Here is a 60,948-nt window from a genome sequence, read left to right as displayed (position 1 = left end):
GGGTAACTGAATTTGGAGGGTTTGCATATACTTTCTTATAGCAGACCAAGATACTCTTTCACACTAATATACAGGGTAGGATTTTCATATTTGTATATGGGCAGATACTCGTACTTCATTGGTATCTTTTTTTCCAGATAGTTTAATTAGCCAAAATAGTTGTTTACTGTCAAGATTATCATGATGCAGTAAACATGCTTACGAAGTAAAAGTGAGTAACATCTAAAGCCAGGAGTCCTTAAATTTTAAAACATAAGAGGTCATATCTTTGACTATTTTGATTCATGTGTTTTTAGTGTACGGTAAGCTGAAAAAAATTAACATTTCTTAACCAGATTTGTAATTTCTATAGGTAATATTCAAGAATCCAGAGGTGTATCTGTGTTGCATGAGAGTATTGATGTGACTAAAATTGTAGATAATGCAAAAACTAGATTTGTGATGACAGTTACACCTTACCATTAGTTAAACAGTAGTTTTCAGGTAATGTTTGGTAAAACTAATTTGCCTGTCACATTCCTTAGTTCTGCTTCCACATCTGCCCTGCAGTGCAGTGGGTACTGTTTATCTCAGTCTTTGTTCCCAAACTGATTTTAGTCACTCCTGTGGGTCTCTCAGACATTGCGGAACACTTTCTTTGGTTGGTGGCTTCACAGGTCAGTTCATCTTCTGGGACCCGTCCCTGCCTTCTGGTTAAGGAATCCAGGCACACATACAGGATGACTCAACAGTGGGATGGATGTTCAGATACCAGAAGGGTGCTGGTAACTTGACAGGAACTTCCACATTCTTTGGAGGTATATGTGAAGTAAACCTCTCATTGAATACTACCTGGATTATATCACGTGGAACTATAATTTATTTAACTTCAGTTGTGTTTTAAAATAGATACTGATCATAGTTTAACCATTCAGAATGAAATAAGCATTCACATTTTCACAGTAAATATTAGGGATTCGTGTTTGGTAAAAATTTTATGCTCTGTAACCAATGGAACCTTTTTCTGGCTTTGCATCCCATAGTGAGTAATGTAACGTAATTTTGCTAGACTTGAAGTACTTCAATATAGAATACTAAAAATAGAAATTCTAGAGCTACCAGTTTTAAGGGGATGTAACAACAAGAACAAGTTATGGCCATGTTCCATCAGCAAGAGTGTAGATACTATGTACGCCATGCATACCTTGTCATGTCTCTTCATATGTCTGGTAGTTTTCAGATGCCAAATCTTTGTGGGAGTGAAAATAGCACCCATAAAGCTCAAGTAAGTTTCAAATAAAGTGAAATTTCCATTTTATCAGAAACTTACGTAAATTTTACTGAGACATTGGAGATTTGTGTGAGAATAGCAAGAGTGTAGAGAAGCTTCTCTGACAACAATGTTTTTTTAATTTTTGTTCTGGACTTCTAATTTTAGGAAGCAGCTAAATTTGTAATTCCTCCCAAGGAAGGAGGAGAGAAAAACCACAACAGGTATTTGACTTAAAAGGTATTTAGCATTTGCTAAATATAGCAAGGCTATGAGCAACTGGAAGAGAGAGTTATGTAATAGTTAATTTATACATCCACACCTAATGCTTTGCAATGCCCATTCATTGTGTCAGTTAAAGCACTCAAAAGTCATAAACCATGACTGCGTGGATGATAATTTGATAATGTGGTCTAGTAGCAAAATGTTTATTCATGCTGAACTTGCATCTTTGTTATGTTAGTAACACTAATGTATTGTTTAGAAATACTGCTTGGTTTTGGAGCATATTCTTCATTCTCTGACTTGCTGCCTTTGCTTTGCTGCCTTTGCTTGTTCATGTAAGGCACGTGTGTCTATTCAGGGAAGAAAAACATCTGTTATTAAACATAATTTAAAGAGCGTTACTAGTAGCTTCTATACTACTAGCTTCTGCATATATTACCTATCACTGTCATGAGTGGAACTTGAAAGAGACTGAGTGAGGATTTCTAAGAGCTGCTAGAATAAATTCCTTGATGGCTGAGATGATTTGTCAGGAGGACAACCAGTAGTGAAGCTGGTCATACAAACAGCTCTTGATTAATTGTCTAGGCTGTTCTTTCACACTTCTCAAAGAATGCACATGTGTTTGTGGGTTTTTTTCTCCATAAAAATGGAGTTACACTTGTGTGTAAGTCACACAAGTGAGTCAGACACCTCATCAGCCATACAAGTCTGCTGGGGAGATAAGTTTTTGATAGGAAAGTCTGTGTTTTGGCAGCTGTTTCTGGATTTTGTTTTGGGTTGTCCCCCCCCTCCCGTAATGAAGATACTATGGAAAACTTTTGATCTAGAGAACACATGCTGTGAGGGTTGCTGTGGAAGATTGTTCAGTAAAGACAGATAACATGTTGTGTTTGTTCTTGAAGAATGCATGGTTGCTTTGAGAATTTTAGCTTCACACTGTTTGGGAAGAGATAAAGTCTGGCTGAACATGTAATTAGTGGGACATTTGAGAAGGGGCTTCATCCCACTGTGAAATCAAGTGGAATTTGAAGCAGTTAAGGCAGTTGTTGAGAACTGACTGAATAGTAGAATTCGGTCTAGAATGAACTTGAGTAGATTGCACTGCTTCAGCATGTGAAAACAAAGCTTTTCCTTGTGCTGCTCTTTTCTGAACTCTGGCTCATGTGGCAAATGTTCCTTCATGTAGTTTGCTGTATTCCAGGGTCACTGCTTTCTTCTCCTGCTGAAAACCAGCATGCTAATGTTACTTACTTTGCCCTGTTTTGATATGTGGCCTCTGAAGATTTTTGTTAGTTGTACAAATATTTTTCCTCTGCCTGGCATGATTTAAAAAAAAAAAAAAAAAGGCAAAACCAAAATAAAACAATGCAAAAACCCAAAAAAGCAAAGCAGTGGGGGAAGCAGACAAAAATTCTTAAACTGTTCTGCACACATGTATTCCAAGTTCATCAGTGTCTAAAAAGGGAGTTTATGAATTGGGTTCTTTGTTGATAAAATTCTTTTAGAAACTGTGAGTAGCTTTCATAGTTTGCCTGCTGAATTTAAACTTAAACATACACAATTTGCTACTGCTACACTAAATTGCTGTGAAATACTTTTCTTTTTCCCTACAAAGTGCTTTATATACTATGAAGCACTGACACATGAAACTACGCTTGGTAAATTAACAAACCCAAGTTCTCAACATTCAGATCAAGTTGTGGAAAATGAAAGGTGTTGAGAAAGAAGGTTCTTGCTAACGTCTGTGCATTGGATATTGACCTATGGGCATACCTTTTTTTCATAGTAATGAACTGTATTTAAATGTTATTGAGTTGTTATCTCTTACTGTGTTTCCAATGCCTCGTTTCCATTCCTCTCCTATTCCTCTGTATTTTTCTAGAGACCTGCTGTATGCGAGACCTTTCAGGAAACTGCATCAAATACACTGAATACATCGTATTGTTCCAGTGCCTGAAACAGTCACGATGAAGAGAGCTAGGCAGAAAGTTGTGATTGAAAATGAAGGTCCTCAAACATTACAGAAAAGCAAAAACCAGAAAACTTGTTTACATGGCTCCGCGTTTGGTGAATCTGATTTGCATGCCTCAATGGACTGGGGAAGCCTTCCGCACCATGTTATTTTGCGTATTTTTCAGTTTCTACCTTTAGTTGATAGAGCTAGGGCATCTTCCGTTTGTCGAAGGTGGAATGATGTTTTTCACATCCCAGATCTCTGGAGGAGATTTGAATTTGAACTTAGCCAGCCAGCTACTTCTTACTTAAAGTCTACACATCCTGATCTCATTCAGCAGATTATAAAGAGGCATGCTGATCATCTGCAGTACGTCAGCTTCAAGGTAAGCCTTGGACGAATGAATGCTTTGTCACATTACTGTGCGTAATGTGTGCAGCTTCACTATGTCACTTGGCTTAAGTGTTGTACTTGGGAAGTCTTATGTTTAAAAATACAACTACTGCAACAATTTATTTCCACACAATCACACTGTTTCCTTCATTTTTTTGCATTAATCCCTACAAAGTAAAGAAGGATCTAACATCATGCAATACAGGGGTGAAAACTGAATGATACATTTTCAGAATATACAGAATACATAGTCTCTGTGAATCAGTGTTAGTGGCAATCTGAGTACTCACCAGATTATTGTGCAGATAAATATTTTTTACACATGGAAGCATTTGAGGAAATAAGTTTGTCTTGCGCATATACTTTATTTGCAAAACAAGACTGTACAGTGCAGAATGTCTTGAAATTTTAGAACCATACTTTGAAGAAGTATGGGTAAGGGAGAAAGATGCTGTGCCTGTATGATCAGGTGATTGACACACAAGGACATAATTAAGTAACAATAACCTTCATTTAAATGGAGGCTATATTGGTAGTCTCAGGATTGTATGAGTGTGGACTACTTCAATTTGAATGCTTGATACAGGTAACTCTCACTGAGAAGATCGTAGTTGGAGGTGCTTTGTGGATATTTTTTCAGTCACTTCTCCTTAGAGGATGTCATAGTCCTAAGCTGCGAAGGAAAAGCAGAAGAAAGGATTGATATTAAAACTGGGATGAAAATCAGAAGCTTCTTTTTCTCAGCACTGGTAGCAGTGTTACATTTGGAGACATCATGATTTGGTTGCACAGCAGTTTAGGGATAACCAGTTATTTAATACCTGTAACTTCTGCACTTCATATAACTGCTTATAATGAATTGACATTATAACGTCTTAACACAACTTCTGTGCTTTTTCAGCCACTGTTTTATCATCTCAGATACTTCAGAGGAGGAAGTTGAGATGAAATAGTGATTTGTCCAAAGCTAGTCATAAGGTTTATAGTTGAATTGAGAATCAGTTCATTATTTAAGATGCAAAGGTGTTGTCCCTGCAGGTGAAATGGATTAGTTTGTTGGAGTATATCTAGGTGTTTCCAAGTCTTTTTTTTTTTTGGTTCCAAGAGTCTAGAACTATCCTTTTTAAAAAGATACATATACACTGTTATCACAACACCAATACTAATTACAGTTGTTTAGGAAGGCATGAGGTTATTTGAAGAGAAGGCTGAGATTTGAGCTCTCTGTTCATACTGGAAGTACACAGCAGTCATACTCAGGAAATTTTTTGTAATAGTAACTTCCCTGAACTTCTTCTCTTGAAATTTCTAATTAACGTTGTGCATTGCCCTTGCGGTAAATGCAGTCTGGTGCAGTACAGCAGAGTAGGTGTGGAACTTGTAGTCTTGGGTATCCATTGTGCTGTTTTCTAAATAATAATAAAGAATGACTTCATTATTTTTAAATTGCTTTTATAGGTTGATAGTAGTACTGAGTCAGCAGAAGCAGCCTGTGACATCCTTTCTCAGTTGGTGAACTGTTCTATCAAGACACTGGGTTTGATTTCTACAGCAAAACCAAGCTTCATGAATGTCTCTAAGGTAATGTTCTACAAACTGTAACTAGAGTGACTTAATTCACTCTTAAACTACCTTAGCTTTCTTAATGTGTTGTTATTCAATTGATGGTAATTTTTATGAAACAATATATATTTATTGGTATATCATCTTTAATTTGTGGCATCCATTAGTATTAGGAAAATAATTACACATTGATTACATTATTAAATTTAGTAGTGTTGATCCTTTGTGGTGTAGAGATAGAGAATAGTTTAGAAGATTTGAGTTTCCTCATTTCTGGATTAAAAGATACCATGACAATGTGCTGCAACACAGTGTTAAAATATTTGTGAGATATATTTTCTTTGACTCTGCAAGTTATAGCAGAGTTACTTGCTGGAAAATAAAATAAATGCCATTTCTTTTTTTCTGAAGATAAATTCTAAATACTTCAGGCTTATCACTATGTCTACTTATCCCTGTCTTATTTCATGAAAACATACATCGGAGTGGATGAATTAACTACTGAGTGTAAAGTTAATTTTTGTCACATGCAGCAGCGTATTTTTAAACAAAGATTTCCTGGTGTTCATGTTCAGATAGGCCTTTCTTTGTAACACAAGAAAGCTGATGCCGAAGAAGTGATCGTTTTTGTACTTTCTGTGTGTGCAAAATGTGAGATTTAGATGCCGAACTCCTGCCTGTCTTTTCATAAGATTATTTCCCCGCCCCGCCCCCCATTCAACTTCTCCAAACAGGCTCATTTTGCTTCAGCACTGACAGTAGTTTTTGTAAACTCCAAGTCGTTATCATCGGTCAAGATAGATGACACACCACTTGATGATCCTTCCTTGAAGGTTCTTGTTGCTAACAATAGTGATACTCTAAAACTGCTAAAAATGAGCAGCTGTCCTCATGTATCACCTGCTGGTAAGTATTGAATATATATGAAAAGTGTTGTAGTAAAGTATCATAAACCAAGACTTAGTTTGAAACAAGTTACTCATAAACTTCTGCGTCTCTTAGCAGAGAGGCCTTTTATTGACCCAGACTTGACTTTGGACAGTTGGAAGGGGAAGAATAATATTGCCTTTGTGTTACTGAATGAGTGGCATTAATGAAGGTGGATGTGCTCCTCACCTGACTGCATCTTCTAGAGTCCTGTTATGTCTTTTTTTACATTCTTCTCAGCTGCTGGAGTACCTCTGATGATGGGCATTGAGAGGAAAAGCCACCAAAATTAGCACAAGCCTTCTTTAACACAAGTTCCAAGGACTTAATCGTTTATTGCCGGTTCTGTGTAAGGGTAACTAAAGTGTGCTGCTTAATGCATGCAACTTTGTAAACTTAGCTAACTGGCATTCTGTGGGAACAGGTATGCAAAATCCCTGACCCGTGAATCAGCTCCTAGTTGGTGGGATAAAGGAGATGAAAACAGTTGTATGTTTCACAAGGTGCTGTGAGTTTTAACTTACTGAGCAAAAACGTTAATACTTCAAAGTTTTATTTAAAAAAAAAAAAGTGTGTATTTCTGTAGTGCCCTCGTGTGTCCTGAGCTGGTAGTATGAATTTGCTCGTTTTAGCGTTCGTTGGTGAAGAGTTCACTCCCTTCAAAACAGGCTTGCCAGAAAGTTCAGAGGGCTTTTGGGTCCCTTCTCACTTACCTTTCTCCTGAAACCTTGGTGCTAGGGAAAGGGAATCCTGGTCTGGTCTCTTTCCTGTATTCTTTTCCAGAGTCCACAAAAGATGATTTGGTCTGTGTACTTTGTATTCCAACAGATTAAGAGCAGTTATGTTGTTTATGGCTTAATTCAGGGAAGGGTCTGTTTTAGCATAGCTCTTAAACTAGGTTGCTGGTGGTCATTTAAATAGGTGGATGCTGAAGGAAGCAATATTAAGGAAGGGAACAGTGGCCACTTCAGCTGAATCTTACCTGATTTCAGTTGCTTCCTCAAAGTTGAGGAAATTCTGCACAGGGAAGGACAACGAGGAAGAAAGATACGCAGATCAAAGATGAATGCGACTAGTTAGACTTGCTTCTTTTACTGTTAAGTGTTTATGGCCAAAACCCCGTAAAAGGATGTGGGTGTCTAAACCTTATAATATTTCATGGGATTTGGATATAGGCATGAATATTCTAGGCAGTAGAATTAGTACTTGCTTGAGCTTTACAGCAAACAGCTGTGCTTACATTCACTTTTGATTTTACAGAGTGATTTTTTTTTTTGTTCCTCAGGAATTCTTTGTGTTGCTGACCAGTGTCATGGACTTAAGGAGCTGGCTTTGAACTATTACATATTAAGTGATGAACTGCTGCTGGCTCTTTCGAGTGAAAAGCATGTTGATCTTGAACATCTTCGCATAGACGTTGTGAGTGAAAACCCTGGACAAGTTGAATTTCACACTATTAAAAAGCAAAGCTGGGATGCTTTTGTTAAACACTCCCCCAAAGTCAACATTGTAATGTATTTCTTCTTATACGAAGAAGAATTTGATGCTTTCTTCAGAGAGGAAACCCCTGTTACACACCTTTACTTTGGTCGTGCAGTGAGCAAAGCGATGTTAGGTCGCATTGGCATGAATTGCCCAAGGTTAATTGAGTTGGTTGTGTGTGCTAACGGACTTCAGCCTTTGGATGACGAACTTATTCGGATTGCCGAGCGCTGTAAGAACTTAACAGCAATGGGACTTGGTGAATGTGAAGTAACTTGCAGAGGTTTTATTGAATTTGTAAAGATGTGTGGGGGCAGGCTTACCCAGCTTTCTATAATGGAGGAGGTACTGATTCCAGATAATGATTATAGCTTAGATCGGCTTCATCTGGAAGTCTCCAAACACCTTGGAAGAATGTGGTTTCCTGATATGATGCCAACGTGGTAAATACTCTACATTTATGGACAAAATAGTAGAATCAGGGTGTTGCTTTCTATGCAAATAAAGAATTTAAAAATGAAATCTGAAAACTGATTTCCAAATTTGAATTTTTATACCTGGAGAACCGCTAGTCATGTAACAGCAAAACATTCTAGAATGTTTGTGGTATATTGAAAAATAAAATAGATTAAGTGTACTTAACACTTCTCTAGGTATGTGGTTTACAGGTGCTTCAAACTTCAGTGAACTTGGGCTTCTCTGACCTTCAGTTTGAATGTTCCATTCACATTAAAATTTTTTGTGGGTTTTTTTTTTCCCCCCATGTCTTTATAATCTTTCTGATGTAGTCAAAAGAGGACCAGAGAAACTTTTTGCCTTTAGCAAATCTATCTTTATGGGAAGCTGGATGCACTTGGTGTTCAGTATTATTTGTAATAATGTTTAATGCAGCTATTTTCCAAAATATTAACGTTACAAATGTAAAAGCTTGTACATTAAAATACTTAGAACAGCCCAGCTTACTCAAGTGTAATCGAACTTAAACTCATGCTGGTGTATTAAAATATTGCGGTAAATAAGCTTATGCTTACAAAAAACCCCTTTGTTTTTAAATTGCACTTTAAATAATTTTGTCAGATTAGCTAAACTGTAGAGACTGCATTGTACCATGTGTTGGTTTTTTTGTCTTACACATTAAATGGATGGGAAAGAGACAATGTTAAAATTAATGAATTTAAAAGTTTGGGTCTAGATTGATTGCTTGGGTGAATGACAAAGCACTTTGGAAGAGTTCAAGTCTTTGATTACAAATATTTATGTCTGAATGCTTTCATTATTAAGAGATAAGGTTCTCATAAATGCAGCTGGTGAGAAGGAAGGATCAAATATGATATGGTTGTCTTTGATGACTTTCTGTCTGGAATCAAGGATTTAGAGCAATTAAAATAATTTACTTGCCACTTAGAGGGTGAAGTGGCCTGTAATAATCTTGCCTGTATCTCATAGAGCTGTGCTGTGACCCCTGATTTCTAGACTAAGGGTTGCTGGAGGTGATCCTGAAATTTTTAGTTCAGGACTGTTTAATACTTGTTGCTATGAATTGTTTTTTGAGGAAGATGATTTTATTTTACTTTTTCTTTCAAGGGGGAAAGAATAGTGAGTTGATGTGAATAGAGTATATATTTTTTTGTGTTGACATTTTGCACACTGTAAACTGAATTCTATTCAATTTTGTAGTGGATACGATTTTGTATACAAATTTTGCTGTAACTATTTTCATGCTGTAGTTGTTCTATCTTCCTGTTTATAATGAGAAGACTACGTTTGACTTGCTGGTCGTATTTATCACATCAGAGGAAAATGTCCGTTTCTTCCACACTTACACTTTACTGCAAAAATAGCAACTAGAGGGTTAAACCACTGTTGTCTTGGACAGACCTGTTCCCAGTTGCAAGGTAAAAAATTTAAGATCACACATAATGCCTGAACTCGTAATGCATTATTGCTTGTTGCACAGTTAAACATCTGACTGGTTACTAGCACGTGTTACCCCCTCACTCACTTCCATAATCAAGGGGATTATAATTGTCATCTAAACAAAAGACTGAAATATTTCTAAACAGAATTTGAGTTAAGATGTGTGATTTGCTTTAAATGTGATCTAATAAATAAAGTGATCTAATACATCCACTGATATTAGACTCTTACCCATCTGTTGCACCACATCTTCCTGTTAGGCAGGGTTCTGGCCTGTTAGGAACCACGTACTTGGCAAACCTGGGGAGAGGCAGTAGAAATACTTGACTCTTGGGTTACAGCAAATTAGTCATTGTAATTTCATGATTGTGCCTCAAAATTTCTGGAGTTCTGACGTGCTGAAACTGTAAAATGTAATGTGGACAAATCTTGTAGATGATTTATAAGTCCTGGAGTCCTTCATGTCTCTCTAGCCGACATAACAGGATTAATGAAGTATCAGTTAGGAAGGAAACTGTTAAAATGCTGCTTTGAATATTGTCCCTTTCTCTGTCCTTCTTACTCAAGTAGCTTTTCAGTGAAGCTGTGAATGTTATCTTGCTCCAGCTCCAAGCTTCTAGAAAAGTGGGCCTGCAGTTATTAATGTTGTAATGTTCGATATGATTTTTTTTGTCCATTTGCTCTGCTAGCTGATGTTAACAAGTAAGAGAACTGATGCTTGAGTTTATAACTAAATGCCAACAGAATTGATACCTTAGTTTCAATGTGAAACTCTGATTCTTCACTGGTAGTGTGGGGAGCTAATTCTAGTTGAAAGGTAACTTCTGTTAGGTTAATGTTGAATTGTATAGTTTCAGTGTCAGATTTGTTTAGTGTCATGTGTTGATGCTATGATATTGTTCTGGTTTGGCTGGGATAGTTAATTTCTGTCCTAGTGGCTGGCACAGCGCTGTGTTTTGGATTTAGGATGAGAGCAGTGTTGGTAACACAGGGATGGGTTAGCTCTTGCTAACTAGCGCTTACCCCAAGTCAAGGGATTCTCAGCTTCCCCGGCTCTGCCAGCGAGGAGGTGCATGAGAAGCAGGGATGGAGCAGGGCCAGGACAGCTGACCCAACTTAGTCAAAGGGGTATTCCATACCATAGAATGGCATACCCAGTATATAAACTGGGGGGAGTTGGCCAGGAGCTGCCGATAGCTGCTTGGGGACTGGCTGGGAATTGGTCAGTGGGGGTGCGTCATTTGTCTGTCTTGGGTTTTATTTCTCTCTTTTTGTTGTCTGTCTTTTCATTACAATTATATTTTATTTCAATTATTGAACTGTTCTTCTCTCAGCCCACAGGTTTTACCTTTTTTTCAGATTTCCCCATCCCACTGAGGCAGGGGGAGAGTGAGTGAGCGTCTGCGTGGTTCTTAGCTGCTGGCTGGGGTTAAAGCATGACAGGTGCATACATCGTTCTTTGGGGAGGAGTGTCAAAACAGTGCCCTGTGTAAAGCAGTATTAGTTCTTTTCTTTCTGAAGTAGGTCTTCCTGGATGGCTGCCTGCTGTCCCTTGAGCAGCCTGTACGTCAGAGCTCTGCCTTGTCCTAGCTAAGGCAAGCTTTGTCTATTTTATTGGCTGCTCCTAATTTTACTGCCCTGCGAAGGCTTTCTAAAACCCCAGCTCTAAAGTGTGTAAGGCAATGATACGGTTCGAGGGACCAAAACCCTCAAAATGAGGTACAGGATTTACACCTGGTATGCTACGGAGATGCGTAGGGTCACCAAAAAGTCCACGTTACAGTGTGAAGCCAATAGTAGTAATGCACCTTTTCTGCCACGTGAGGAGGTGACCTAGTTTTCATGCTGATTTTCTCAGACTCTTTGGGAAAGCTTACACCTCAGTGCTAATTTCCTGATTCTCTTGTATATGCCAATTCCAACAGCTTCCCACATCTGTTTTTCCTTATGTGGAGTCTGTCCTGGTTTTGGCTGGGATAGAGTTAGTTTTCTTCTTAGTAGCTGGTACAGTGCTGTGTTTTGGATTTAGTATGAGAATGATGTTTTTAGTTGTTGCTAAGTAGTGTTTATACTAAGTCAAGGACTTCTCAACTTCTCAGGCCCTGCCAGTGAGCTGGATGGGGGCACAAGAAGTTGGGAGGGGACACAGCCAGGACAGCTGACCCGAGCTAGCCAAAGGGCTGTTCCACACCGTAGAATGTCATGCCCAGTATATAAAGCTGTGGGTGGAAGAAGGGAGTGGGGGGATGTTTGGAGTGATGGTGTTTGTCTTCCCCGGTCCCTGTTAGGCAGGATGGAGCCCCGCTGCCCTGGGGATGGCTGAGCACCGGCTGCCCTGGGGAGCGGTGAACGGGTTCCTCGCTTCGCTCTGCCTGTGCGGCTTTTGCTTTGCCTGTTGAACTGCCTTTATCTCAACCCATGAGTGTTCCCACTTCTACCCTTCTCATTCTCCCCCCATCCCACCGGGGAGGAGGGAGTGAGCAGGTGGCACTGCGGGGCTGAGTTGCTGCCTGCGGTTAAACCACGACAAGAACAACCCTTTTGCCGTCCAGTGGAGACACCGGTTGTTCTGGCATGACAACTCCAAACAGCATCTCATACCTCGTGGAATGTTTCGGTAAATTTCCCTCTAGCTTTCCTCAGTTCAGGTGCCTTCAAAATCTAAAGTAATCTTGTTTGCCAAGGAGTAGTGAGGTTCATCAATTAGCCTAAGATTCAGTGTTCACAACAATTACAGGTGCTTCAAAACCAGTACCTGATTGGTACCTGGTACGTATAATGTTAGCATCTTGCAATATTGTGTAAAGCTCAAAGTATTGAATCAGTAGTAATATAAACTGTTGTTGTGCATGAGAAGAAAAAACAGCTTTTGGATGCTGAGATGAATTTATTTGGAATTTACTACATCTCCATTTCACTCTCTTTGCCCTTTCCCCCTTTCCAGATTGCTAGTAGGATCTGAGTGATCGCAGTTCTCAACATGGATGTGAGATGTGATCCCAGGAAATACTCTTTGCATTGGCAACATTTTCCCAAGGATTTGCCCCTTAGAAATTCTACCGCTGTATCTGATGGGATGGATGCAGACTAGTTTTACACAGAATCCTGGTGAAAACAAGAGAGAGAACATCAGGTGACTGATGAAGCATTTGTTCTGTGCTAACTCCAGAAATACTAACGTTTTCTGTCTTGTCCTTTCCACTGAGATAGCAGAAGTAGAAATACTAAAATAGCAAAGGCACTGTGGTCATAAAAACTAGATAGTGGGTTTAGTTGTTGGCTTGGTGGAAGTGAAAAGATGGGAGGCAGGGAGAAGGTAAAGGGAAAAGCTCGAAGATGTTCTGCAGGACTGTTATTTGCATTCTAACATAGGAGCAAAAAGTTCTGCATGTAAATAGATAAAGATGCAGTATTTCAAAATGTGTACCTTGCTTATCTACTTGGCTAGCTGCAAGGTGATACATCCTATATGACCTCAAGACAAAGAAATACTAAATAAAAAAATAGCTATTTACCTGATCCCCTGATTTGGACTCCATCATCAATGGCATTTCCGTTGTGGAAGAATTTAATGGGTCCAGAGAGCTGGCCAGAAAAGGGAGCGTACACAGTTGCTCCATCAGCACAGATGACATCCACACCCCTGTGCTTTCCTTTACCGTTGCGTCTGAAAACAAACAGGTTGTTAGAGAAGCCTTGTCAGGCCTGGTATGGAGAGGGAGATCGGGTAGAGCACCGCAAGATCTGGAAACGGGTTGTTGGTGCTGAAACAGTGTTGACATAGTTGACTGGCTGAAAAATCTGTAAGAGCTTTTTATTGTAGATGCTGTGATGCTGTGTAGGGTGGATGATCTCTTATTAGAGTTGCAGTTTTGCAAATGGGAATAATAATAAAAAAGCCTTTCTTCTAAGCCTTTCAATAGAACTGTAGAGTCACAGAAATGTTGGTTGGCAGGTACCTTTGGAAGATAGCAAGTCCAACCTTCTGCTTGAGTCAAGACTGTTCCCAATACGAGGTCAGGCATTTCTTAGCCTGAGCCATGAAAACCTCCAAGTACAAAGGTTTTATGAACAGCATGAACATCCTGTTCTGGTGCTGCATTATGTCTGTAGTGAAAATGTTTCCTCATGTCCACGCTAAACCTCTAATTCTTAAGTGGATTAAGAAGAGTTCAACTCTATTTCAGCAATAAACCCCCATGTTCCAATTATATAGTACCTTGGAGCTCCGTAGTATCCACAGCCATAGTTATCACAGCCTCTTATCTCGTTTGTAGGATTCCCAGAGCACACTGTTGCCCAGTGTCTGTCTTGTTGTGGGAATGGTGGAACAACTTTGAAATACAGAAGCACAGCATAACAAAGTTAACTTTTAAGTTCTGAGTGTTGCATGTTTGTAACTGCTATGTTTTAAGTTAGGAACACACTGGAATTAAATCATGCTCATGTAGTTGGATGTCTTCTCCACAAAATTTGTGATCCTTTAGGAAATGTAAATAGAATGTACACCTAAGAGTGGATTGTAATGTTCCCTGATTAGGGTTCTCATGTAAGGAACATGCTTTCAAGATAAAAAGTATCACAGTTCCTAGAGTGCTATCTGAGGGATGGGAAGAGACTCAGTTTTGGTTTTTATTCTATGCCCAGGCTGATGGGACTGGACTCCTCGAGTTCTCTTCTCCATCACCACCAATGTAGTACTTGCATCTCCAAAGAATCATCCCAAAGTCTGCAAGGATGCAATACTGAAAGCGTTACTGGTAGGTGTAAGCATACAAACAGAAGAGCTGTGTGACTCAGTTTACTGCTGAGACTTGATGCTGCTGTGTCATGTGCTGGCAAGAATTACAACTTATTAAGGTGATATATTCTCCTTCCCGTAACACTGTCTACGGTCTATGCTGTATTTATAATGCATATTTTCTGTCTTTTGGATGTTACTGTCAGGAAGAACCTAAGAGAGGGGACTGTTGCTATTTGATATTTTTTTCCTATTATGAAATTAATTAATGACTTAATTTTCATTCATTGTACTACTTATTTTGGGTGGGGGTGCGTGGTGTTTTGGTTTTTTACCAGGTGTAAGTAGATGAGTAGGATCAGAGCGGTCACAGTTCTCAACATGGATGTGCGAGATAATGCCAGGAAATACTCTCTGCATTGGCAGCATTCTCCCGAGCTGTTCCCCTCTCCGGATGTGGCCGTGGTAGCGGATGGGGTGAATACAGACGAGCTTTACGCAGTACCCTGGGGGAGCCGGGAGAGGAAGCAAGGTCAGGAAACATCAGCTGTATCTCTTATTTCGGTGAGCAAAAAACCTTCCATGCTAGCCTCTTACTGGAGACTGCAATGACGAAGAAAAAATGTCGGCAAGGTACCAACAATCTTGAAACCAAAATTACTTAATTTGCCATGAAAAAGAGGGAAAGAGGGAGTTGGAAAATAGGGACAGGAAAACATCCTCTCAGCAAAATTGAGAGCATATTTCTGATACTTTACTTTTGTTTGTTTCCTTTTTTAGAAAAAGTTTGGGGTGGTTGTTCTCCTGCTACCTGTTTTTTCAACTCCTTTATTCCTTCCTCTCCAAGAAAAGCATAGGAAAAGAACTACGTCCTGCTGGTGCTGACTTCCGATATTTTGGAGCAGCAGCGTAATTGTGCTTCAGTGTAGGAACTAGAGAGGGTGTAAGATTAATCGCCACTGTGCTTGAAGTGAAGGGCCACAGAAACCTTATGCAAGTAAATAAAATTACTTATGCATGCCTCACAACGTATCTGCTCTTAATTACTCACCTGATCCTCTGATTTGGACTCCATCATCAATGGCATTTCCATTGTGAAAGAATCGAATGGGTCCGGAGAGCTGGCCGCTAAACGGAGCGTACACTGTAGCTCCGTCAGCACAGATGACATCCACACCCACGTGCTTTCCTTTACCACTGTGCCTAAAACCATAAATATGCAATTAGAGAAGTCTGTCAGGCTTAACGTTATGTACAGGTAGGTCAGTTAACACAGTACGACATCCAAAGCTTGTCTAGCAAAATCTTTGCATCTGCGATGAAGTCAGAAAGAAGTAGTAGATTTGATCCATCTTTTTTTATTGCAAAATGTTCATGTTACTCTGACCTTCTTTAAAGGGGAATGAGATTTCAAATTTTAAGCATATTTTTTAATTTTCCTAAGTTCGTGGAGTATGTCAAGCTGTTACAGAAATGTACCCCTGTTCTTCCCCAAAATACATCTGTGCTGGTGTAAAATAGAACCTTATGTTTGGCATTTTCTCATTTAGAAATTCAGAAGTTGCATGATGAGGATGGCCACTTCTTACAGCACCTGGGGAGGGGAGATGACAGGAAAATGCAGGGAAGGCAGGAGTCATATAAAAGCATTTTTCAGGGAAATAGAACCTGTGCTGTCATGAGGTGCCTACTTAAAGACAATGGTGCTGGCAGACCTTTAGCTTCTGCAAATCCATCTACTTTGCTTCTTGTAAGGTGTTGCTGAATGTTAGTTAAATATTTGGCCTATAAGCAACAAGAATAAATGACACAAATCCGTGAAATACTTTCATTTCCTTTACTCTGGCTGCTAATTCGTGTAACGGTATTGCTTCTTCCCTGGTCCATCAGTTAGTAGCAGTGGTATTGCTGTACTTCTGCGAGATTGCCAAGTAACATCCCCAAAATGAGTAAGAAGTCTCGCAGACGGTCTTCTCTCATTTGAAGTGTCAACTCCGGTTAAACTTTACTCTTTCCCATGTGAATATTTCAATTAGCGGGGTTCACTGTTGCTTTTCCGCCTTACCTGTCAGCCCCGAAACTGCCACAGCCGTATCTATCGCAGCCCCGGATTTTGTTGGTGGGATTCCCGCTGCAGATCTGTGCCCAGTGTCTGTGCTGTTGTTGGGGTGGGTGTGCATCCAACTGCTTGGCAAAAACTTTGTGTGCCAAAGAGGAAAACAGGGAAAATTCAAGCATGTTCTTAGTATAGTACAACGGAAAGTTCAGGTGCAAAAATAAGGTGTTTAAAGTGGAACACATGAGCTTGTGGGAGTTCATAGTTTCAGAAATTGAAGGTAAAAGAATATTGTACAATCTGCTATATAGATTTCATCCCTTTTTCTTGAGGTCTTGTTTTAAGATACATTAAAAAAAAAGCAAGGCTATAGATAAATATTTTTAATATTTGTTTGTGGTAAGTCAAACTCACTTTCCACGTGAAACTAAACACTTCAATATACAACTGTAAATGCATATCAGATTCCACATTCTGTGATAGCCATAACGGTGCCCATTGCCCTAATTCTTCATAAAACAAGATTGAAAAAACTTAGCATTATTTATGTTCGAGTGAATTTCAATAACTCATTAGCATCTGCCTAAAAGCAGTCAAGACCAAGTGCAATACAACAATCTGAACTCACCAGTGCACACCAGGCTAATCAGAGCGACCAGGCTGAGAGCTGGCATTTTGGGGCTCTTTCACCGCTGTTCTTTGATCAAATCAAAGACGTTGAGCAGCAGCTGCTGGGGGTATTTATGTGTGTTTGAAAGCCCAAGTCTGTCGTCCTGGCCAATCGGTCTGGGGCAAAGTATTGCAGCTCCGGGCAGGCGGTGTTGCCACATCAGGCACGGAGGATGTCTACAAACTAGCAGTTGTTAGAGCTGGTTGGGAAAGACCGATAAAATAATCGGTCTCTTAGCACACAGTAACCGGTGGAAATGACAATCCCACATTTTAGGAAGCTCTGGTAGAGCCATTTCTTAACACCTCTTCATCCCCCTCCTGAAGGAAGGGCACACGTAGGCTGAAAATGGTGGGAACCAAGAAAACAGTCCAGAGGATCAAATTGGAGGGAAAAAAAATGGGCAAAACTTCACAGTGGATGTAAGGGGTTTGTCCTTCACTGCACATTCCAGGTGTATGTGCCCTTCAGAGCTTTCTAACAGAGTGTACATGAAGGTGTAATGTTTGGTGTAGCGTAAGTATTCACTTAGGCTAAGAAATACAGATGCTTTTGCATGGGATCATGTCTTTTTTTTATTATTTTAGTATTATTATTATTTTTTCCCTGTTCAGCTGAAATTATCACCTAGCCTGAACTGAGATCCATGAGGCCTTTTCACTGACGCCCTAATTTTTGACAATTAAATTCTTATTAAAACATGTTCATGTTCTGAAACGAACAGTTGCATACCTAAGTGGCGTGGCATAACTGACAACAGAGTTAAAAAAATCTAGGTTTTAAAATTAGTCATTTAGTATCTGCTTGATTTCAGCTATCATACTGTGAAGCATGATCCTTAGTGTCCCTCTTAATCCTTCAGTTTGATTTTTCTGTACTATGTACAGCAAAGCATTAGATTAATCAGATTTTTTTTTACAACTATGTCTTAGTTAATACAAAGTTTCAATGAGTCATGGTGGTTTTACATAAACTATCTGATATTCCAAGTTACGGAAATCTCTAGAAGTCCTGCAGGTTTTATTCAGAAGAGAAACAGATGTGTCTCTGCCCCGCTTGGTTTGCAAAGAGTATCTGTACATTATGTTTTCTGAAAATCTCCATGGAATAAGTGGCTGGAGGAAAATTTTTTGCTTGTGACTCCAAGCTTTTTTTACAGCTAATATTTAACGCCCAAACAATCTTTTTACCTTCTCTGGCATCATTACAAGTGGCTTTGCTGATTTTACTCCTGCTGCTTTCTCCCCTGTCCTGCCAGAAAGAACTGCCTGTTTTCATACCTGTAGCCACCAAACAAATACTTACATAAATGTTACGTCCCCTTAGTTTCATTTTGATGGCACTTTTGGTTGTAATTTGCTCAACATAATGGAGTCTAGGATGACAAATTATAGGAGGTACTGCTAAGAGCTCTCCGTGGGTAGTCAGAATTTGGGAATGCTGCTTGGCCCTGAACTGAAAGATGGGGTTGCGGGTTTGTGTGACCCTTGCCAGAAACAGCCTTCCTTGCTACGAGTTGGGAGAGTTCGTGTAATATTCTTTCCAGCTCTGCAGGCTTAGTCACCTTAATTTGGCACAAGCTCTCCGCAGACCCCCTCAGCTCTCCTTAGCAGAGAGAATCAGCAAGGGAGGGGGTATGGGTGGTGTCTTTCCATGAAGGTCTTGTAGCACAGAGGTAGTAGAGTATTTCCAAGCTTGACTAGCTTGATGGTAACTGATGTAAACTGCTTTTTTTCCTGCTGGAATAAAAACCATTGAAAAAATAAAACATTATTTGGGTGGGGCCAGTGCCTTGCCATTCCTGCTGAGGGATCTCCAGCTGGAGTTTCTGCAGTAATGATCTCTCTCAACCAGATTATTTCTGATTTATTCCTGACTGGCAGTTGGCACTAGTAAAGTTTTAAATATCTCCTTATATAAATTTTACCTGGGGCAGACCTGCCTTGAAAAGCTAATCATTTTTATAGGCTTTTTTTAACAAACAATGATCCTAATTTTACCAAGGAAGGAATCGCAGCGCCTCAACCCACTTTGCAAAGTCTTGCAAAGGAAAGGCTGCATGTAAAGCCAGCCAAGCCGGTAGGCACGAGGAGAGAAGTACAGCTGTGTTATAGGTGCGCAGGCATTAAAGAAGCTTTTCTCTGAGCCCTGTTTTGCAGTCTGGTACTTTGTAAAATGGCTCTGAGCTACCTGCTCTTTGCAATTTTTTTTTCATTTCATTTGTGTTGCAAAGCTGACTCCAAATTGCTTGTAGCTGTGTATGTTTTTTGTATTTACTCCATAGGAGATCTTAATAGCATTGTATCTTGCTCTGTTCTTTCTGAAACATGTCAAAATTTCATTTGCTCTAAAATAATATGTCTAATGCAGTTCTGGTAATGTATCCTTAAACAGTTTTCAACTGTATGCTATTGCAGTTGTGATTTCTCAGTGTGTTCCCTGTCTTTTCTGGACAAGCTGGAAGGTGCAGATCTCTCGCCTTGGGCATGAGGAAGCTCTGGACTGACGTTGGTGGGATTCCTGTGTTGGGCAACGGAGAGGTTAATATAATAGTTGATCGGTGCAGTTGTGAAAGACGTGAACGCTTAGCACACGCCAACAGAAGGATATGGAAGAAGCAGCCCATGTTGCACAGCCCCTGGGAGCTGCAGTTGCACCATTTCCTTCCCTGTGGCAGGGAGCGGGCGAGGGGATGGAGAGGAGCCAGCGTGCAGCGCTGCGAGCAGGTGGGCTCTCTTGGGAAATGCTGACCTCTTTCTCTTGCAACAATGCTGCGAGTTCCCTGTTTTGCTGCTTTTATGTCAGTAGTAACTTCCCTGGCTGTGTCAGTCCCTTTGCTGTTTTCTCATGGACTGAGCAGGAGTGCAGTGGGCAAATGCAAGTGTTTGGGCTGATGCCTACAGGCAGTGAATGACTTAAGCCTGATGCTGTTCAGGAGAAATCCCTACTTTGCTCTTCAGCCTTTCCAAAGATACAGTGACTGCTGTGTAAATTTTGTTGTGTTTCAGAAGGGTACGCTGCCAGTTACCAGGGCTTTTGGAGAGATGGTACCTGCCGTGCCTGTGTCCATGAACCTTGCAAACATTAGGTTAGTCCCTCTTAATGTATTAGTTACCTTAATATTGTCTCTTGATAAGAGGAGTCGGATGGTAGAATGATGGAATAAGGTTTTTGCAGGAAAAAAGCCAGAAAACAGAGAAGCACCTGGGCAATGGCAGTGGACCCTTGGAGCAGAAACATCAGCAAAAGCCCGGGCCAGACCCTGAGCCAGAGCAATCCCCCCCCCCCAGCCAAAGCCAGCGGTTTCCCTCCAGCTGTGCTGCCACCCTCCTCTGGTTACCCACCAGTGAGGGCTGGTTTCTCCAGCGTTGCCTTCACACACATTTCAGCTCGGTAGGATTCAACCTACATCTAAAAACTGATGATCTGGTCCATAAAGTCCTTCCTCTTTGCAACCTCTGAGGGGCTGCAGCCCCGCTGAGTTGGATAAATGACCGCTGCATATCTTATTTCTTGGTAATAGAACAGCACCGTAACTGTCGGTTTGCCAGGCTTGTGAGCAGGGAATTGGAAAGGTAAATCCTCCTCGCAGGAGCATCTTGCAGAGCAACCGGCTTTGTCCTTCTTGGCTAGCCCGGCATGTTCCATGTGGGAGCAAGCCCATGCTGAGCACTCACCTCCCAGCTGACCTGTGTCCAATATGTTATTAAATAACCTTAAAAGCCTTTTCTCTGAAAAATGAATAGTATTCTTTGTGCTAAACATAAAATGAAATGTTTTAAAAATTAATTACAGAAGAATTTACTTGTGCAATTAGCAGCACAGGCTTTCATGGTGAAAATCATGGTAAAACAAATTGCACTCGCTATTATTCAGGCTTCTGATCATCGGCAAGGCTGAGATAAGAGGAATGTTGACTGAATGATTAACTTGTAGTATCTTATTAGTAGCTTATATTGTAGTATCGCTGGAAAATCAGCAGGTTGCGCTAGCTGATCAGCCAAAATACATGCCATTTTAAATAGCTAGCAGGCTATAGGAGATCGGTGTATGTTGCTTTTCCTCTTTGCTAAGTATGAGCTGAAGCTGAAGTTGTGTTGGTGCACAATTCTGATTGAAGACTCCATCTCAAATTTATTTTGCCTTTATCAACATGCTTGCTAAGCCAGAATTAGGCAGGTTGTAATGAGGAGGGTTGAGGAACACAAAATAAAACCTTTTTGCTACCTATGTTGTGGAAGGAGGACCAAGCTGTGGCTGAATCCCCCAAAAGCCCTTTAATGTTCAGGGAAATAGAAGGGTATAGCATAGATTTGGGTTGCAGCTTCAGACAGTTAGTCTGTGAGCTTGTGGTACAAAACAAAAACAAAACAAAAGGGATAGCAAGGAAAGGGATCCCTGCAGAACTGGTGTGGAAACAAAGCAGTTCTGCATGGCCTGAGTCTGCTGACTCTTCCTTGTTGTTGCCCCTGTTACTTCCCCCAGCACCCTTTCCCCTCACCCTGAATATTTCTAAACTGTGTATTTTACCAGCCCTTTCCTTCCCAGTCAGCTAGAAACTGTACTTTCCCTTCCTCCACAGCCAGTTATTTTTTTACTAGACTGAAAGGATAAAGCTGGATTTACTTACACTGTTTGCCCCAGCTGCTTTGTAACCTACAATAGAAAGTGGTATTTACTTTTTCTTTTCTGCTGCTAGTTGACAGCCCCAGCTAAAACGGGAAGTTTTAGTATTTGCCCTGTACCTCTGTCAGGCACCTGCAGGAGCATCCTGCATCCCTGCACCAAAGCACCACACCTCCCTGTGCTGCTGGAAAAGTTCAGATTAAATAATAGCTCCCTGCAAAGGTTTGTGAAACAGCCCGTGGGGACACACCAGAGAAGTGCTGAGCTGTTGTCGTGAATGTACAGGTGAAAATGTTAGTTGAGGAGCAGAGCTGGTGTGTTGGCTGGAGGCTCAGAGCCCTGCTCAGTCTCTCGTTAAGATTTGCATGGAAAAGTGGGAGCTTGATCGGGCCCTTCCCCTTTCAAATGTGAGAAGTTGATAACTGGGTGAAAACCTGGGATTTTAACCAAGTGAAACTGACATGGGAGTCTTTCTTTTCTCTAGGCAACCAACTTCATGATAAAAATGTAAAAAATTGGTCAAACTGGAAACATGGGGAACATTTGCTGAAATGTTTCTGCTTTCAGTATAGGGAAAAGTGTGGTTTTTTTCACAGCAAACTCAGTTGTATTGAATCTCCTTCAATGTCTGGTTGCTGTCTGCCCATGCAGGTTTGGGTTGTATATTTATATGGACGTGCTGATTTTTCATTCCTAGCACAATTAAAGTGGTTCCTGGGGAAGGTGAATGGGGCGCAGCAGGTTCAGCATTTTTCACAGATGTGGCAAATACCTATCTGTATTTTCCTAGAAGAAATGAATCTACTCATCCGAGGCTGCACTTGCATTATAAATAGGTGAACCTGCAGCACTTGTAGAGCACTTTAGCCCTTGAGACTCCCAGTAGCATGTTGGTAGCCTTGGCCTGAAAAGCCCCGTCCTGTTAACAACAGCTTGTTGTTAAACAAGGCTTCAGCTGATTTACTAATGGAAAGAAATTCCTCACTTGGACAAAAAGGAGCCTGAGTGTGCCAAGGCAATCCTGAAGCAGGAGTCTGGGGAAAAGGAAGGAGTTACTTCATTAACATTGTTTTATGCTGTTGGTGATGGGCCCCAGGAAAGATTTGGGTTTCAGCTTTATACGTTTTTTTTTTTCTCCCCAGCTGCATTAAAAAAGCAGAACCCACCCAAACTATTTGACAGCACTGAAGAAATTCAAAGCAATGTGCAGTGAAACAGCCCTTTAATAATGTGATTTTTCCGTATGCAAGCAAAAGTGAAATTTCTGCCTTATTGAAGAAATCTTCATGTTTGGCTGAAAATAGAGCAGAGAAGTCCAAGATGAGCTGCAGCATGGCTCGCTGCGGTGCTGCTGAGCATCGAGGACCCACCACCTCCCAGCTACTCTGCTGCCCACTGCTTCAGCCTTCATCTACAAGTGCAGTGCTGTGCAGGATACAGAACAGCTTTAAAGCATGTGTTATACCTCACTGTGAGCCTGTTTATGTCCAGATATCCACCAGTGTTTTGTTCATGGATACTTTTTAGGTGGAACAACTGTTTGAGCCTCAGTGGCTTCCACTTTACTAGAATGACTGCCTATGCCCGAGAGATTTAATGAATACAAAAGTGGGGTCTGAAGGCTTTGCCCCTGATGTGCAGCCTCCTGTTTGCACGTTGGGAGTAGATCTGTTAAGTCACAGTTCTGGATACAGACAGGGGATGTAATTCCTTTGCAGACCCTTTGCATGGGCAACAGGACATCGATTTTCTCTCCCTTCTTGATGGGGCCACTGTACTTGATGTAACACATCTTAACGCAGAATCCTGTTAACAGGGGAGAGAGAAGAGGGGGAAACTTGGTGGTATGAAATGGTTTCAAAGCTTGGCAAAGTCGTAACATTCTGTAGCAAAATACAAATGACAATAAGAAATTCAGGAGTGGGAAAAGTTGCAGAAAATGGTGTGGTGCTCCTATAGCACCAAGAAGAGAGAGTAGCAAAATAAATAAATTAACATGGAGAAGGGTGAAGAAGGGGAATTAAGGTAAGTAACACTGCATGAGCAAGTCAGGCTGTTCCTTTGATTACCCAAGATGTGCAAAGGGACCAGCTTCATCCTTTGACTTTTCTAATAGAGCTGAAATGCTGCAATCCTTTCAATCAATTTTCCTCTATTAACAGAACCTGGATTTCAAAGTCACAGTTTTCACTTGGGTTCGTGTGCAAGCACACTGCAGTTCAGGTTGGATTTATGATTTTTTGTTCAGTTTAAAGCTCTATAAACAAATCGGAGCATTTTACAATCGGGCTTTGCAAGACGCTCGCTCATCTTTCAGCTCTGGTACCCGACCCAGAAAGCTGGACACTGTTGGAAGAGCAAGGAGGGTTAGCCCTCGGCTGAGCACCTTGCCAGCTAGAAACCCTTCTCCTGCCCGTTTTTTCATGCTTATTTCTATTCTAAGGAAGTTTTTAGCACAGCCATCTCCCATCATCCCAGCCCAGGACCTGGGGTCATCGCATCCACTGCAGCCCTGGGAGTCACAGCCTCTGATTTTGTTTGCAGGGTGACTTGAGCAGATTTTTGCCCGTTGTGCTGCAGTAGCTACAAAAGAAGAAAAGAGAAGAACAGGAGATGAAACCCACAAAGCTAGAAAGGGGACTTCCCAGCCTGTGTTGTTTAATCAATAGCAAGGTCCCTTTGGACTTGCTGTAACCATGGATCAGGCTTCAGGGAACTAGAAATTTGTTCATCTTTTAATGCAGGTTAATTGTAAGATGCTGTTTTTTTGTTGTATGCTTTGTCCAGCAATGTTTGAGGGTACTTAAGGCAGTGACTTCAAAGCAAAAATGCAGAACAACTTGATCTAGAGGGGACATCATGGAGTGACCCACCGCTCTCCCATCGCCCCAAGGCAGGTGTCCTGTGCTGCGTTCACACTGCAGGTGTGGGGCTGGAGCTACAGGATGTCTCTGCCTGGAAGGTGACCTGAGCCACCCCGGATCTTGGGATACTGAACTGTAACTGCAAAAAATAGGGCTGTGAGAGACCCACCAAGTCCATTCCTGTTCCCTAATGCGGAATCCAGTCAAAAGTACAAGCTGTCATCTACATTTTACTGTTTCAAAGTAGCAGCCAGTAGGGCAACATCCTCTATTTATTTACTTATTTATTTATTTATTCCTGACTCCAGCTGTCATCACCCACAGTCAAACCCATGTTGATCCTACAGCTCTGGCAATGTCTGAGAGAGGGGAGACATTTACAGGGGAGAAGGGGGGGGGAAAGGCAACGCCTGACTTGGTACCTTTGACAAGGCTGTAACAGCCCTGCTCACCCCACCAAACCTGCTAGGGTTTCCCATGGGATGCTTTAGGAAGCATGGGACTGGTCTAGCAAGAAAACAAAGAGCTGAGGTTTATTCGCGTGTGTGAACAGCTTGACAGGCACCATCCCTGTCGGGCTCGGGGGGAATACGCAAACAGGGGAAACGATGTGCTGGCACCGAAGGTCCGGTGCTAAAAGGGTGCAGGAAATCTCTAATGCCTTCCTCAAGCAAAAGAGCACTTTGTTCTAGGTAGTCTTCATTTATTTTAATGGATTTTATATTCCTTGTGGAATTAAAGGTGGTGACATTAAACACAGAAACATCCCTGGGAACACGCTATGCTCAGTGGGCTGATCTTTAAGTAAAAGGCTTTTAAGAAAACATGCATGCTGTCAGTAATAGATATGCCTCAGCTGATGCTTTCTTATTCTATCAATATTAGTCCAACAACATTTTGCCACAACTCTTTACCATATCTAAAAAGGATTTTTCCATGAAGATGTCCATGCAATGGGAGAGGGGTTATTTTCAAAAGCAAAAGATGGAAGAGAACAAATCAGTTCCTAAATCCTCACAGATACGTGTCATTATAAAACAAACAAACAAAACCAAAAAAAGAAGCAGAGAACAAGAAGGCAGGTTACAATGAGCAGTGTTTACTAAAATTCAGCTAACTCACCACTGGAGATCGCAATCTCGCAGATGACTGCTGTGAGCGTGCATTTTCACGTGCCTCGTGAGCTCTGCTTTCAAAATGAAAAGTTCTAAAATACTTTGCTTTCTATTTATAACCTCGACAGAGGCTGCCTGAAAATTTTTCCAGCCAATCAGAAAATTTCTGTGGCCTCAGTTCTTTGGCTTGTAGATTCAGGCCAAGAGCAAGAACTGAGAGCAGCCCTCGAGGTGCATCACCAGCCTGGCTCACTGGCGGCGTAGGGGCTCCAACCAATTTAGCAATACTGGCTACCTGGTTTTGTTTGGCTTTGTTTACAATGAAACCATGACTATTAAACCCAGATTTTAAGGACAATTTGTAACCATTCCTGCCCATTGCACAATCCTGGAGTTTAGCAAGGTAGCTTGGGTGGAGAAGGGGAAGAGACTTTAAATGAACTTAAAAAAATATCGGGGCAGATGGATACCTTGCTGTCCTACCATCGCTGTTTCTTCATGCAAAGAAATTCAGTCAGGTGGACACAGCCCTGTGCCACGCATCACACATTCCAACCTCAGGCTGGAAAAATCTGATTAGGTGACCCGTGAAATGAGACCTTTGTATTCCATTTTTATTAGCCAGCTTCATTAATGCATCCCAGATATTGCCATGTTGCTGCTGCTGAACCTTCAGCATTAACAGTGGGAACGACACATGTTTACAATCTTCACTGTGCCTGAATAGAAAATGTTATATACCCTGTAATATTGTGGCTGAGCAAAATTACAGGAAATTGAAGAAGAAGAGAACACTGGAGCAGGAACAAGGCCACCTCGAGTGTTGTTTCTGGGAAGGGAGGGAATGCAATGCCCTGGTTTGCAGCCAGGAGCTGGAAGTTGTTTGTCTCCTCAGCTCTTTGGCTGCCTGATCTGCACCGCTGGAGCCACTGATGGTTTCGTTTCTCTGTGCGATTAAAACCGGAGAGCCCAGGTTAGGTACGGCTTCAGGTCGGGGCTCTCAGCCAGGATGCCGTGCCATCACTGTCCCTCTTTTGTGGCACTAGATGGGTGAAGACTGGCCTTGCATCCCCAAACAGAGCCAAGAGCAGTTCTGCTGCTCAGGATTCAAACCCCATCATTGCTGGGGGTGGAAACACCAGCTGCTGGGGGAAGCTGCTGATCAGAAGTTGCATTTCATGGGAAGAGAAAGTGATGCTATCAGGATGTCTTCAGGACATGCTGCTGACTTCTCTTTTTTCCCCCTCTCCCAGTGAAGTGTCGTCCAACTATGTCACTTATGCCTGTCACACGGTGACAGTGACAGGGTAATAGCTTGGCTTGGACAGAGCCAGCGCCTGAGCCCAGCTGATGCCCGGCTGGAGTGGGCTTCACAGCCTGGCGGAGACCATGCGAGGTGTTTCAGCTCCGGACCACCCACTGCAAATCAGCAAGGCGAGGAGGAGTCGCGCTGGTCCTGCTGCGGGGAGGCGTGTAAACCTGCTCCCATTTAAATGTGCTCCCATCTGAATCCCTGTGAGATTTTTTTCTCCAGAAGAAACATTCCTGGTTTAATGTTTTCCTGCTCATCAGATGCTGTATGTAGAGGCGGGGCAGATCTACCTGATGGTAACATTTTGAAACAACCTGTAGGGAAAAAATCGGCAGTACCTAGCGCTCTGTGCAATGCTTCTTGTGCCCAGGGCTCAGCTAAGCCAATCCAGATAAAAATTGCATTATCTTCAATTAATTTTGTTCATTACTAATTTTGTTAGAGACCTACCAATCAAAATCAAAGAGGAGTAAATAATGAGTCAAGTAATTCTGTTCATTTCCTCAGAAGCTCAGAAAATGAGCTTTTTTCCTAATTCTGTTACTAATAAATATCCTGAAGGCCAGGTACCTTCTCTATTTCAAGCTGCACTCTCAGTTTGGTGCAGCAGGGGTGAAGGCACCATGGTGAGATGCAAAGGGAAAACCCACCAGCTTCAAAGGCATTCTCCAAACACAACACTAAGGTCTCTTGCCATTGGCCCGTGCCAGCTCCGATATTTCTCCGGCGCACAAGAGAGCAGCCACAACAACTAACTTCTGCTCTTGTCCAAAATCAGTGGTGTCACCAACGTGCTTGGCCATGTAGACTGTAGAAAATGTGCACCAGCTCTTGTGTCACACTGGGAAATCTGGATTAAGACCTTTTGGGAAATCTGGATTCCCAAGCTGTATATCAGTTTCTTCAAGGTCTTTTAATAAGCTACTGCCTTGCTGCCGCCGGGGTGTGGAAGATGGGAAGACTGCGAAGGTCTGCAAAGCACAGCTCCCTGCACCCCTCTGTGACATTTCCTTGGCTTTGTTTTGATTTTCTAACTGGGTTGAAAGGTTTTTACAGAGCTAATTGAGTGAATTAAACACGGTAAAGCCCAAATTGTTTGTTGACATTTTACATTATACCCTGAGATAAAGATCAGGGAGGTAACGAGTGATTAATGCAGATGTTGTGTGAACTGTGCAAGAGCAGTGGATGCTTCGCTCGCCTTCTCTGTGCCCACCACGCTGCGTTTCACGGGGGCTACAGCCTTATTCTGTGTCTGAACAACCTTCCAAGGACTGAAGCAATGAATGAAACCTACCCGTTTCTTTATATTTTGCTTGTTGCTAGCTGTTTTTTCTTTGCAGCAAAACCAGTTGCAGAAAGGTGGTGGCGATCGGCCGTTAATTAATTTTGCATTGCTGGCAGGTGTGGGAAAGTGTTAAAGCAGGATAGGGGGAGCAAAACCAAGGGCAGAACCTGTGTGATGCAGGCAAGGAAGCCTTCCTTCAGCGGGGAGGAGATGGGGAAACTGTCTGGGAGGTGAGTGAGGCAGAGGAGGACTTTTCCTCATCTCATATGGTGCTGGGAGCCACTGAGAAATAGAGGTAAAATGCGTGTGGGTAAAAGGCAATCCTCTCCAGCAGTAGCTGCCGAGCCTCAGTGATGTCTAAGTTTGGAGGGGAAAAAAAGCCCATGAAAACACCCCAGACACTGCAGCTCTGTAGGCTTTGCAGGGCAGCCTGTGGTTTATGAACACCCACTGTGCTGTGTTTGGGGGGGTGACACTGGGGAAGGGGGGCGTCTTGCTTGCAAAGGGATGAATAAGTAGCGAAGTGGTGAACTACCAATACTCCAATAAGCACCACAGTGCAATCAAATTAAATGTAATTTGAATAAGATTAAATTTAAAAGACAATGACATTAAATCTTAGCTCCAAAACTCATCAAACTCACTAAAAGCAATTTCCAAAATTGTAACCATGCTGGGATCTAATAACGTTTTCATTAAAGAGGCAGTGTTTGACTCAGCCTGTCACTTAGCAATATGAAGGGTTTTCCCCCTGTTATGGAAGGGATGCAAATAGCTGTAATAGTTTCCTTTCTGTTTTACCAAGGCATGACTGAATTGTTGGCAATGCTCTAAAGGCTGTGAATTCCCAACTAACTTATGCTAAAAATGCTCTTTGCTCCTCCCTCCCACCCCTTCAATGTTGAGCTTTGGGTAACACAGGTATGTGAAGCTCACAGCCAGCTCTGGCTTCTGCTTTACCAGAATTACCCAAAATATAAACCCAACAGATAGAAGCCTTCTCATTTTCTTCTGCTCACCAGCTAGTACAACCTGAAACACCTAAATAGACTTAAAAGACCTTCAGATTCAAATAGAGTGAAATCCCTGGGTGCGGGTAGATTGCAGCGAAGAGAGGGCACTTTGGTTACCCAAATGTCAGGTTTTGGAAATATCCAGGTTTTGCAAGATTCTAGTTTAATTTCTAACATGAAATTAAGGGAAGTAAACCCTGAGGCATGGTACCATAGATGTCTATTATCAATGTCTTATTTTTCTTCACACTTTTTTTTTTTTTTGATGGTGGCAAATGCCACGCGCGAGCCATTCAAGAAGGTGATGAGCTGCAATCCCATGTGCCAGCACACTGTCCTTCTTGCTGTGCTAGGTTGTGTTGCCTGTGTTTTCTGGAGACTGCTGAGTGTGTAAAAGAGGGCCTGAATCAGTCAAAAAGCTGTCTATGTGGATAACAACATTTTGTTTCTGTTAATTATGCTTATATAAAAAAAAGCAAATTGGAAAAACAGGGCATTGTAGAGAGCGCTGTGGTGTCCAAAAGCAGATATTTCATTTGCATCCCCTCCCCTGATAACATCTTGGACCTTTAAAGAAATAGGAATTAGTTTATGGCCAAAAAGTATTTTTCTAAGATTACTTTTTTTTAAGAGGCAGCATTTTTGTTGTTAGCATGTAATGGATTCCTGAAATTCAGCATCCAGCTGGTGTAACGGGCACTGAGGGAAAGGACGGTAATGAAACCCGATTTTACTAATGAGTGTAATTTAGAAAGACTTTATTGCAGAGTTTCACAGGAAATAGTTTAGAAACATTCAGCCTGTGGAAAAGAAGGCTTTTGCGGTTCCTCAGAAAGCCTTGCTTCAATCTGTAGAAACACATAGTGGTTTTTTATTAGTTCATGTAAGCAACTGAAGATGCTGCGTGTGATCATGAAAATGCACTTGTCTCTCCAGAGCTGCTCTGCCAGGTGCCCCTCCAAACCCAGGCAAGGGTGGTCACCCCCTGTGACCTTTTGCACCCACTCTTCAATTTCGCCCATTGCTAGCTTTAAACGCTGTTGTTTGCTGTGCAGAGCTGCCTGCTGGCTTTTGCAGGAAGAAATTTCTTTGGAGTCCTGGGTCCTGGTAGGCATGGCAGGGTGCGATGGGATGAGCTGCACAGCCCCGTGTCCCTTCCTCCCTGCAGCTGTGCTTCGGCCCCAGGATGCCCCTCCTGTCCCAGGAGAATGGTCACTTTGTGTATTCTCCATCAGTGGCCTTGTCTCTGCTCTCGTCCTGTTGCTGGGAGCATTTTGGGATGGTTTTCTTCTTCCAAAAAACCAAAGGAGCAAGAGCTCATCTTGGCAGAGCTGGGCTTATGCAGGAGAAGCCTGTGGAAACCTCATCCCAGCCAGTTCTTGGCTTTGGACACCTGAGAAAGAGGGATGGGCAACACTCATCCTTCAGACCATAAAGGTGTTGAGGAGATGAACTGGGCTGTGCAGGGCGCGGTGAAAATGGCTGGGCTCCCACTGCCCTCTGATGGAGAGCGGGTGCATGCAGTCCTGCCCAGCAGCCCGTCCTCATCTCTCTGCTCCTCCATATCTGTGTATGTAGGCAGAGATAAGATGTCTCTCTGTGTGTATATATATTTGCCACCTGTATTGCTCCTTCTCTGTTTAAGGGAAGCCCAGCCCCAGTGCAGACATTTATGGGGATGCTCATCAGCATCTGCCTACTGGGATGAACTGGTATGTGCAGCCACTGCTGCCTCAGGTGCCTGTGATCCTTTTTTTCTTTTTTTTCTACTTTGCATGTGCAATCCCTGCCATGCCGATGTGCTGAGGAAGGTATGTGTAGTGCAGAATGAGTCCCTTGCCTCCTCTGGGCACATGCTTGTTATCTGACATGAAATGCAGACCTGGTGGCTGCTATTAGCGGAGGTTCGTGGGCAGAAATGGAAAAGTTGCTTTGCTTTTCCTTCATTGCAACATCTCTTAGCCCCTGCACCTCCTGCCATCCAAGGCTGTGCTCCAGCACCTTTGCTTTCATTTGGAAGAAGGAAGAGAGACATTTATCTCACCTCAAATAGTTTAATTCAAAATCCCAAAGCAGCTTCTGTGGTGCCCAGGATCCTGTAACCCCCCTGTCCAGGTACCCCAGCCTCCAGGATCAGCGCACAAACAACAATTCCTTACTTCGGCATTAGCAGCAAGGAGAACCGCAGTATACTGGATATTTAAATATGAAAGCCCATGAAGATGACTATAAAAATAAGTGATACTGCTGTTGTGGTGGTCTTCTGTGTTCAGCAGGTTTTCTTTTACGCTTTCAGAGGAGCTGTTGTTGGATTTTAAAAAGCTGCAGACAGAAAAGGCGGTGCAGGAGCTGAGGCTGGTTTTGCTGATCGGCAAAGGCAGGTACCGCCTGCCCCCCTTACCTTGGGGCTGGCAGAGCCCTGCCCTCGCGCAAATAAAGACTGTGTGGGAATGGCCTCTGGGCAGGTCTCTGAACGGAAACCATATAATTATAAACCACTGTCTAGCCTAAAGTACTGCGAAGTGTTTAAGCTATCGTATTTCCACAGCTCATTCAAGGGTATTTTTAGTGTTGGTGGAAAAAGTTGCTGACTCTAGGTCAAGTAATCCCTCCTAAAGGCTATCTATGGCCCCAATTCGGGAAAATGAACCATTTACTTAAATGTTTGTTCGGATGAAGCCTCTCTCCCTTCCTCTACCCAAGCCCTTCCATGGGAGAGGGCTGGGCCTGGAGCACAGGCGTGGAGAAGAAGACTGGCTCGCATAACATTCAAAGTAAAAAGTCTGCTGCTGCTGGAATGTAGATACTTGTCTAAGTATCATTCCTCTTACTCCCATTGCACGTACCTGCTTTTGCCAGAGAGGAGGCAAGTGGCGAAGGAGCTGCTTCCCCATAGGCAGAGCCTTGGCTGAGGCTGTTCATGGCTCGTGAATCCAGCTGTGCAGCACAGCTGGCTCAAGGGCTTAGATTTGTTTCTTTTTAACACAAATCTCTTGAAAATGATGGGAAGACATTTACTGAGCTGTCACTTGCTGGGCAAAGAAAAGAGCCAGAAGCTGGGAGTTTGCATTTGTTATCCTGTTTGTGTGTTTGGTGACTTACTGCTCCATGGTCATGGCTGGTGGTCTCCATCGTGCCACTCCGGTCCCTCGTGCTCGGGGCTGTGTGCAAGCCCACCGAAAGAGATCTGCACACAGGATGGGTGGGCTGGACCCGCAGGAGGGGGAAAGCGGCAGGGGACCATGCTGGCCAAACCACAGGTGAAGGGTTTAGCCTGCTTTTTCATAGGCGTCATGGGGGAGCCAACTTCCAGGGGACATCTGAGGAGGGTCTTTGGGTGATGGAGAAGAGCTCTTCTGCACACAGCCAAGCAGGGCACAGGGCGGGAGACTGGCTGGAGGGTTTGCTGTTGGCAGCAGAGGTGGGCGATGCTGGCAGGTTGGAGGTGGGTGCTGATGGCTTGACAGCACCTGGGAGGTGGCCGGTGTAGGGGTGAGCTGTGAAGAGCCTTGAGGTGCAGCTGAACTGAGTTTGATGTAACAGAGGGGCAGCCATGGAGAGGGGGAGGGATGTGGTTATGGTGACAAGCCAGAAAATGGCCCCAGGCTCCTCTGAGTGAGGAGACAACCTATGTTAGAGCCACGAACGCTGAAGCCAACTGAGGTCAGCCAGATGAATTATAGCTTAAACTACAAAAATCAGTCCATTTTATTTAAACACTCCCAATGAGCATCCAGCAGGAATTCTTTATTCTGGGCAACCAGCCTCAGAGTTGAAGACATGAGCATGTCCAGGGCCCCCTTCGATGTGTTTGAGGTGTCACAGCTGCTCTGTGATACCTTCAATGCCACTTCAAGCGGTGTCAGCCCCCCGCTGCTGAACGCATGCTTCAGGTCTGATCACTGCACCATTAGGAGAGGGTTTGTAAGTAACTCCTCCTTGCGCCGTTAAATCCACAGTTCATTCCCTGCCCTGGTATTTTATCACTTGGGTTGCTGATAACTTTCCTGTGTGGCTTCTCTTGAAAAACAGTCTTTCCTGCTAAGTGTTTCCTTTCGTTAGTGCATGAGAGTTAATTAAAACCTCCCCAGGATTTGTCGCTTAATGAAATGATAGCTAGGGAAGATTTTTTTTTTCCTTTTAAGAAACAATCAAGTTTCTTCAGGTAGTCTGCATGCTCCTGCAGCTCTGACAAGAAATTCCTACTTTTTTGCAAGGTCCTTGGACCAAACTTTGGCTTGGTCATATTGTGAAATGGGGGAGACCTGTGGCTCTGGAAAACTTCATGGACTACTGGTTTGTTATGCAAAACCTGGAGCTTTTGATCTCAGGTCGTGGTTACCCAGCTCAGAAGCTGGATGATGCCCCTCAGATTTGCCCGTTTGCCCCTCAGTAGCAGACCATGTCCTGCCAAGAGCTGTGGGGTGAGTCCAGCTCACACAGGACTATGGATCCCCAAAACCTGATGCAGGGAGGAGGATGCCCTGGGCCGTTTTGGCTGGCTGGTGAGAGCCACTCGGGCAGCAGCGAGGGTTGCTTGGCCCCTCTCCAGGTGTTTCTGAGCCAGATGTGCCCAGACCAGGACTGCTGGATGCATCTCCCCTTTTACTCCTGGATGCTTCTGTAAGGCTGTCCCATGCGCTGCTTTGTATACCTAGGCTAAAAGATGTTTAACTTTATTGCTGGAAGCAAACTTGTCAGCTACCCATAGTCATGGCTGATGCTGGATTTATTGTTCCTGGTACCCAGAGCACAATTTGCAGCCCTGGTCATCTCTAACTGGGGTGAGAGCTGTTTTGAGCCATGTCGTGGTTTCATCTGTGCTGTACAATTGGAAAGATGCCTTCAAGAAAAAATAATTCTTGTACAGGACAACGTATGTGTGCAGCTTGTCTAAAGGACTCCCCTCGGCAGTGCCCGGCAGAGGGTGCAGTGGCTTTTCATGCCTGCACAGCTGGTTTTTAGGGAAAGGATGTCTTCATCCCTCACTCTTACTTATTCTTTATTTTTAGAAGGGAAAAAGAGATTGCATGGTCATTTTTCTGCCTGAAAACTAAAATTACTTAATGCGCATATAAAAAACAATCACTGCTATACTCTAAAGTTAAGTAGAATTATAGTCCGTTCAGAAAATCCTCTTTGATATCCAGCTGTGTGAGGGGTTTGTCAATAGGCGAACAATGGGAGGTTTATAACTCCTTTTATATTTAATTTCATATGCTTTTATGAAGCCTTTACATATCAAACTTTTTTTGAGCTGTTAAAATTCTGTAAGGCTTTTTGGGGTGTGCTGTTCCCAGTGTTTGTGGCAAGGACAGGATATTGCTTTCCCCATGTTACAGGTTCCCGGTATCCCAGATGCCACAGGATGGCATTATCTGGTGGATCGTTTGAATCTTTAGATTCTTGCTTTCAATATGCAGACACGGTGCAAAACTAGCTTTCCTTTAAATCAAGCACGAAACCTATCACAGTGCTCAGTGGCTGCTCCTCCCTGTCTGCACAGGCTGACACGAGCTTTTCCCCTGCAATAACAAGCTTTAAAAACTGTCCACACAATATGCACAGCTGGGCAGGAGGAACGTGATGGCACAATTGTGAAGCCTTCCTTTGTAGAACCGGCTTCAGAAATCACTTGGTTCTGATCCTTACATCAAGCAGTCATGAATAATTTCTGTGCCACCAAGGGTCAGCCAAATAACACCAGAGAATGGCCAGGGATCAAGCAGTTGCAAAGTCTGTTTTGACACTTTTTTTTTTTTTTTTTTTTTAAAAAAAAAAGAAACACAAACCCACCACCACACACACATACCAAACACTGCTCCTGCAAAAAGCTAGCAGGCATGTTGCCCCTGCCTGGGCAGGAGCAGCGCTGGTGTGAGCTGGGCAGCCTCGCTGCGTGCCTGCGCGGGGACGCTGCTGCCCTGCTGTGCTGGCACCCCTTGAGAGGTGGCAGAGGGTAATTTTGCTAGATTACAGACCAGGGCTTGATGCTGAAGGCTGACTTGATCGAGGCCTTGTTATTCTCATAGCAATAAGCTTTTGTGCCATGTTCACCCACTGGTGAGCTGTGTGACACCAGTGCCAAGTCTCCAGAAGGTTCCCAACCCCCTTGCAGCACTATGGGGATTTATTTATTTTATAGTGCCAGTTATGATTGACAGAAATTGGCATGGGGATAATGAGGACTGCTGCAAAAATGATCTCGGGCTTTGCAAAATCTGCTCTTTGCAAACATCCAGTATGTAAACCATACATCTCAAATGGGATCAGGCTTTCGTGGTCTCTTTGAGACCTGGAACATTGTAACTCAGTGCAGCCTGATTGGATTCAGCTTCCTAATTTGAGTCTGTACTCTCTTCGTAATGAGCTACAGATCTTACAAAGATTATTGATGAGATACCAGTGAGTGTGTTGTGAGCAAAGAGCCAAATTTATTCCTCTTGCAAAGGAAGAGAGAGCCAAGACTTTGGCGATGCTGTGTGCTGGCTGCGCCCGGGCAGAACACCCCTCCGCGCCCTGGCCGCTCTGACAGCTGCTGCATTAATCTAACGAGGGCCAAAACCTGATCTCATTCCTGTAGGAACCGAACTGAGCAATTCAGCTCCCATATTCAGACCTCCTGCTCCCACTGACATCTTAGGGCCATGCCAAGGGCATCAGCTCAGGTCTGGGACCACATGCTCTCCTGCTCGTGGCTGTTTGATTTATTTTGAGCTGTCTCCAGACATCACTAAAGGGCTTGCTAATGTGTTTGAAAAGCCTGTTATTTCTCTAAAAGGAGAAAATTCCCTCATTTAAATGTGGCACCACTTTTTGTCTATAAGTGCCCACGTGATCATTAGACCAGGACTTGGCCAGCTTCTGCTGAATCTGCTCGGATGTGTTGGGCTCAGACAATCTGGCCGTAAGAGGCACAAATTCAGCAGCTCCTTGACACTGTTCTCCTGGTAGAAAGAGAAAATGAGTCATTTTTGCTTCCTCCTTTCCTTCCCAACGAAGGGGCTGAGAAATTGGGTGAACTTCCCACATCTCCAAAAGAGGAAACCAGCCAGATGCTGGTCAGTATTCCTGCTTCCTCATTACTCGTGTGGTGAGTCAAAGCCTGACGCAGTAGGAAGGGGCAGTGTTTTGATTTCTGATGGTCATTTCCCTGTGGAAAGGTTGTGACCCCCCATTTGCTGTTGAGGGTGCCCTAGAGTGCAGTAGCAGCACGGAACATGATCTCTGTAGGAGGATGGCGTCAGGGCAGGTTGGGGGGAATTCTTGTGGAGGGCAAGATGAGATCATTTCACCCAGTTTTCAAATCCAATACTTGTCTTCTTTGCCTCCTGTGCCCCTTGGTTCAGAGCGGAGCTGTGGTGGGTGGCAGCCTCAGCAACTCTTTCAGCAAAGGACCATGCGATGCTCTGCATGATTTGAGCTCCCACAGTATTTCCAGTGGCGGAAGGAACCAAAAAGAGTACGAAGGCTTCTGGAAAACCTTCCTGTGAGATTTCTCACAGTCTTGAGTAAACTCAAAATCTTATTCAGACATGAAGGGGAGGGGAGCTGCTAGGGCTCTTCTGCAAAGACCTGGAAGTGTGAGCTTGTCCCCAGCAAAAGGCTGCTCAGCTCTGATGATAAACAGTCCTGAACAACCTTCAGCCAGCTCTTGCTGGTAATTAATAGGTGACTAATCAATACAGGTAGGTTGGAGTCCGTAGTGGGTATTTCCCTTGTGACCAAAGCAAGCTGAAGCCATGGTGTGCAAGCGCGCCAACGGAGCTGCATCCTGCGCTCGCCAGCCCTTCAGGGAAGGAAGCCTCACTCCACTGGCTCACCGTGCTTCCTAGCAAAAAAGTTCAAATCCTAACGTAACTATATATATTTTCTTCAAAAATGATGAAGCAATGTTTTCCTACTGAAATGTTATTCCACCCCTCCCTGCAAGTGAGACTTCGTTTTCGTTCTCTTTGAAAAAATGTACATCTTGTCTCAGCTCTGCCTCTGTCCTGGTCTCAATCTTTTGCATTTGCAGTTAATTTCCTACTTCAAAGAAACACAGAAAAGTCTTTGATTTACTAGATTGGCTAAATTCAATATCTTTCCCAGAAACAGTGGCTCAGTGTTTCCTAACAATAAGTTCAAATGTTTGAATGATATAATTTCCTCACTTCTGACACTCATCAAAATCAGCATATTGCATCCAGTTCAGTCTCCTTCATATCCCCATGGCAAGCTTAGCATAAATTTTATCCACTTTAAACAATAGTTGTGTTTGCCACACAGTGTCCTAAAGCTGCAAGGTCTGATTCGTGATACGAATAACATGCACAGTTGGACACCTACATTAAGTATGTATGATGAGATCACTTCCAGTAAAATCTTGAAATGCAGTAATGTGAAAAACATCTGGTTGTTGTGCATTTGATTTAAAGTTGGAAGTCTTGGACAAAGGGACTATACATTTATTAATGAGTTCTGTGCTTTATGGAGGTTTCCATGCAATTTACTCATTAGACTTCAAAAGCAGGAAATTATACAACCTTTTTGATTGAAATTAGCTAATTAGACATCAAAAGTAGGAAAATATATGATGTCTCGATGGAAATCAATTATTGCATTAGGGTTTTTTATTAAAAAAAAAAAGTCTGAATTTAACAAGGCAATTCCCTCCTATGAACCCACCACTGATGCAGTGTGTGTTTATGCACATGTGTGCCAAAAATGAAATGGGGAAAATGATTTGGATGTTGGGAGTTGGCCACACTGAGCCGTGCTGGAGCCTTAGCTGGAGATGCTGGTGCATGTACGAGAAGTAAGGTCGGAGAAGGGGATCCAGGGGCTCCCATAGATATTCCTGTGGCCCTTGCAAAACGTTTAAAGCCATGTGTGGTGGCTACAAGAGGTCTCTTCCCCAGAGCAAGGAGAGGCAAGGATGAAGCACTCTCTGTCCCATCACCTCTCACCTGGCTTAGTCCCTGCCGTCACCTCTGTGCCCTTGGCAGACCCACTGCTCCGGGCAGTCGTGCAGGAGCCACTTGGTGTCTGTGTCTCCCCAGCGAAAATGTACAGTGTGTTAAGGCGTATCAGTAGTGAGCCATGGTAACCATCAAAATCCAGCTGTTTAGCAAATTGTGGAGAGGAAAATCCAACAGAGATGGCCAAGAGCTGCCCCTTGGCAAGCACGGCACAGAAACTAGTAGGTTTTTTGTCTTTTTTTTTTTTTTTTTCTTCCTTCTAAAATAAGGTGTGTATGCATGTGAAATTTCTTATTTTTCATTCGTGGCTGACTGTCTGCTCAGAGATATGGAAAATATTTGCCAGGGTGTTGCAACGTCTCCCACGTTTTGTTTGTGGTCCTGCCTCACCTTGCCGAGATGGCCTCTCCTTGCACCGTGGGCGCTGCTGTGGCGGGGTGTCCCCCTGCCCCCTCCATCTCTGAGAAATGTGCTCTTGGCATCCCCAAAATCACATGCTTGGAGGGAAGATCCCCAAATATAGGGAGGAAAAAGTTCCTGGAAATGCTGCCAAGGGCCAAACCAGCATGCCGAGGGGCTGAGGGTGTGTGACCCCTTTGCCCATCGCAGCTGGGACCTCACTTTCTATATGTGAATCTTTCTACTTGACCTCTCTGTTGGTCTCCTGTTGTCCCCAGTTCCTCACAAACATCCTGCTATGTTGTTCTGATCATTTTTCAGTTGTGGGAGCTGTGATGGCAGATCTAGACTGGAAAAATCTAAAAAATGCAGATTATAAAACACATTGGTGGTTCTGAAGTTGCTTTGTGCTATATTCTGGCTGATGCTGCTTAAAGGTGCATTTGTTTCTGTATTTTATTTGGTACTGCTGAGTATTTTGCTGCATTAATCCCTTAGTTTCTTATAAATTGCTATATATATATATAAAAAAATACTATGACGATTTTAGTCTTTATAACCACTGCTGCAGAGAAATATGGATGGCAAAGAGATACATCTCTGCAGCAGTCACCGTCTTGTCCTTAGAAATATGGGCAGCCAACCAAGCATCATGTAAGGAGTTTAGTCCAAACAGTTATTTCTGTCTTCCCTCGGGCTGCCTTTTTGGCGTACAGATACACAAATCCCTCGGCTTGGGTGCAGTGGGGATAAACAGGACCAGTTTCCACCTAATGTGCAGTTCCTCACCAGAAATAAGGATGTACCTCAGGAGCTTTTGCAACCCCCTTTCTGACCAGTGGTTTTTAACTCCCTGTGGTCTGGCTTTTGGTCTGTCGGGTCCAGCAGTGGTGCAAACGCAGCCGTGGTTCCACCCGCTGCATCCCCCTGCACAGCCGGGGGAAATGGCTGGGAAAACCTGTCCTCTGGGTGTGCAGACAATTACAGACGGCCAATTCCTGGAAAATACTCTTCTAAGGAAACCGTCTGTATATAGTCTGACTCATCTAAAAGCAGACTGAGAAGACAAGTCACCTCTCATGTTTATACACGGGGCTAATGTTTTTTTAAAAAATTCTTTTCAAGTAGCCCATTACTATATACCTAAGGCATGTTCTGCTGAGCCCACTGCGGGTCGGTTCCCATGAAAGCACAACCGAGGCACAATAATCCCAGCTATTACAGAACATCTGCTCTACGTTTTCACGTGATTTATGGTAACATGTTGCAAACATATATGCATGTGTGCATGTGTATATATATATGAAAGAATAATACATTAGCACTGATCAAAAATTCTGCTTATTACTCTAATGCCAACAAACTTATTTCTTACATTTTGCAAATGAATTGCTGTTCAAATTCCTACATGGCATACTTGCATAATAAGAAGAAAACAGCAACTCTATAGATCTTCAAATCAAACTGCACTTTATTTTTCTATATGGAAAGATTATGGGGAGATTTATATATGCTATTTCTTTACTCCTACAGTTACCCAAGAGTAAGGTACTTAGCAGGAGCATAGATCAGCTTTGGACTGTGTGGAATAATTTCTCTTTGTGGAATAATTTATCTTTGTGTAATACCAATGAAAGTCTAATTATTTAAGAGCTTACAGGGTTTACAACATTAGCTCAAATTCCTCACATTAGGATCTTCATTTGCTGTTGGTTCTGAAAAATGTGGTAGCCCTTGAAAAAAAGGGCAAAGTTTTTTGTAGATACAGAGAAATCTGAGCTATCACTTAGCAGGAAGTTTTCTTGAGGAGTGTCTCACAGACCAGATTTCACAACTTCTATGCTTTTGAGTTGGTTTCTTGCCACTCTACCTTTCTTTTCTTTTTTTCCTTTAAATGGGAAGGACTTTTTCTTCTTCCGTTTCTGCTTTTTACAGTCTAAGCAGAGCATGAGGCAATAGCACCAGGGACTAATGTTAGTGCCAGACTTTTCCCAGTGGGCAGACAAAATGGGAAAGTCAAATTCTAACTGTATAAACTGAAAAATCCTCCGCGAAGGTGCCCAAGGGCCTAAGGTAGCGCTTGGGCCAGGTTCTCAGCTGCAGTCGGTGTGTATGGGTTGGCAAGCACCATTTCACGGTGCTGCTGGTTCGTTAGTGTTGATGTTACGCTGGGATTTCTGGTCTGGTGAACCTGCTCGTGGTGGAGAGCACAGGCTTGGCCTGCTTGAAGGTGACAATTTGAGGTAATAGGTTTATTCCAGATGTTGCGTGGCAATAAGCAGATGTGAGATTTTCCCCTCTCTCTCCTCTCACCGTTCATGCTAATCGTGATGATTTCATCCTCCCACACGTAATACCCAGAGCCACAGCCTCGGGTCCCCTCCACGCCTCCGCCAGCGGCTGGGAATGAGAAGCAGCCCTCAACAGCAGCAAGGAGTCTACTGTAGGTACCGGGATGCGGATGAATCATGGTCTGCAATTATGTCAGACTCTGCAATATGTTTCTCATTTGCTGAACTAAGGCTTTTGTGAGACAATAGTGCAGTGTGTGCTATGTAAAAGGCAAGAGAGCTGAAGGACAGCAGGGAAGCCACAGCAACAAGAAATAAGTAGCCCATGGTAGGTATGGACCCTGCTTCCTTTTCTAATTTTTAGTTTAAATTCAGTCTAATTTTTAGTTTAAATTCAGTCACTTAAATGGCATCAGACTCGCTGTCCTAGGAAAATCAGTATTGACACGCATCCTCCTTTCTTCCTTTAGGCTGCTTAGAGCCTTCCAATGGTTAGGGGGAAAAAATGTTCTTATTAATCATTCTTAAAAAATAATAATTGGCAATTATGTAATAGAGTAATTCATTAGTCCATTAATCAGAATATACGGGCACATCAAGCTCTTGCTGCTACGACCAAGGAATCCAAAACATGTACTCGGTGGAGGTTATTAGGCCTGTTTTCAGTCCTGGGCATGTGCTGAGGTGTGGTGCAAGGCTGGGGGCTGTGGCCAGGACCATCACTCCTCGTGATGAGCGGTCCCTCTCTGCAGGCTGTCCCCCAGCCATGGAGCCTTCACAGTCACTGCAGGACTCCTGATAGAAACACTTCATGTAAATCCTCAAGTGCTCGTAATGCCATTTTTTTGCGCTGACTATTTTGGTTAAGAGCAGTATAAAGTTACTGGAAAATGAATAACCACTGTTACAAGTGTCAAAGCAAAATATTTGCAGAGAGCTCTGCTCCCTGGTTTCACCTATCTCATTTTTCAGTCTGGCTTTTTGTCCTTCCATCCCAGCCCGCTCCGCAAACTGGAGCCAATGCCTGGAGGGTGCTGTGCTTTCTGGACCAACTGTATCACTTACGGGAAAAGAATCGCGTGGTTTTGTCCCTCGTGGGAAGGAATAAGGTTACATTTGTATTTCCCACCATACTTGTCTGCACCTCAGGAAAAAACTGGGTTGCAGTCAGGCTCTGAGATACTTGCTCTCCATCAGGGAGATGAGCTGTGGGAGGAAGAGGAGGAGGCAGCCGGAGGTGTACAGGAGGGACTGCGTGGCCTTTGGTGGGAGATCTGGGTGGGTGCAGGCTTGGGGCTGTGCAGGGCTCAAGGGAAAGGAGAAGTGCTGTTACATTAGCACAGGGGGACCCCAATATTGCAGGTTTGTGGGGGGTTGGTGAGATTTTCTTTATGTCCCTTTGCTTTAGGGTAGAATTTCCATGAGATGTATTCCCCCAGGGCTCTGGGGAAGGTAACAGGGAGCATGGGGCAGGCTGGGGTATGGAGAAATGACCCTGCCTCCCGGGTGGGAAGAAGAGCAAAAGGGCTCTGGGACATGGATTTCTCCAGATTTCCTTGGGGAAAACATGAAGGAAACCCCTATTTCTGAGTGCTCAGCAAATGTGTGTTAACATTTGTTGGGAAGGAGAGATAAGTCTTGTTTTGGAAAGAGCTAGTGGTCCTTTCCTATGGTCAGGGATGTGACGGTAGTGGAGAAAAAAGGAAATAAATCATCACTGGGAACTGCGTGAGAGGCAACGAGCTGAGTCAGCACTTGTGGGCTCACTGTGGAACAGAGCTAGTGATTTTATCTGGGGGAATTTGGAGGACTGGTTCTCAAGCAATGCTCCTCTGGGCTGGCCGTGGTGGGCTAACATGGATGGCCTGAATTGGGGAAGGATTCAGCCTCCAGCTGCTTGTCAAACAGGTGTGATGTGAATGATCTTCTGCAAAACTGGTGGGTTTGACTTAAAAAGAGGCACTCATGTCTTTGAGAAGATAGCTGTATGTTCTTTTACAACACACATTTGTGTTTTGCAACCGAACCTCCTTGCTCAGGATTTTTGCTGAGCTGCTCTCTTTTCTACTTCACCCCTTTATGGTAGGTTGCTGTGGAAGTGGTGCTGGTGCTGAGGCTGGTTTCACACCAGGCAGAACATCTCAACCCACAACAGCTTTGCAGCATGAAGAGGTGAGCAAGGTCTGACTTTCTGGTTTATCTAGCAAATACCTCAGGAGTGGTTTCCAGAGGTGTTTGCTAACCTTCCCCGGTGCTGTGGGTGTCCAGGTCAGGCACCTTGTACCTGATCACCGAGGGTCCCGCTGAGCAGGGATGGGAAACTCCAACTCAGGCTGTGGGCTGGATCCTGCACAGGTCAGCGTTGAACCCATAAACAGGGAATAAAGCTCCAGGAGTTGAACCTTTCATCCTGTCAACCTGGGAGACATTTGCCCAGATGACTTATATTAATTTTAATGGAAACTGTGTGTGGAAACCACAAGCTTAAATCAAGAAGATTATGTCAAAAGAGCAGACTTTACATTCATAAATCCAAATGACAGACTCCGAGTGGGTTTTTCTGCTCGCTGCAAAGAACCCATCGCTATTTTCAGCTTCTTAAAGCTGACACGATGCCCAGCCTTCATGGGGATCAAGTTTTGAAATGGTTTTCGTAATTCAAAGGATACAGGAAGAAATCTCCCCAAGTAGGGTCATGTTAATAAGCAGCTACATTAAAAGAGCACTTCTCAGAGGCTTCAGCACAAGTTTTGGCTTGGCATCTCACTGCGGTGTCTGTGCCAAGGCGGGATGAGCTGCTGAATTTCATTTTCTTGCGGTGGCGTGGTTGGGAGCACGGCAAAGGATGTTGCATCAGTCCATCCCGCCTGTCCATCCCAGCAAGGAGACTGGCACTTTCCATGAAGAATCAGCCTTTCCGTGGCCAGCTGCACTGTTTTAATTCTGTCCTTTAACTGAGATGAAAAGAGGGGAAAATACAAACATCAAGAATCTCCACAATGGATAGCACTGATTTTTCTGAGGATATTTTTAGCTTGGAAAAATACTTCCTGAGCTTGTGAGGAGCTGGGGGTATAGGACAAATCCAACATAGAAATCACAGACTGATCGAAATGCACTAGAAGAAGGGTGTGAAATTTAGTGTATTGCAACAGGGTGAGAAAACCACGACATGTCTTTGGATAAGCAGAAAGGATCTGGCTTCCAGGCTTGGAGCTAAAATCCCCTTGTCTCCTGTGCTTGAGAGAGCCCCTTAACAGACAGCTCCTGGCCTTCTCCGTTGGCAAGACAAGAACATCACCACGTGGCTCTCCTTGCTTAGGAGAAAGAAATAGTGAGATGATTTCCTCTTCTTCTATCCCGAACTGCTCCCAGAAAGCCCTCCTGCTTGTTTTTTCCAAAGCCATCCTGACCTCAGCATCTGCTGGAGTTCATACCTGGTTCCTCAGGGCTGGCAATGTCAACACAGAAAAAACACTGTCCAATGCCACCAAGCTTTTGGGAACCTCACAGTTCAGGATTTGTCCAACCCACTGACTGCATCCAGGTCTGGCACTTGTTTCTTCTCTGCAGCTCCTAAAATGCCCCTGCGGTGCGATGCCTTGTGGCCGGTTTTCTGGTGGCAGCGCTGGGGGAGCAGAGAGCAGCTCTGAGCGGCCATCAGGATGGGGAGCCCCCTCGTGAGCCAGCAGCCCTCTTCCTGGGGAGGGAAGAAGAAAGCCTCCCTGCAAAACCTGCTTTTGGAAATTTCTGAGGGGAAGGAAAAAGCTTTTCTGCCAGGAAACAGTAGCCATCACTAACAAACAGGGAGCAACTTGTCATTAGGCTCTTGTCAGTGACTGACATGTTTGTGGCTCTGGACATCTGGAAGGGATTTAGCAGAAAGGTCTGGTTCCTGTGACACCGCTAATCTCCCCGGCTGATGGATTCAAAGGGAATGAGGTGGAAGGAGAAAAGAAAACTGAAGATCCAAGGGCTGATTCTTGCCACATGTGAAATAAACAAAGGACCTGCTCAGGAAAGGGGGCAAACGACCCAACTATGCAGCATCAACTGCTTTCTCTTGCCCTTCCCTTCTGTTGTTTACTACAATGCACTGAAAGCAAAACGTGCCCAGTCCTGCAGAGTTGGGGTTTCTGCCGGTAGTGGGGGGCTCAGGGACAGCCCCACGCTGCTCCCCAGCCATCTTCCCCTCTTGGACTGAACATCTGAGACTCAGCGATGCTTGTCCTGGGGAGGTGGTGAGCAGAGCTTTAACTAACCCCAAACCACCACCTGGTACAAACTCTCACCCCGATTTTGTGAGTACATCTGAGGCTCAGCCTGTGACCCTGTCTTTTTGACCCAACCTTGTGCATCTGCTCCACGGCATGACCCAAGCAGAGCCCACCGCTGACCTGAGACAAATGTGGGGCTCCTCCTGCTGCTGCAGATGTGGGGGAGAGACATGGAAACCCAGATGTTTTAGTTATTGGTGTGACATAAAACACAAGACTCCCAGAAAACACTGTGCAGAGAAAGAGAGAATTCCCAAAGCCGAATCTGGTGGTTGGGGCTCACCTGGGCTGTGGGAGACCCGAGCTCCCCGCTCGGGAAGTGTTTGGCCACAGGTAAATGGGCTGCTCTGGGTTAGTCACACTCAGAAATTACTCAGTCTTACATAACGAGCCAAAGGCTGGTTCATAGTAAGAGACATGACCTGACTTTCCAGCCTCCTTGATTACTTGGCTGTCAAGGTTTCCTGGGAGTGACCCAAATTTCATCTTGTCCAAGGTTTGGGAAATGTTCAAGCTGAAAATGCAGCACTCGGTATCATCGTGCTTTTTCCCTTGGTTCAATCCTGCTGGAGATCACCTCATCCCTAGACGTGGTGCTGCTATACATTGTGTACTGATGAGCAATGTATTTTGTCTCGAGATTGCACAATATTTGGAATGCTGTCAAATGCATGGCATGCCTCTCTTTATGTAAGGAGAAAACTGAAGGAATAGAGCTGGTGTGTGTGTTTAACGTGCAGCCCTAAAATATGCCATTGGATGGCTCATGTTTTTGGGATGGTCTTTTTTTAGTACCATCGGGGCTAAAATAATAAGGGTCTGTTTGCGAGCCATAAGCCAGTCTGTGAGATCAGACCTCAGTAGGATTCAGCTACAATTCCTAATTTGGACAATTCCTGATCCAAACAGGCCCCAGAGAAAAATGGCCAGGGAATTCCCTGGTTCTACAGTTTAAGTATAAATCACCGACGGCCAGTGAAAGGCTAATGAGCAAACCAAAGATACCTCAACCACCTAAAAAAGTATTCCCAGCTTTAATCAGCTTGGCGGGTCTTCTGATGACCTTTAAAACATATTTTAGCTTGTTCTTTTTTTTTTTTTCCACATTTGAGAAGGGTTTTTGTTTAAAGGAGCTTTCAAGGAGTTTGAGAATTGGATTTTGACAAGTTCTGAAAACTCAGAGCAACAGGTGCCCGGCATCGGTGTTGGAAAGTTAACGTAGCGCCCTGGCAGCCCTGTTGTGGTCTGGAGCAAGAACAAGTCCTTGTGCCTGTTTGTGGCTGGGTATTTGCACATCATGTCCCTAAAACCCTGCAGTTTGCTCCTGGCGAGCCCCAGGCGGGGAGAAGTGCGCTCCATTGCCTACCTACCTGATCCGCCTCTAGAAAAAAAAAAAAAAAAAAAGTATAGTTTGGGATTAACCAGCCATGACCTCATCCTGGGAGTTTCACATTGCTGTGAGGATTAGGACCATATGACTGGAAAGTCTGTCTGATAAATATTTGTTCCTGCTCATGGATGAAATACCTCTGGTGCAGCAGCTGGGGCAGGGAGCGCTGCCTCCCCGTGTCCCCAGCTTTGCAGGCATGCCGGGCTGCTGGTGCAAACCAGCCCAGCCCTCCCCTATCATAAAAGAAGAAAGGGAAGGCGTCCGCTTGCCAGCTTCAGTCAGAGAGTGATGGGTGCGGACGGTGCCAAACCATTGTGAAAAAGCAGACTTAGAAGAATTAAAAACTAATAATTAAGAAATTAGTCTTGATTGTGCTACAACTGCCAGACTAATCCTGCTGGAATCCTCCCAGGCCAGAGCATCACTTATTCACTTTCTCAGTAGCTGGCAACTCTGCTTTTTAAAAGTAGTGGTGGAAACAACTTTGGTTTTAAGAAGCTCTTTATTTGTAGTGAGGTTTTGCTTCGTTTGAATTTCAGATTTCCAGGCACTTGGGGCTAATGCTAATACAAAGTCCTATTGTATCACGCTAAAGAAATCACTTCTCTTATTCTTCCCATAAATGTCCAAAGCTGAGTTTCTGTTTACCTTGCCTGAGTGAGAAGTACCACTGAAATCAAGAGGTCAGCTTGCCTAAACAAGAGGAACTGGATTTGGCCCAAGATATCTTGCTTTACAATGTGCTATGTCTCCTATAAAAATCCACGTCTCCAGTTTCTGCTTTGGATATGCCAAAGTCCTGGTGCATGTTCAGACATCCTCTACGAGGCCTATTCCCACACCTGCAGCTCTTGTAAAAAGTAATAAACCTACGTGCATGTGAGCCTCAGAAATGTGCTTATGCTCTGCTGGATAAACCAGCGTATGCCCTGTTTCTAATACTTGACTGAAACCTGTAGAAAATGCTGCTCCTGATATTTTATGGAAAATAAGTGACGTGGACCTGGCTAGTTGTAGAAGTGGTTTATCCAGGAACATATGTCTGTACATTGAACTTGCATAATGAAGGCAATTATTTTCCATTCAACCTTCCTAACACATATTGCAACATTCGTTCTCAGCAGCAGTGAGGAAACGGATCCAGACTGTTCCAGCTCTGCCTGGCCCTTCATCAAGTGCTATAGATTATATTACTAAATCATTTCCTCTTAGAAATGATTACTAACCTTGTCATGTTATCTACTCAGCTGTAACTACAAAACCACTGCAACTGAATTAAGCCATATGTCCCCTATGATTCCTCACAGTGATGATGAACTGACAATACCTAATCAAGAATTACGTGTCCCTATGGTTTTTGGTTGGGGTGTGTGTGTGGATGCAGGTAGAAATGCTCCAGAATCACGGGCTCGGGTGAAGCTCTGCTTGGCATCCAGCACCCCAAAGTAGACAGTGGTGAACGGGATGTCCCCATCTCAGTTTTCTAGCCATGAGGAAGCAGAAGGAAAAGGTAAACCCCAAACACGAAGGAGCTGATGAGGTATATAATCACCTTCAGCGTGCAGAGTCTCAGAGCTGAAGGAGAGCCTGAGAAGGTCTTTGGCTGCTGCCGGTGTGATGCATTCGGGAGAGCATGTCAAGTGGGGTGGTTTTGCTCTCGTACCTCCCACGGTCCAGTCCTGTGGGGATCGGGTGGAGGTGGCCAGCATGGGAAGGCTGGGACAGGCAGAGCCCATGCAGGAGTCCCTGCTGCTGCTGGCATCGCTCACTTCCAGGTGGAGTCCCTGCTCCTGCCCATCCTGCCTGCTGCCTCCAGGACCAGCCTTACTGCTGGGGAGCTGGTGCAGCCCATGGATCCCACAGGAAGCTGGACCTGCAAAGCGAGTCCTGCTGTGCTGGGGGGAAAGGAGCTATCTGTGAGCACTGCGCTGGGCTGGTGGAGGCAGGAGAAGAGCTGGTGCATGGGAGAGGGAGGAGCAGCCTTTTTGGAGCAAGCCAGCTGTAATGTCCAACTGGTCCAGGAGTGTGAAAGTGGATCTAACCCACACTGACAGCTCAGGTCATCTAGTCCATCTCCCCATCCCAGGGCTGGCTCGGCACTAGCTTTCCCCTCCAAGCAGACATCTGTCTGAGCTGCTACCTAAAGCGAGGGGGGAGGCTGCTCAGTTTCCCCCCTCCCAGCTGTACAGTCCGCTCCGGCGCCAGGTCTGCGATCACACGGAGGGAGGGTGGTCACTGGGTGCGAGCGCTCGGTCCGATGGATGGTGGGAGAGGGCTGTGCCTCCTCGGTGGGGGCCTGGTGTGAGACACGACTGGGCGTGTTGCAAGATGTCCCTCTAGTGCAATCGACGTTTGTTCATTAAAAAGGGAGACTTTTCTTTATTAGGACCTAGTTTTCCTGATATTTATTAGTGCTCACTTGGTCTTCTGTCCTGCGCTTTGTTACGTACCTGCTTCACCTTGGTGCTTGAGGCCATTGTCTGAAGAATGGAGCAACCAGAAAAAAACACCCAGCACTTGTATAACTTTGCAGAACTGGGGTGTCAATGATGTGCAAATGCTATGTGAAACAGCTACCAATCATTTTTTTATTATTATTTAAGGTTCTTTCTCTTTCTTCTCTTAGATGCTGCATCTCTTCCGGAGTGTGTGAATCAAACAAGGCACAGCAGCCTTCAAACATACTCTGCTGTTCTCCAGTTTTTGATTTCCCAGCACTTTGTGATTCTAAATGTTTTTACTATTCTCCTAACCGCAAAAGCCCGCAGGGTTTGTATAAACCCTCGGGTTTCCTTCAGAAATATGGACAGTGTGTTGGAAAAAGTACAGTAGGGAATGTGCTCACACTTCGTGCTCTCGTCTCTTTTCCTTTGCTTCAGAAACACCATGTGAAATGTATCGAGAGGCGATTGTGCAGAGGCCCTGTGATCAGTAGGTGATAACCACCTTGTCGTCTTGGGTGTAGCATGTTAAAATCTTACTGAAGAAATTACTGTGCTGAGCTACAGAGGGACTTTTTGAGGTTGGTCTTGAAGTCAGGTTTGTCATTCAGCTTTCAGTGACCTGAATTTCATGCAAAGTCTATAGGCTAACAGAAGCAGCCTGCTGGCTCTGCATCTCCCGTTGCGAGATAGTCTATTGACATCATGTAGTTTGTGTATCTTTTTGGCAGGTTTCTTCTGCCTGTTCCATTTAACTGAAGTTAATGGGTATCTTGGTTTTTGGGTTTGGCTTGCCTTTTTTTTTTTTTTTTTTGGAAGTTCCAATATATCATAATAAACTAAATGAATTCAGATTTAAAAGCTTAGCATCCCAAAATAAGTCAAATAAGTCTGTTGTAATTTGGCTCAGGATGCTCAAACGTTTGCTCTCTTCCTGCATTACAAAATGGCCTACAGCCAAGCTCAGCAGATTACTGCACTGACGTTGGGCGTCTATCAGACCTTTAAATCAGTTGAAGCAGGCCAGAAAAAACTTGCTTTTATCCATTTTAAGGTCTGTAGACTCCCCTTGGTCAAGTGGTTTGCTCTCCAGTGATGGCGCAGACTTTTCCATGGCTTACACAGCTATGCGTGGAAATGAATATTCCCCAGAAAGATATGTCAGAATAAGATTTCTGAGGGTTTTCCTACTTCATTGCTGGCTTGCTGAAAACAGGAAGATAAATTGCAGGATAAGGAATAAAATGAGAACATGTGAGAGCTAGAAATGCCTTGTGGGAGCTGTTTTCTATCTCTTTTTTTCTTTTTCTTATATGGATGATATGACTAAGTGACACTGAATTATTCTCTGAAAGTTGAATTGCTACTTCTTGTGACTTCCTGCGCTATAATTTTACTGTATCGTATATCTGCAATATGGGACAGGGGGAAGGAGGGGAAAATAGGAAACAGATGAGGGGATATCAGCTTGGCCCCATAGCACTACTTGTGAGCTTCAACGGGTTTATTTTCTGTGTGTGCCTGTCGGCGTATGAGAGAGAAGCAGCAAGGGAGAGGTGTTCTTAAAAAGATTTATCTTGAAATATCTAATGTGGGAAGATAATTACAAGCTTGTACGATGAGGTAAGAGAATTGTTTTGTTTATACCAGACAAGATAAAGCACATATTTCTTCCATCACAATGATAGATTAAAAGGAAGCAGAATATTGTGTGTAATTGCCTTTTTGGCTAGCGCTCCCCGAGGCCCCTAAGGACAGGACGACACGGTGCCATACATCTCCTGAGCTAACCCAGGGCAGCTGCCCTGCTTAAATGCTTGTGGGGAGGCAGTTTAGCATCGCTCAGAGTCATTTCATTTGGCCAGACCTAACAAGACATCAGCAATAACTTCACCCTTAATCAGAAAGGAGAGGCCAAGCAGGAACTGTACCCAGTTTTCTTCAAGCAGCTTGGGGGGGGATGTTGGGATTGGACTGGCGCTGCCTCTGCCGTGGAGCATCGCGGCTCCCCCAGGCAGACCCCGCCCTGGGAACTGCTGGGTACCCAGGCTGCCTGCAGCTCGCCCTGAAGGCCCCGTAGGGATGCTATAGACTGAGGAACTGGCAGGTTTTCGTGCCTTTTGACAGGGCTAAGTTGGTGGTGCCACCGCTGCAGTGAGCAGAGGCTGGCACTTTCTCAGGCTCTAACGAAGCACTGGGTCCCTTGCTGTAAATGTGATAGCCAAAGCCCCTTTCGCTTTTGCTTCTTTCTGTTCTTCCCCACTCTTTCTCCCCCAAACCCTACCCTGATTTTTATTTTAATCTGAATTTCCACTGTATGTCACCTCTCTAAAGGGCTGGACAGGCTCTGCTGAGGTTTCAAAGACATGCTGCCTGCCGCTATTCCAGCTGCTGACCTAGACGTGTGTTACTGTACATAATAACAACACTTCACACATGCAGAGGGCCTTTTTGGACACAGTTTTGAGCAGAGCTGGAACATAAATCCTACAAATTCCCTGCTGTGTGCAGCAGAGGCAAGCAGGATTAGTCCTCTTCCTTTTCCAGCAGGCTCTGGAGACATCAAATGGAGCTGTCTACAAAGGGAAACGAAGAGGATTATGTGATCTTTATCGGGATCTTTTTACGAGACTGATGTGTGAAAGCAAGAGCGTGGTGTGAAGAAGGATCTGCCACATCATTAACACACAGGACACAGAAAAGGCACGTGTAGGAGCATGTGGGGAGGGGGGAGTGGTTCAAAAAAGACCTAAAAAGACACAAGAAGGGAAATCTTTTCCCTCTATATTAGTACTGATAGTGAAAACAGGTGAGACTGTGGGATGAGGTGGGATGTATTTTGTACCAATATATTGACAAGCTCATGGTTAAGGTCATTTCCCACCAGTTAACTGAACTCCCAACACAAGCCAGGCACGACTCGCTGGCTGTCAGCACTGCTGTTGCCAAGGAATATTTTTTTGCGATACCCTGATTGCATCTCTCTGGACCATTTTTTGTTTGTTTCAGTCCCTTCTGTGCCGGAGCTGCTCAGGTCCTGCCGCATCCCGTGCCAGGCTGTGCCTCCAGCCACAGCAGCTATCTGTCCGCCCGGCAGTTCGCCAGTGTCTTGACAGTAAAATAAATGAAACATCATCTATTTATCCTTCTGAATTAAATCTTCTGAGTTCAAAACAAGAGCACAACAAAGATGCTCAGAGCTATTTTCAGTGCTTTTGCTCAGTCTGTGAGAATGAGAACGGAGGCTAGCCTGGGGGAAAAAAAATCCAACCTGAAATCACCGTTAACTAGAGCTCAAAATGAAATGGAGATTCAACATGTTGCAGGGATGCAGGTTTTACCAAATATCACTATAACTTTTTATTATGGGAATTACTGCTTATATTATTATGAAGATGGTAGAAATTTCATATGGCAGGCAAGTACAAAAATCCTTTTAGTTCTATGTTTTGATTATTTCTCCTGAAACTATTACTAAAGAGATGGAAAGGTGTTTTTTCTCTGGAAGCTCTCCTTCTGGCCTTTCTGTGCAGCTCACAGAACAAAGTAAAAAATATTTATGGTCTTAATGATTTAGTAAATTCAGCCTTCAGATTTGTTTATACAGGAAAAATCTTTTTAAATAATGGATGTATATTATTGCTGAAGATTTCTTCATTTGACTTAGTGTAGGTCTTGCAATTCCTCTCTTTTGGTGGAGCAGCTGTTATTTCTGCTCATTGCTTTTCTCTGAAATGTGTATGGAAGTGTCTATTTGTGTAAGTGCAATTTTCTACGTGATTGATTTTGGAGTATTTGTATGATGAGTGTGCAGGGAGTCCACTGCCCATGGATTTCATTTCAAACTAAACATCCGTCTGAAAGCAGAGGTTAAAACAAGTGCAAACCGAAGCCATGGTCATTCACAAATGGGTTTGTCACAGTCTGATAGCCTAGTGTATTTGGATATTTCTTTGCAACAGTTGAGCCGCTCTCAAACAGATTCACAGAAGCTGAGGGCTTAGCCAGTACAGAGAGTCCTGCTGGAGAGGAATAATGAATAACGATGCACTGGAGAAGAACAAGGAGGCGGCGGGATGGGGAGGGAGGGTGGGGAGGAAGGAATCCAGCAGCCGGAGATAAAACCAGCGAGTTTGCCCGTGGGGTCTGCAGAAGATCATTTCCCATGTGAGCTCTCTGCTGCCCAAACAGCAAACGCACCACCCCTGCCCACCTGCCTGTGCACCCAGTGGTTTCCCGTCCTGCCTTTGCCTTGCTCTGTGTATCCCAGCACAACCAATCCAGAATTTTTGGGGGGCAGGAAAAGCCGAGTGTGGCTCAGGGCACCCAGGCTGTGTGCCAGCGCTGGGTGCAGGAAGGTGGTGGTGCCACCCCATCCCTCCCCATGCTCAGCCCTGACCCCCTCACAGCCTCTTGTCCCTGCTTGCCCGCAGCTTGCTCAGTCTCCAGGAGAACACTGGGAAAAATCTTTGTCAAGTTCATTTCCAATATTATGGGTTCAACAAACTCCTGCTGACTACAGTGCGGGGTTTGGTGTCTTGGGGACATTAACCCTCACTTTGAAGGGTCGGAACAGGAACATGGTGATCCCGGCGAGCTCATCCTAGGACAGGCAGCCCTGTGCTCCTGGGGGAAGATGCTCTTCTGAGGATCTGGGGCTGCTGCTCCTTGGGGGTGCTCAGGAGAGAAGCTGACAGTCTATAAGCCAGCTGTGTGAATGAGAGGGACCTTGCCATTCCCGAAACGGCAGTTTAGCACGGGGGAGGCAAGGTGGGAGCCTATGTCCAGGTGCTTGGCCCTGCCACCACATGGGATCTTCGCTGCTCTTACTCGCAGAGAAATTGCAACCGGCTGCTGTTTTCAGAGGACTCAGCAGCTGGCAATGCCTTTGCTGTGATCTCCCTCCTCTTTTCGTTTCACTTTTTAGGAGCTTTAAGCCTTTCCCTGGCAATAAATTACAATAGCTGGTAGAGGAGGAGAGAATTTTAAGGCTTGTTCCCTTCTGGGGCCAAGGAAAATGCACATCCATCAGATCAGGCTTCGCAGTCCTAAATCTTTTCCCAGAGCTGGGGAACAAAGTCACCCCTTTCTGGGGGACTGTAGATCACTCCTCTCTTTCAAACAGAGCACTGGAGGCACTCGGAAGGTACCTCAACTTTACAGAAGTGCGGCTGAGAAAGGCTTGGGTTAGGCAACACCTAAGAGGGTTCAAACCTTACCTTTTTCTCAGGAAGACCTGAAACCTGTATTTCTTGCCTTTTAGGCTGGAGTCACGAGCCTTTGTAGGTAAGGCTTCATGATTTACCTACTTAAATGGAGGCAGCAATGATGCACTCCCCAGGGAGAGGAAACTCCCGAGGAATGGTTTTGTGTATTTTATCCGAGAAGCATTAATGCTGTTTACACTATCAGATTTATTTACTGTGGGAAAAAAAAATCTTTGTAAATTCGAAGTGTTTATTATTGCTAAAGACTTCTTCTGTTTGGCTCGGTGGCTGCTCACTGGATACATTTCAATTCCTGTCCTTTGCTGAGCAGCTGCCCTTTCTGCCCGCTGCCCAGCCTGCAAAGCTATACGAGGGTTTTGCGGAAGTCTGTCCCTAAGGGCAAGTGGCCACAAAGAACCCCATCTGCTTCCCAGGAGGATTTAGGGAGGAAAAAGCCCTTCAACTCTGGTGTGAGTCCGGTCAGAGCAAATCCGTTACAGACACTGGGATGCTGCAGTGAGTCAGGCTGGATAAACTGGGGGCCAGGTGACCTGAGCCTTTCCTGCCCCTTTGTGCCTGGCATTGCAGAAGGAACATCAGTTTGTGCTTCGCTCGCATTTTGGCCCCTTCAGGACTTCTCCAAGGGCTCTCTCCTCGAAGCTCGTGGCGATGAGCACAGTGACAGCCCCAAGCGAGGGTTTGGCTTTGCTGCCATTACCTTCACAAGCAACACTCTGCCCTTGGCTGGAAGGGGGGTGTCCCACGTCAGCTGTTAGGATGGCTGGAGTGCCCAGGGCTGCTCCTAGGGGCTTGTCCCAGTGGCCACAGTGGGCCGGCACCTTTGTGCCTGTGACCTTCAGAGCAATGGGGGGGTACGTGGCCCGCTGCAGAACTGCGGCTTCACCCTGAAGCCGTGTGTAACACAAGCAACCTGGGCAAAGGGACATGCTGATGGCAGCCTCATCGCTTCTGCTTGGGCTTAACAGAAACCAAAAACCCACGGCACGCGTGAGCGCTGGGAGATGCTGGGGCGGGGTGGGTGGGTGACACCCGCAGGCACTGAGAGGGTGCTGGGTGAGGCTGCATGGGGTGACTTTCAAACATAGTGGGACAGGGCTGGGCTGGCCGGGGGGCAGCCAGGAAAGCTCCCTGGGGTGGGGGGCTCACAGAGCGGCTGAGAGCAATGGGACCCCCGGAGTGTGTCGGTCCAGCCACCCACTCCGAGTCGGGACTCGGAGTGGGGGAGAAGAAAACAACTCCAGAAGAAGGAAAAGCAACTGTGGATGAAAGGCTGAGCGGGCAGGGCAGGAAGGACGGCGGGCCACCGCCGGCTGCCTGCTGCTCCCGCAGCGGCGGGCACGGGACCGCCGGCCGGATGGGTGGGCGGATGGATGGAGGGATGGAGGGATGGAGGGATGCCCTTCCCGGGGGGCGGCCCCCTCTCCCCTCCCCTCCCGCCGGGCCGGGCGGTGGCTCCGCTCCCCCCCGCGGGGCCGCTCCCCGCCCCCGCCCCGCCGCCGCATTTAACGGGGCGCGCGGCCGCCGCCGTCCCGTCCCGTCCCGTCCCGCCGCTTCCCGGCCATGGCGCGCCCGCCGCTGCCGCTGCTGCTGGCGCTGCCGCTGCTGCTGGCGCTGGGCCCCGCCGCCGCCGCCAAGTCCCCGTACCAGCAGGTCCTGCAGCACAGCCGGCTCCGCGGCCGGCAGCACGGGTAAGCGCGGCCAGCGGCCGCCCCGGGGGGGAGGACGACTTTTCTCCCCCGAGACCTGCACAGATCCCGGCGGGAAGGGGCGGCCCCGCGGTCCCCGCGCCCTGGCCGGCGGGCCCGTTGTGCGGGTGCGGAGCGCCGGCGGGCCCCGGGCGGTGCGGGGCAGGGCACAGCTCGGTGCGGGGCAGCGCGGCTCGGTGCGGGGCAGCGCGGCTCGGTGCGGAGCAGGGCACAGCTCGGTGCGGGGCAGGGCACGAGCCTCGGTGCGGGGCAGCGCGGCTCGGTCCTGCCGCGGGGGCCTGCCCCGGTGCTGGCGGCTCCGTTGCCGGCTTCTCCCTCCTTCCCCGCTCGGATAAGCACTTGTTCTTTCATCCCCAGTAACGTTTCCCTTTCCTCTCTGGTTAACTTTCCTCCTTTCTTTTAAGATGCTTAATATTGCATATGTCCTTTTAGACCCCAATCAGTCTCTCCCCCTTAAGGAAAAAGGGGAGGGAAAAATCCCCAGATTCTAAACAGTTAAACATTTTGTGGAAGGAATTCTCATTTTCATGAATTTATAGAAAAAGAAAGAAAATTGGCTCAACAGCAGAGGAGTGTCTCTGTGGAGTAAGGACCAACTTACTCTTTGAGTGGAACCCTCAGTAAGTCTTGCAAGTTTTTTGTGACAAAAGTGATCACTTACCTACTCATAAACGTTCTGAGGTAAGGGATACCCCAAAAATGCACGTAGACCTCTCTGGCTAGATGGACGCTATGTTATGGACTGAGTAGTTTGAGTCTTCTTTGGCAGGTAGAAAACTAACCCAATGTGAATCTTCTTCCCACTGTTTTAAAACTTACTGGGAATTAGGAGGGGTGAAGGGACGATAGACCTTCCAGCTGGCTTCCAGCTCTCAGGGTGGTGACATTGATGGAGCTGTAGCTTCCATTTAAATGGATTGCTGCAGGCAGGGTCATGAAATGCTTTAAATGGACCCCCAAGACTTAAATCTTGCGGTTTGCTAAGTTATCTGGCAGGGATCCAGGTCCGTATTTGTGAGAAGGGGTATGCTGTTCGTATGTCTAACCAGGTACAGAATGCAACAGGCAAATTCTGAGCTGGTGTTATTTGTAAAATCTCAGTGACAAAAGAATTACAGTGATTCACGTACACACACAGTGAGTCTTGCTACTAATCTCTGCATTAACTGAAACTAAGTAAATACCCAGTTCTGCCGATAGCCCCGAGACTGAAGTTTGCTCAGGCGTGGTAAGTTAGTGCAGTCCTGGTGTAAATCGGTGCGCTCACCTCTGCGGTGAGAAGCCTGTTACTCCCTGTACAATCCATAGAGGAACAGGCTAAGATGTGGCTGTGGTCCATGCTGGTTCCTGAGATCTGTGGAAGATGCAAGGAATTAGTACGCCAGGGTTTCCAGATGAAGTTATGCTGAGATAAACCCAGCGTAGCTGACCACAGCGCTGTGCTCGCTGATCCCTTTCTGATGGAGAGATCCATTCACACCAAGCTGATTTTTAAACATTAACTGAATTTTGAATGTTGATCAGTGACATGCCAGAGAGATACAGCAGGACAAAATCAGCCAAAAAGATCTTGGATGTGAGATGTGACATTTCAGTTGCAAGAGGGAGCTCAGGAGGGATCTGCAACCAGGATTGCCACCCTTTCTGCTGTGAGCATCCCCCCACACCATCAATGCTCCTATTGAGTCGAGAGCGAGTTGGGTGGCAGCGCTTGGCTCTGCAGCAAAACTTGTACACCTTAATTAACTTTTTTTTTTAAGTGAATCAATTCAGGTCCAGGAGAGGAGATAAGAAGTATATAAGGAACATGAATATCTGAGGATGAAAACCTAGGAGCTCTGTCCCCAAACCCACCTGCTTGTGTTGGCGCGGTGTGATGTGGGGGAGCTCCATGGATGCAGTCATGGCAGGTAGCTGGGGCCAGATGGTGAGTCCTGCTCGCCTCTGCCCCTTCCCGAAGGGCAGCCCCTGCCCCAGCAGCTCCCAGATGCAGCCTGCCAAGTGGAAGGTTTCAGCTGAAGGGGAACAATAGGCAGTTTTATCCTCGAGTCAGCGTGGCTGGCTGGGAACGGCATGGCAGAGGTGGTGAACTCCAACGAGGAGAGGGGAGAGTGTTGACAAATTCATTTTAAGCCCGACTGGGCAAAGGACCAGAACACGCACCACGGGGAGCCGCTACTACAGCCTGCCTGCGGGAATCATTGATAACACGGCCCTGGGGGGGGATTTTTCCACATTAAGGAAAAACTGGGAAGAAGTTTTCCCTCATAAGTCAGGGAGGGAGCTGCAGCCCCGAGCAGGGAGGAGGGGAACACAGCAGCGCGGGTTTGACGCTGTCCTGAAGGCACAAGGGTTTTCTTGGCAGGCTGCTCCCGGGGATATGGGGGAAGTGATCAAACAAGTCCTTCAGTAGCCAGGCTTGTCAAGATGAATATTAGAGGGATTGTCCACTGCCGTCAGCCAGACGCTGAAATCGAGGCAAGGTTTGGAATTTCGATGTAATTGGAACCATACTTTGGCGCGGCGGGGCTGGGTAGCCGAGGTGGGCTGAGTCAGAGAGCACAGACGTCTCTCTGAGCGATGATTTGGCGTGGAAATTACTGAGCCCGGGCCAGTCTGCATCAGCTGAAAGTTTGGCTTTGTGATTTCTAACTTTTATTAGTAGATTCTTTCTCCTTGTCCCTTGCCTTGTGTGTAGAAAGGGAATGAAATGCTTTCATGCAGAAACAAAACTACCATTAGTGGATATGGCAGTAACCTAATTCCCCCAGGTCCCACGGGCCCTCACTTTCCCCCCGGGGCAGGACGAAGGTGCCAGGGCCACGTGGGGTCGGATCCTGCCTCCACAGGGCCCTGTGGCAGCCACATCAACAAAGGCTCATTGAAGGCAAGCCAAGCTCCTGCTGAGACTGGCGCTGGAGTTAGCCAACATATAGGAGACCCTCACGTTAATTCATGCTAATGATGAGCAGGCTGGCCCGTTTTGGAGAAAGCCAAATTTGGGACACTGGTGAAAAGCAAGTAGGGCCACAGGAAGACTTGGTGGTCAAGCTGCAAACTCTGCTTTTGTTAATTTTGGTAGGGAACAGGGCAGTGTCTCGGTCAAACTCAGCATGAAACAGGCTGCTGTCTGTTTTCCTAAACAGATCAACAAGACCTTTACAACAGCATCTCCAGGCCCCATCCGGAGCTCCATTTGTGCAAATGAAAGCTCTGCCCTGGACAGTGCAGAGCACTCCTAATGGGCTGAAGTGGTGATTTATGTATTTTGTTTAATTATTTGTTTTCCCTCATCTGCCTGGCAGCCAATACTGCGCATACTTTCAGTGTTGCTGTCGCGACTGGGGCATGGTGTGGCTGTTGGGAATCCAGCCTCAGTTGGGCTGAGCATCCTCAGCTTGCTGGGGCATTTGCTACACCTCTGGCTTAAGCCCAGTGGCAGGCAGCAGCCTCGCAATCCAGATCCCTAAATCATATTTCATGTGCTGAACGTGCATTGCCCACATCTGTGGCCAGGGCTGCTGGCCACAAACCACAGGGGGGGTGAGCCAGGCTGAGCGGGGAAATGCTGTGCTGGCCAAACCGGCAGCTAGGAAACTCCCAACTCCTCTTTGACCATATCTTTGCTCGCAGTGATACCACTTCTTAGAAAGCTGAAAGGCTGCAGTCAGCTCTCCGTGGGGTTAGTCACACACGTAATGCCAGCCGTCTGCTTTTCTGGTTGAGAAGGAGCTCTTGGTGCCCTCTGGGCTCTTGATCTGTGCTGTCATACCTGGTGTGTTGAAACCGGAGTGGGAAGTGCCACTGCTCATTTTCCCCGTCAGCATCCATGTCCAGAATCAGCTGAGTCTATCGTGCAGCAGAAGTACCCGTTCTGGTTTTGGTGCAAGTCCATCCATAGGTGATAAATACCTGTTCTTCTTTATGTCCTAAATGATGACATAATGGGGGGTTTGGGGAAGGATTTGAATTACTGCAAAACTTTTTCAGGTTTTAATTGGGATCCCAAATTGCAAGTAGCTGTTCACCATGGAAATGCGAACAGTATTATTGTAAAAAGTATTATTTTAAACTTAATTTCTTTGTATTTTGGTGAGAGGTGGAACATGGAGCAGGGCCAAGAATTTGCACTCAGTGAAGAAAAAGATGCCCTGGCAGAGTGAAGAGAGCTGTCTTTCACTGCTTCCTCCACTTCATGACAGTCATTATACACTCAGACTGAGCGAGCTGACTTAGAGCTATCAAAGTTTCCTCCCTTGCCACGCAGCAGGGCTTTTCAGGCACTGTCAGGTGGGGTCTGGCTCCATCTTGGGGGCTGGCACCGAAAGGAGGGAGGCTTACAGGACCCTCTTGTGCTTTGTCGTTACCCGTAGCCCCAACGTGTGTGCGGTGCAGAAGCTGATCGGCACAAACAGGAAATACTTCACCAACTGCAAGCAGTGGTACCAGAGGAAGATCTGTGGCAAGTCGACGTAAGTACCTGAGCGCCAGCGAGGGTCTCCCCAAAAACCCCGTTGCAGAGGTGGGTGCTGGGTGGGAAAAGCAGACGGTGTGACAGACACGGGATGCTACAGCCCATGGTGCGGGTTTAACATGCATGTGTGTTAAGAATTGTTCTAGCCTTTTTCTCCCTAAGAAATATTTGTGTTTTTCTCAAATAGAAACATGATCCTAAAACACTTAGATGTTAAGAATGGAAAGCACCGTGTAAATACAAACCCTGATGGTTTATTCTAATTGCATTTCAAGATATACTTATACAGCTCTCAGTGCTATAATGAAGTGCGTACCAGATGTTTTCTAGTACTTAACTGTGCCTCTCTCCATGCTAGGCTCAATGCTGCCTAGATTAAAA

The 60,948-nt window shown here is 45.0% G+C and overlaps 4 protein-coding genes across 5 annotated transcripts in view; 2 read left to right on the top strand and 2 right to left on the bottom strand.

The window, feature by feature from the left end:
* The first annotated feature begins 3,444 nt into the window (after nucleotides 1-3,444).
* Nucleotides 3,445-9,930, top strand: LOC130154038 (F-box/LRR-repeat protein 21-like). Its single transcript, XM_056349667.1, has 4 exons — nucleotides 3,445-3,816; nucleotides 5,283-5,405; nucleotides 6,122-6,293; nucleotides 7,600-9,930. Exons 1-4 carry the CDS (start codon nucleotides 3,445-3,447, stop codon nucleotides 8,241-8,243), a joined length of 1,311 nt encoding a protein of 436 aa, XP_056205642.1. The 3' UTR covers nucleotides 8,244-9,930.
* A 2,650-nt stretch (nucleotides 9,931-12,580) lies between these two features.
* Nucleotides 12,581-17,291, bottom strand: LOC130154324 (myeloid protein 1-like). Its single transcript, XM_056350321.1, has 7 exons — nucleotides 17,139-17,291; nucleotides 16,520-16,652; nucleotides 15,506-15,657; nucleotides 14,790-14,960; nucleotides 13,933-14,047; nucleotides 13,229-13,380; nucleotides 12,581-12,818 (listed from the first exon to the last, which is right to left on the bottom strand). The coding sequence occupies exons 1-7, from the start codon at nucleotides 17,182-17,184 to the stop codon at nucleotides 12,628-12,630; spliced, it is 960 nt and encodes a 319-aa protein (XP_056206296.1). The 5' UTR covers nucleotides 17,185-17,291; the 3' UTR covers nucleotides 12,581-12,627.
* Nucleotides 17,292-23,011: 5,720 nt separating this feature from the next.
* Nucleotides 23,012-25,835, bottom strand: LOC130154066 (leukocyte cell-derived chemotaxin-2-like; the record flags this gene model as incomplete). Its single annotated transcript, XM_056349788.1, has 4 exons — nucleotides 23,012-23,612; nucleotides 24,133-24,239; nucleotides 24,293-24,389; nucleotides 25,793-25,835. Coding segments are annotated over 4 exons (543 nt in total), but the record flags the coding sequence as incomplete, so codon positions are not given.
* Nucleotides 25,836-55,897: 30,062 nt separating this feature from the next.
* Nucleotides 55,898-60,948, top strand: part of TGFBI (transforming growth factor beta induced) — a 22,714-nt gene continuing 17,663 nt past the window's right edge. Inside the window, exons 1-2 of one of the 2 annotated variants that reach the window (XM_056349242.1) lie at nucleotides 55,898-56,075; nucleotides 60,467-60,565. In XM_056349242.1, coding sequence (XP_056205217.1) covers nucleotides 55,948-56,075; nucleotides 60,467-60,565 — 227 coding nt within the window. In that variant the 5' untranslated portion in view covers nucleotides 55,898-55,947. The remainder of the gene's footprint in view (nucleotides 56,076-60,466; nucleotides 60,566-60,948) is intronic. The other variant, XM_056349243.1, reaches the window with a different exon arrangement.

This window comes from Falco biarmicus, chromosome 8, assembly GCF_023638135.1.
Source record: "Falco biarmicus isolate bFalBia1 chromosome 8, bFalBia1.pri, whole genome shotgun sequence".
NCBI lineage: Eukaryota > Metazoa > Chordata > Aves > Falconiformes > Falconidae > Falco > Falco biarmicus.
The sequence above is the reverse complement of the archived record's forward strand: the minus strand, read 5'-3'. Positions and strand labels throughout refer to the sequence as shown.

Excerpts from the sequence above, each read along its gene's own strand:
- LOC130154038 (XM_056349667.1), top strand. The coding sequence starts at position 3,445 with ATGAAGAGAGCTAGGCAGAAAGTTGTGATTGAAAATGAAGGTCCTCAA. Across the intron at positions 3,817-5,282 it reads TGCAGTACGTCAGCTTCAAG|GTTGATAGTAGTACTGAGTC; the intron begins GTAAGCCTTGGA and ends TTGCTTTTATAG. Across the intron at positions 5,406-6,121 it reads GCTTCATGAATGTCTCTAAG|GCTCATTTTGCTTCAGCACT; the intron begins GTAATGTTCTAC and ends TTCTCCAAACAG.
- LOC130154324 (XM_056350321.1), bottom strand. The coding sequence starts at position 17,184 with ATGCCAGCTCTCAGCCTGGTCGCTCTGATTAGCCTGGTGTGCACTG. Across the intron at positions 16,653-17,138 it reads GATTAGCCTGGTGTGCACTG|TTTTTGCCAAGCAGTTGGAT; the intron begins GTGAGTTCAGAT and ends TGGCACACAAAG. Across the intron at positions 13,381-13,932 it reads GGATACTACGGAGCTCCAAG|ACGCAACGGTAAAGGAAAGC; the intron begins GTACTATATAAT and ends GTTTGTTTTCAG.